We start from the raw sequence: 72,089 nt of genomic DNA, 5'->3' as shown, positions 1-72,089 counted from the left end.
AACTAAATTAGAATCTTTTTTGTCATTTGTCAATAATTTATACCAGAATTATTCAATACCATAACAAGTTTTCTCAGTAAAATTTATGGCTTTTATGGAATGTTGCCATATATTACAGAATTTCTCTATGGAAATTAATCTTATTTTATTTTGTAAATGTAATTTAACATCTAACCTCTCATTTTAGCATCAATGTGAGGAATGTTAAATAGAAGTAGGTTTCTTACCTTTTAAAGACTATTTTACAAACTTCAGGATTAAGAAACTTATAGAATTATGGAGAACATGTGGAAACAATTTAAAGCACTGACATGTCAAGGCAAAAACAGAAAAAGGAAAAGTCACTCTTTTGCAGTATGGAAAAAAATTCCCTTGGTCTGACTTTTGAGTTCTTCCATTCTCTATCTTGATCCTATCAACCCATCTCATTTCCCACTTTTTCCCAAAAGACGACTTCATTCTGTAAGATCAATGTCTCCCTGTTAGAAACATGCTATTTAAAAATCACTAAAAATTGGAGTTGTTAAATAATGTAACCCTATGTTTAAACTCTGGAAAGTATTAATAAATTCCCTGATAGGAAAGATGAGAAAATGAACACAGAGTATAGCCAGCTGCCAAAATGGTCTCCCGATGATTTTGTTCTCCTTTATTTTCTACATTGGTTTATGTTACGTCCTTTAAAGGAATCCGATTTAAAGCATGGGCCTCCTCCCCTGATTTTTCCTAACTTCTATTCCTCTACCACAGCCTTAGGTTCTTGCTTTAGAATCTTCCCTAGTCTCCCTTCTCCACCTTATGGGTTTTCTGAAGCAGAAGCAGTATTCCTAACCACCGCTTGAGTAAACGACAGGAGGGCTATGGCTTCTCCTCGATGTCAGGAACACCCTCGATGTCAGGCAAATGTAAGGAGCCCTGAGCACTCTCTTCTTCTTGCCCCTGCTGTAGTCACCTAAGATTCTGCCGGTGAAGTACACCTAAGGGAGAGGATTCAGAGGCTGGTCTCACAGAGTGAAGTGATATTCTCTAAAGTTCACTGGTTTTGATTAGCTTTCTACTTTCTACTACCCTGGAAGGCTGTCATTTCATTTTAAACAAACGTTTTAAACAATTTCTCCTCTGGTAACTAGCAAGCAAGAAAAGGGTGGTAAAGTCAGATATTACCTGGATTTTATGTAATGGAGTGTTACGGGACTTACCATTTATTCATTCAGTCACTCCATCAATAGTTATTAACAATAACTTTGTGCCAACCACTACTCTAGATCCTGAAACTCAGTGATAAACAAAGAAAGAAAAATCTCTGTTCTCACAGAATTTATATTCCTATGAATTGCTCATTGCCCTTGCAACATCAGTTGGTGTTCCAGCTATACATTCTGGAATAAATAAAACACCTGTGGGGAAATTTATTTTTCAAAGAGGGCCCCAACACTGTCTCCCACTTCTAATAAAATGTGACTCTGACACTCCTCCAAAATGGGGGGTTTAATAGGGTGACCAACTCATCCTGGTTTGCCTGGAACTTTTCTGGTTTTAGCACTGAAAGCCCTGTGTCCCAGGGAACCCCTTAATCCCAGGCAAAAAACCATGGGGGCTTGGTCACCTAAGATTTATCGTCCTTCCCCTTAATCTAGATGGCTTATGACTACAACAAAAAGAACGTATGTGACTTCCAAAACTAAGTCATAGAGGCTTATCTCATTTGGAACCTGGCACCAAGCTCTGAGGAAGCTCAAACTAGCCCATGTGAAGAGACCTTAAGCAAAGACCACAAAGCTACATGGTGTTCCAGTCAAGAGACCAGCTGAGGTCCTGGCTAACAGTCAAAATCAACCCCCAGAAGTGGAAGTTTCCATATGACTCAAGCCCTCAGCCATTAAGTCACTCCTAGCTTTCAAGTATTCCCAGTTCAGACATGGTGGAACAGAGAAAAGCCAGTCCTGCTGTGCCCTTTCAACTTCCTGACCCAAACAGACACTGAAAGACAATGGTTGCTATCATTTTAAGTCACTAAGTATGGGGATGATTTGCTATCTGTCAGGAACAGATAACTGACATACTTTCCCAAACTTGGGGACTTAAAAATACAAACACTTTACTATAACTGTCAATTTTATGGACCAAGAATTTAGGACACCTTCAGCCAGGTGAGGGTTCTGTTCGTCATAGCATTGGCTGAAGCTAGTCAGTGGAAGTCATCTAGCTAATACGCTGCTTTGGAGACGCCAAGACAGCTTCACTCAAGTGTCTGACATCCTGGAAGGTATGGCTGGAAGCAGGGCTAGCTGGGACTGTCAGTTGGAGCACTTCTGCAGCATGGCAGACTCAGGTTAGGCAGACTTCTTAGGTGGCAGCTCAGAGCTTCCAGAGAATGCTCTGGTAGGCCTGCATAAAAGTTGCAAGTCTTCTTAGGACCTAGCCTCAAAAGTCCCAGAAAGTGTTCTCCAGCATGTTCTATCAGTTAGGCAAGTCACTAAGGCTAGCCAAAATTCCTGGAGAGAGGAATTGGACTCTGCCCGTCAATGGGAAGAGTAGCAACTGATTTGCAGCCATGTTGAATCGTCCATACTTGGAAGATTCATACAAGAACCATACGTGAGCACAAGGAGTTAAGATGACAAGATTGAGAGTTTAAAGACAAGCGTGCATCCCTCTTCATCTTTAGGTTCAGATATACTCTTCAACAGCTACTTGGACTCTCAATCAAATGTTTTGTTTGTTTGTTTGTTTCAAAGGCCATTATATTGCCATTTCATTAAGGTCAGGGTGTTAATGCTAATCATCTAAAAATGGCAAACACCAAACTTGTGTATGTAGGTGTCAGGAATTTAAAACAGGCTATGTGGACTACTACTGTAAGTATATATTACTTTTTTTTTTTTGGTTTTTTGTTTGTTTTTAAACATCTTTACTAGAGTATAATTGCTTTACATTGTTGTGTTAGTTGCTGCTGTATAACAAAGTCAGTCAGCTATACGTATACATATATCCCCATATCCCCTCCCTCTTGTAGGTCCCTATCCCACCCGTCTAGGTGGTCACAAAGCACCGAGCTGATCTCCCTGTGCTATGCGGCTGCTTCCCACTAGCTATCTATTTGACATTTGGTAGTATATATATGTCCATTCCACGCTCTCACTTACTTTTGTATTAAGAAAAAGAGTCATTTTTAAAAGTAAGATTCTCTGAATCTATAGCTAATCTTTATTAACAGACTGGGGCTATGACATAAATTCTAAATGAATATAGGAATCAGTGAAAATTTCAAGTATAAGGCAAAGGATGAGTGTTCTAAATAAAATGAATTTCAGACTCAATATTTTCACACATGTTGTTGCAACATATTTTGCTTTGTGTTATAATTGCTAGTAGAATTCTGCCAAGGAGTTATTAAAAGCAAATTTAACATTAAGCAATGGTTTTCACATGGGCAACTGCATTCCAACAAGCTTCCTGTCTTAGGCATATGGAGCCACTGCTCATTTCAATGAATTATAATCTTCATCAATTTAATAATCAGCAGGTGGCTGTTGTATCTGCACTTCTTGACTTTGGTAATTTCAAAGTCTCCAGTGTGTAATCTACTATTCATTTTGATTTGTACATTCCACACTTATTTCTCTCTTCTAAGAATTAAAAAAATTTTTTTATTTGAATCTATTCCTTTTTAAACCTAGAATGTATCTTCCCAGACTAAGATTTTTAAAAATTAAGAGAGGGTGAAACTAATTAGAGATATTCGTCACAAAATCTCTCTTCTTCCTTTAGCCTCTTATTATTCTTCATCATCATTAGTAATATACACTGACTTAGGGCCCACTATATGCAGGGCACAGTGGACAACATGTCATGATTTCAAAAACATATGTAAAACAAAGCCTACATTCAAAAGGTTTACAATCTTGTTGAGGATATGTCACATATATATTTAAGACAATAATACAAGGTAATTTGGGGCTGGATGTCAGAAAGACAGGTGTAAGGGCCCTTGAAAACCCTTGAACTTGAATCATGTTCTCTAATCTAAGAAACCATGGCCATAGATAATACCCTTCCCTTTTTGGAGACTGTTCTGGTACCCTGACAATTCTCTGGTCACCCAGACCCCCAAGGACATTATTCAGGACATCCACAGAAGTAACCTCCTGCTATGATTCACTCTTTATGGAAGAGTCCTCTTGTCTAACTCCCCAGAAGACTACCACACAAAGAGTTTGCCCCAAATAAGCAGGCTGTTGAAAGAAGCTATTATTTTAAAACTAAGAAATTCATATCAATAGGAATAAATGGAAGATAGAAAAACAGAGAGATAAAACATACTAAAATGAGGCTAGAAATGGAGTGGGCCAGGCATAGAAGGAGGAGAAAGAGTAAAAAGGGATGTACTATTTAGGGAGCAAAATTCCCTCAGGTCAATGCGAGTTATCTAATAAAACCATAATAATAATGTGTAACAAGTACTCACAAAACCTCAGTGACATACAATGAGTGTGTACTGTTTGCAAAAATGGGTGATCAGGCAGTTCAACCGATCTATCCTAGGCTTGCTCACAAGTTACCTGGGGATACGCTGGCTGTCAGCTGATACAGAATGACCTTGGCTGCCTCAGCTGAAGCAACCTAGATTGTACTGTCGCTCATTTTCCAGCAGACCAGACTAGCATGTTCTTATCCTGACAACAGGAGATCTGTTCCCCGGGATTGTTTTATTGTGGCTCATTTGATGGCTGTAGTTTGGTCTCAGAGGGACACATGTTAGTGAACAGAGTTTGCTAAGGACTTAACTTGTTCTAATCATTTAACGTATCAAATGTTCTTGCTCCAAGAAAAGGAAGGTTACTTGCCTGTTAAGAAAACAAGCATTACAACTGGCTGACAAAACCCAACTGGAATTAGTTATGAAAGGTCATTCTAAACAGACACATGTTTTCGTAGGGCTTTTTAAAATGCAAAATGTCTATAGATAGTAAAATAATCCTGGTGTGATACAGCAGCATTCCGAAGTCTTGTTTAAGAGCCTGTTTAAAGTAAAAGAGATTAAATTAACACATTCTGAAAAGGCGATTAAATACACACTAATCATTACTGAAAACTCATCAAGAGCTTCAATCTGTTACATTTCAATCTTGATTTTTTTGCAGTCACTGAAACACACTTGGATTAAAAAGGAGGTATGGTAATCTGTGACCGTCACAGTTGTTAGGGTACTGCTGAATCCTGTTTAAAGCTTCCAAAAGAGTGTTTTTTTACAGTAATTGCTACTTGGAACAAAATGACACTTATCCTTGGGAAGTGTTAACATTTTGTTGTTGCTGTTATTGCTGTGACTTCTGTAAGTAATTCATCTAAAGCTATAACATGTTGGCAGAAAAGGGAAGCAACATTTTCTGAAGGTCTACAATGTCTTGGGTGCTTTGCCATGGAGAGCTTTAACTTCCACACTGATTTTCAGCATAGGCATTATTATTTTGATTTTATAAATGTGAAACTAAGAGTCATAAGTAAAAAACTTTGCCCACTTATGCTCAGAGATGAATCTGTTTATAGTCAACCTAGATCTAACATGAAAATTCTTTCCCAACTCAAAGATTCTGCTTTTGTGGTTTATTGGTCTGGAACACTCCTCTCCCAGGTCTGGGCTCTCCTCCTGACCTCAGACTGTATTACCTAATCGTGGTGCCCTCTCTGAAGTCAGTTCCCCCTGCACCCCATAAACCAATGCCAAGCCCTATCTCAGCACCTTGTTTCTTTCCTAAGAAGCATACTGGGGCTTCCCTGGTGGCGCAGTGGTTAAGAACCCGCCTGCCAATTCAGGGGACACGGGTTCAAGCCCTGGTCTGGGAAGATCCCACATGCCGCGGAGCAACTAAGCCCGTGCGCCACAACTACCGAGCCTGTGCTCTAGAGCCTGTGAGCCACAACTGCTGAGCCTGCGTGCCACAACTACTGAAGCCCACGCGCCTAGAGCCCGTGCTCCACAACAAGAGAAGTCACTGCAATGAGAAGCCCGCGCACCACAACGAACAGTAGCCCCCGCTCGCCGCCAACTAGAGAAAGCCCGCACGCAGCAACAAAGACGCAACTCAGCCAAAAATAAAAAATAAATAATAAATTAAAAAAAAATGAAGCATACTTGTTTACTGGGTTGTTTGTTTAGTTGGTTAGTTTTATGCCTATCACATCCTCTAAAATGTCAACTCCAGGAGAACTGGGACCATATCTGTCTTACTCACTTTGAGATAGCCAAAGCTTAGCAAAGATTTGACATATAATAGACAATCCAGTAAATATTAGTTGATCAGATGACTCCCAGCTTTCTTCACTCACTACATTGCCCCTCATGGACTATTAATTGCATTGAAAAACTTCTTCTGTTCATTAATTCCCAAAATAAAGAATGTTGAAGATAAAATAATAAGAACAAAATGTCCCAATTGGATACTTTTATAGTCCCATATTACTGTTTCCATACAAATCTTTCTGGTTTCTTGCACTACTTGAAAATGAAGATGTTTCAACACCCCAGCGATAAAGTGAGTGTGGGCTTATCTACCCTCTAAAAAAGATCAACCTGGAACAACCAGAGAGAAGACCATCTCAGCAGAGCTATGTTTTGTGGAGGGTCCAGAGTTCTGTATTCATGGTGCTACTTTTATCTTTTCCACGATAGGGGTTGGCAGAACTGTGTGTGTGTGTGTGTGCTACAAATATATGTGAAGTGGCATTATGTTATTCTTGGGCAACAAACATAAGCTAGGCATTGTTCTCTGTCTGGGGATTCAAAGTGCCAACAGGATACAATCCCTGTCCTTAAGGAACTCACAGTTAAGTAAATCAGTTTATGTTGATATTAGTTTTCATGTTTCAACCTACTAAATAAGGGTTAACATTGACAGCAACCTATCTCCCAGGGCTACAGAGCTTGGGGTGTGGAAAGCAGAGGAAGGAGTAAAGAGCAATAAGGTTACAAGTCTTTGTTTATTTCTTCTGCATTATTATTAGCTGCAGTGCAATGCATGTGGTAGCTGACCTTAAGGAAGGACTTGATTTGCGAGAACTTGTCATTCGTTTCTCATTGTTTCCCATTGCTGGTTGCCTAGTCATGGTCTAACTTTACTTAAAGCCCAAGGGAAGTTAAGAAAGCATATTTCATTTCTCACTCCATTAACAGGAGGGGAAAGCTATGGGAAAGTAGATATAACATTTGTTGCTGAAAGTACAAAAGATCATTAAACATGAGTATACCCAGATGGGAGCTCCACAAACATGTATGATCAAGTGTCATTTTGAATTGGAGATGTAATTTAATTAGGTTTGGCCAGCTTATGACAAATTTCACTAAAACAGTTTTATCTGTCTAGTTTTATGACATTCAAGTCCAGAAGGAGTGGTTTTTGTGTAGTATTCTCTCATGTGTTATTTTGTGTAGTTCTTAAGACAAAGAAAGCAGAGAAGCAAGCATAGACGGGGGTTCAGTTGTTTACTGAATTTTGCAGTAGCATGTGCATACTACTATATTATAACCTTCAAGAATGTTGTCTCCAAATATAAAGATCAATGATGAAAAAATGGAATTTACTATCTACAGAGATGTATAGATTTGAACCAAAGCCTTAAAGAGATATTTCCCAATGCTTCCTTTCCTCTCTTCATTTCCTTTTTCTTCTTTCTTATCTTTTATTCCAAATATGAAAAAAATGATAAACCATTTTTAAAGTGAGAAATTCAAAGCAGATTGCCCTAGTGTTTGCTTTAGAGACAACTCCAACTAACATACTGTTACACTCAATGGTGAAGTGACACCCTTTGTCTTGAATTATGGACAAAGGTCTAAGGGTATTTGTGATTTTCTTCAACTTCCTATAATACACTGATACTGGGAATTCCCTGGCTGTCCAGTAGTTAGGACTTGGTGCCCTCACTGCTAGGGGCCCGGGTTTGACCCCTGGTTGGGGAACTAAGATCCTGCAACCCCTGTGGCATGGCCAAAAGAAAAAAAATATATGCTGATATTCAAGTTGTGTGGAAAGCGTTTAGAGGTGATGTCAACAGCTGCATAGGTCATGCAAGAACACCACACCCAACTACCATCTGTTTGAAATAAAAAACTACTACCACTGAGATTCTAAGTATAGACACGTTTCCTGCAGGTTTAAAGTAAAGGGCCAAAGTATAAGGCCATCATATTAGAGTCAGTCGTCTTGGTTCTTTCCCCATGAAGAGCTAACAGGAGAGCCACCTCAACATTTTAAGACATGAGTTCCCTACCAATAGTCATCTGCCTGTCTGTCCTCTCCTTCCCTCTTTCCCTTTTCTTTCTTGCCTGAAGATATTTTCTATCCAGGAAAAAAATTCAGTTTTTTGTTTTGTTTTGTCTTGTTTTGGTTCCCATATCTCAAGATTGTTTAGCTGATATTTTTGTATGACTTTTCCTTGTGATTTATTCATTGTCATCTTTCTATCCTTCCTTTGGTAACCTGTTACTAAACTATTAGTTTGCCTGTTTAACCTTTATTTTCTTGCTAGTTTCCTTTTAAAATATTTTACCCTTAGAATTTGATATCTATTTATTTTTACGTTCAACTTTTTTGTTTCCAAACTCCATTCTTCACCTTTGATTTTATCAACCTCTACACCCTGATGTTGCTGCTAAAAAGGTTCACATCAATCAGATTCTTATTCCTTTGTAAATAATCTATTTTCTTTATAGAAAGTTTTAGGACTTTTCATTCTTCATGTTCCAAAATCTCTCTACCACATAGCTGAGAGCATGTGTGTGTGTGTGTATACATGCGTGTGCACTTTGAATACATCCTGCTCAGGATTTGGGGTTTTCCTTTATCTGAGTAACCATATCTTCCTGTCCACAAGTTCTCTGTCTTTCCCTTCCCTTAAATATCATTTCCATTCTCTCTATTTTCTCCATCTGGCACTCATTTTGATAGATGCTGGAATATTTAATGCTATCAACTCTTCTCTTGTATTTTTGCTTCTTTAACCCTTGTTGCTGTGTGCCATTTTATGTCATTTCTCACATTTCCAGCTCATTAATTTCTTCTTCATTTGATTTTGTGTTCTTCTGGAAGTGAAGTGAGATTTTAATGTTAATAATTATACCATAGTCCTTATAGTCACACCTTCTAATTATTGCCATTACTATCTATTCTATTTTTACTGAGATATAATTGACATATAACATTATTGTTACTATCTACTCTTATTTCATAAATCCCTAATCATATTCCTTGGTCATGATAGCTTTGTTTACAACTCTTAGGACATATGTGATATTTATTTTAACTCCCTGAACTGATATTTCTATTAAGTCCATTTCCTTTTGTTGAGTTTTAACCTCTCTTTCCTGTGACCAGTGTGGTCTTTTGGACCTGACCAGCCCTTTTGTCACCAGGGCATTTGCAGCAACCAAGGACAAGAGCTTTTCTTTTTTACTTGAGTTTTCCCTTACACTTCTCTGGCCTGGAAGCAGATATGTGATGTTTGCTGCCTGGATGGAGGGAATGGGTGGCCGGGGGCAGAGATGAAAAGCTTGCCTGCATGACTGCTCCGCTGCACATTCCTGAGTAACTGTCCTGGCAGATACCCTTTAGGACACATTTGCCCCTGGCTTCTGTTCCTGGCAGCATGAAGAGCACTCTCCCCAAATGAAATTATTCCATTAGTCCGTGTAGACCAGCAGTTGGAGCCTTCACCAAAGCATATGACTTAAAAGTGATGACCCTGGATTTATGAGTGGTGGACATCAGAATGTAATTCTGCTTATATGTCTGTAAGTGTGTGTATGTACACACCACAAGTACAGTAATACATTTGGTTATATATTTAAAAAAAAAAATCCAAATTTTTAACAAGTACTCCTGGAAAGTAGAAGTGGGTTTTGTTTTGTTTTTAAATTTATTTATTCGTATTACTTGAATTTTTTACACACATGCATCATATATAAACTTAAAACAATTATTAAAATTGAAAGAAATATAATCTTTGCAATGAATACATTTATCTGAATACTCAAATTCTACAAACCAGTAGGAGCCGGCACCTGAACTGTTCTATTCTAACCCCCACTGGAATAAATTTTACATGAATGACTTTTTGGTGTTATGCCATAGAATTTTACTAAAAGAAGTTACACAAAATTTTCTCTGTGACATTTGTTGTTTTTCTTACCTTACAAATGTTGTTAAGAAAACAAGTCATTACATTTTAACCAGCTTTTTAGTACCAGGAATATTCTACAGGTCCCCTGAGCAGTGACTTTGTTTGTATCTTAATAAGTTTGTGAATCTTGTAACTAATTACATTTCCCTCTTTACACTGGCTGCTAGAAATCTCTGAGCCAAATAGCTAGCCCACTTTAAGCAAGTAGACAGAATCCTGCAGCAAGCATTTGTTAAATTCTTTTACCCTTTGCTTCATCTTGTTTTTCCAAAATATTTTCCCTTTACCTCAATTTCCCCACTTATTTGTTTTTATTTTGTATATTTTTGTAAGTTGCCTGAAATCCTTTTCAAAACAAAGTAGGGTATAAATAACTAAAATCATAAATATGCAAAGCAAACCATGCCAGGACACAGTGACATTTCCATTTATGACCTAAATATTACTAGTTTTACTTTGGCCCTAATACCCATAATACTTTCGTTTCCCCTCCACAGCCCTAGGGAAGCCATTTATTCTTAATATACTATTGAGTCTATTCAGCATCCAAGGGTGCTTTGAAGGGAAGATGGGTCAAAGAAGAGGCAAAATTTCATAATTTTCGATGGGTCCCCAGATAAGAAGTTTCTTCAGGAGAATTATACAAGGGAAAAGCTATATTTATCACGTTTAATAAACAGTGTAGAGGTTTAAGTTGTCGTTTGCATTTTCCATTAGTTAGATCCCAAACTAGATAATCATCCATTTAGAGTTATCAAATTCACTCTCTTTATGTTGTTGCTATTAAGCACCACTGACATGCAAAAGGAGTTAAAAGCCACATGAGTCAAAAGGAACTTGAGGGGAGTTCCCTGGTGGTCTAGTGGTTAGGATTCAGCACTTTCACTGCCGTGGCCTGGGTTCAATCTGAGATCCCGCAAGCCATGTGGTGCAGCCAAAATAAAAATTAAAAAAAAAAAAAAAGGAACTTGACTTTTGTTTTACTATAACTACTCTGAGAGAGAGAAAAATCTAAAATATTCCTTTCCCTCTCTTTCCTATTTCCATATTTCTGGCAAAATATATCATGATAAAGCTGTTTTTATTACACTATACTAGCTGAGCTCACAAAATAACAAAGAACAAAAGGCAGAAAAGAAAACTCTAATAAAACTAGGAATGGTCATAATCCCAAACCATAAACTGTGAAGGCTATTTGCCAAATCCAGAGAGGATGCCACAAGCTAAATTATACCTCTCCAGAGTTCCTGCAGGTAACGGAGTTCTTAAAAAGCAAGTGACAGAGCCCAGGAAGCCTCAGCAACTATTGTTTACTTGCTTCAACGAGTTCTGTATGTGTGCCCAGTTCCACCCACACAGAATCATAGAATAGAAGGGACCAAAGGACAAACCATTTATACTTGCCACGTTTATTTCCTGAGACATAGACTCCTAACTCAGCAGTTGGACTGGGGACGAGGCAAAAAGTATAAACATATTTGCAGTTGATACCAGAGTCAGTTAATAAGAGAACTAAATACAGACAAATTCACAATTTGGAAAACCACTGATATGTAGCAGTTCACTGTCTATTTGTCCAAGTGAAGGAGAAAGTGCCCCAAGAGAAGACACAGTGACTATGTGAGAAATGTTTTGAGACAATGCTCACAAATTGATACTGGCAGCTGCCCTAGATCATGCTCCCTGTTTCTCTCCACACATTTTTTTAGTAAATAGCTTGTACATTCAAAACAGTAGTAGCCAAAAAGAAACCAGAACAATACCTAAATATAGATACAAACAAAAAAATAAAAAGTAGGAGAAAGAAAAGTATAAAGCATTAAAAATCCATTGAAGAATTACAGTAGACTGAGCCTCTCAACCTCTATTTGGATCTTCCTCTAGTATACTACAGAGACTGGAAAAATAAAAACTACACTTCCCAGATGAACTTGCAGATGATGTTCCAGTATGATTGAGGTTCCACCAACTGAGGCTTTTTTTTCTTTCTTTTTTTTTTTTTTTTTGGTGAAACTTGAATTCAGAACTGAGGAAGTGAGAAGAGAATCACAGAACAAAGCATGCCTTCTGCTGGTGTGGGTCATACCAACTGCAGCATGGCTCTGGAGCTAACAACCATAGCTTCCCAGCTTCCTCATTTCAGCAGGAACACCAACTACACTGGAAACCATTTCCATTCTGTGGCTTTGGGAATTATTTCTGGAAGTTCATCCTGAAACTTGCTTCTTCAACCCTTCCAATATTTCTGCAACCCATATAATATGCTACAGTAAATCCCTTATTAAGCAGGCTACATTCTGCCCTTGCAACTGGGTACCTCCACAACAGAGTATCAAAGAAATGGAAATCTAGGATTTGCTCTCTGACCTAAATAGGTTTCAGTAGAGAAAGTCTCCTACCAGAACTAAATGGTGGGGACTAGGGAAATCTATGATGTGCGTTGGTGAAACAGTTATTTAGATTGTCACCTGTGATCATGTGGAATGAAGCCCATTTTGGAGTCAATGCTTTGACCAACCAAGTAGCTGCTACAATAAAATATTACGGTAAAAATTAAGAATGTGAAGTTCATGGGACTGTCAATAATGTCTTCTAACTACATTGTTGAGGTTAATAAAAAAGAAAATAACCAGTGCAGGATTTTAAGTTCTCAGCTCAAGTTAGAGTACATATATGTCAATTCTCAACCTCATCAAGTGTTTCTGGAAAACTAAGGACATTGGGAGAAAGTGGTGGCCTGATCATTTGAATGAAGACACTTGGGTAGACTCAGATAACTTTGAGCACCCCAGATCCCTAAGTCCCTGGGGGCCACCCTGGTCAGCAGAAGCAGTTCCTCCTTCCCTGTCTGATAAGTAGAGACCTACCAGACCTAAGATCCTCTAATGGCTTCATCTGAGCAGGATACCTTTCAAAAGAATGACAAGTTTTCTCATGTTCCACTCCTTGCATCTTTCATTGCCTCAAGATAGTCAGCTAGAATCAAATCCAAACATGTCATGGTGAGGATGGTACAAAGTCTAATTCAGAAAGTAAACAGCTTACATACCAAAATAATTTAAATATTTTGTAGTTAATTTTACACTGTGGTTAACCTGGGGGAATATCATGGAAATAGATTCTACGAGTGCTAGACCATGGAGAAAGGAACAAAATTATAGACCAGGATAAATTTATAAGTAAGGCTACACTTTCATTAAATGAACTTAGTATGACAAAAAAAAAAAAAAAAAAAAAAAAATCCTTGGAAGTGTTCAGCAAGAAATCCCAAGACTTAAGAAGACAGAAACGTTGGAATAGATTAATTAGGTATAACCATATCCTAACTAGATCTCCTAAGAGGGCTCAGAGTATACCGCCCAACCAAACCACTGAGAAATACACTGCTTTAGTCATTATTCAGTCAAGGAAGACTGAAGCACCACCTTTCCTGAAAAGCTCTGTAGTTCTGTAGAGGTTGTCCTTTTAGATTGAAAGAAGCTGCTACTTAAATGATCTCCCTGACTTCAATGAGCCGATAGAGAATCACTTGACCAGGAAAAGCAAAGTGGGCAAGATGACTATGATGGACAGCAGAGCCAGAGCGATTATCAAAACGGTTTGACCCGCAAGGATCTTTGGTATGCACTAATTAATGAAGAACTGAGATAAATGGGCAGTCTTACTAAGGTTCTGCTTGATTTGTATAACATCAATAAAAACCTACATCTGGTAAACAGAGGCCTGACTTGAGTCAACAGATTTAAGGCTCCTCATCCAATTTCCAGGCCTGGGTCAGTATATACACCCACAGCCCCTGAATAAAGGTGAGAACAGGTATATTTCAGGAGGGACCTTGCAATAATACCACAAGTATAAATCTTCTTAAAAAATTCCTAGAAGTCTACTCTAAAGGGATTAGGGCCATTTGTTAGGATGTGATGGTTAATTTTATGTGTAAACATGACTGCGCTAAGGGATGCCCAGATAGCTGGTAAAATATTATTTCCGGGTGTGTCTGTGAGGGTGTTTTCAGAAGAGGTTAGCATTTGAATCATATAGACAGAGTAAAAAAGATCTGCCCTCACCAATGAGGGCTGGCATCATCCAGTCTGTTGAAAGCCCAAATAGGACAACAACAAAAAAAGCCAAGGAAAGGTGAATTCTCCCTCCCTCTTCTTGAGCTGGGACATCCACCTTCTCCTGCCCTTGGACATTGTAACTATTGGTTCTTGGGCCTTCAAACTCCAGGACTTAATGCCAGTGTATCCCTGATTCTCAAGCCTTCAGCCTCATACTGGGAGTTACACCATTGGCTCCCTGGGTCTTTGGCCTCTGGACACGGACTGAGATATACTACTGGTTTTCTTGACTCTCCAGCTTGCAGATGGCAGGACTGTGGTATATCTCAGCTCCTGTAATCATGTGAGCCAATTCCCGTGATAAATCTCCTCATATATATCTATATATATCCTACTGGTTCTGTTTCTCTGGAGAACCCTAATACACAGGGTTACTATGTGTTGAGAAAAGGAACTACCCATACCTTCCAATAACAAATGGATACTGATTCTGAGATGACATAAACCCCTGAGGATCCAGAATGCCACTGTTTCCTAAGAGTTAGAAAGGATTTACTTAGGGGATGATTTATAACTGGAGCTTTGGCTCAACTCCATCTCAGCATAGGCCTAGTATATCTGAGAACACGCCTGTGGTTATTTCCTCAATTCTGAATTCTCAGTTGGAACAGGCATACTCAGCTACTGACAGAACCATGACATCGGGACCCTGAACTGTGAAGTAAAGGATATAATGATAGAAATGGCAAAATGAGTCTCAGGGATAAATCCTTTCTCCCAAAGTAGTAAGTCAAAAATCAAATCTGTACTCCTGAGGGGCTTTCAGATATCAGTGTACCTCCAATGAGTACTTGAAAAATCCTGAGATTGTACATCTCATTCCACTCCCATTTAACTGGCCTGTTTGGCCCATGTAAAAAACAGACTGACTTTAGAAAAAGTCAATACTGTAGGTTGCTGTTAACCTAATCAGGTGTTGACTCAATCGTGGTTGCTCATCCACATGTAGCTCTTTACTGGAGCAGCCCCTGATAACCTTGTATGCTCCGATTCTCTCTATCGAGCACTCTCTCTCTCTCTCACACACACACACACACACACACACACACACACACACACACACACACTTTCCCTCAGCCAGCAGGGTCAGAAGCTTAGGGTCATCATCGTTCCTCCTCAACTCTTGGCTTTGTACCACAGTTTCATCTGCAAACACTTGTATCATCTCACCATTCCAAAGGCCATCACGCTGATCTCCTATATTGAGGAACTATACACACATAGATAATGCCTAGGAAAATCAGTGTCCTTCCAACTCTTTGACGTTTTAGGGAGTCCAGAGTCCAAGACATATCAGGATATGAATATCCCCTCCAAAGTGAAAGACAAGGTGCTGGACCTTGCTTGCTTATCACAAAAATAGAAATGTAACATTTCAGGGAGCTTTTTGGATTTTGGAGAAAATATTTGCATATGCTCCTTCCACCAACTTATTAAATAAATAATTTGCAAGGCTGTCAACCTTAAGTAGAAGCCAGACCACAATAAGATATTCCAGCTAACCCAGACTGCAGCACAAGCAGCTTCATAATCCAGCAACTGAAGTGGGGATCTGGAAGAACTATTGCTGATCAGAAGGTCTGTAGCAAATAGACTGTTGCAAGGACCCAACAGCAAGCCCTGACTGAAGATTCACAGACAGACCTCTAGAATTTAGGAGACATGCCAGCCTTCTTTTAGAAGATAAACACTCTCCTGTTACAAAACAGATGTTCTCTTGCTGCTAGGCTACTTGTTGGAGACTGAGACTTAACTCTGAGATACCAAGTAACAGGAGATGTGACTGTTCATCAGGAACTGGTTATCTGACCCAGGAAGCCACAAAGTTGGCATATGAAAATGACACATACAAGATAGGACTAGCTGACTCTAAAGGCACAAGTAAACTGTGGGAACATATGGCCCCTGCCTGCTCCTGCTGTGCTGTCACTTCTTCAGTAGGACTCCTAGGGATTTCCCCAGGGCCAGCTGTCTGAGGAAGGAAAACACTGAGCCTGGTTTACAGGAGGTCCTGCATGGTACACCACACTAACCAGAGTGGTCTGCTGAAGCATTAAATATTTTGTACTCAACACTCAAAACGGAATATCATTGAAGACAAAAAAAAAAATCCCAAAAGAAGTAATAGAAAAACTGGGACACTCTACTGCTCTCTTGACAATAGGTGCTCTGCATAGAGTCCTGTGCATTAAAAGAACAATTACTAAAATCAGAAAATCAAAAATGTTAACTAAAAACTTAATTGCTGTAAATTTTTTAAAGGATAGTAAAAATACTTTAAAATTTTTGTCATGATAAAAAGTGTATAATTTTCAGTATCTTGCTAAACACTTCTAATCCACCTGGCACATTGGTTCAGAAGCTCTGGCCTATAAGACGCATTGAGGGGGGCTCAGTTGAGATGCGACCCTATCAAGGTCACGGAACCACAGTGACACGTGGTACCTGGAAATGTCAGGTACTGCAGAGGGCAAAAGTGAGACATGTCACTGAAAATAAGCAAATTACTTGAAAATTTGTATATACAGAACAGTCAACTCCCAACTCTACCCCTCTTCCCCACATACACACATAGATACAAGAGTCAGATTTCTGCCCCCAGGCAAAGTATTAGAGGGCTCCTCTCAAAGAAACTGACCCTAAGCAAACACCTTCACATAATGACATTTAGGGTAGGGTTGTAAATAAAATACTTACACTAAAAAGTTATTTATTGTGTTAAACAAAATTCAACCAAGTAAATTTGAAGATCTAATTGGCTTTATTCAATGATTCATGAATCAGGCAGCATCCCATCTAGCAACTAGAAGGACACTCCAAAGGGCTGTACAAAATGGAATGTTTTTATAGGAAGAAGGGTGGGGTAATGCAGCTATTAGGAAAAGAAAAGAAAGCATTATTTTTAGGCCAGGACATCTTTTTGGGGATAAAGGATCAGCAGGGGTTTAACCATGCAGATTGCCTCTTCTTCCTCAGGGATGGGGAGGGCCCATGTGACAGATTACTGCACTACGTTGGTGCTGACCAGAAAATTCCAAACTGGTTGATTAAGATTACGTTTCTGGTGAAGGCAGCAACTGCAGTTGAGTTAGGTATTAAATCTAGGTTTGGTATCATTAGCTTTAGCACAAGTAATGCCATATTAGGCCTGTGGTTTTTTTCTTTAACAACTGTTTTAACTAAAATTCGAGTTTAACTGCATGTCCCATATTTTTATTTGCTAAATCTGTCAATTGTAATTTAGAGATTTCCCAGTTTAACACCAGCCTCCCTGCCCGCCCATCTGTACCCCAAACCAAGTTCATCTGTGGATAAACTTCTTACAATATGAACAGAAGTCCCATCAGCATATTTTATTGCCTTATTACAATATATGAGTAGATAACCAGGGATCACCAAATATGTGAGGAAAGCTTCAGCATGAAAGTGAGAGACCCAGATTAAAAAAACAAATTGGTGACCGCCAGAGGCAGGGCTTGGGAGGTAGGCAAAAATGGGTGAAGGGAGTCAAAAGGCACAAACTTCCTGTTATATTGTAAAATAACTAAGTCATGGGGATGTAATGTATAGCATGATGACTATAGTTAATAATATTGTATTGCATATTTGAAAGTTACTAAGAGAATAGATCTTAAAAGTTCTCAACACAAGAAAAAAAATTCTGCAACTATGTATGGTGACAGACGTTAACTAGACTTATTGTGGTGACCATTTTGCAATATATACAAATATTGAATCATTGTGTTGTACACCTGAAACTAATATAATGTTGTATGTCAATTACACCTCAATAAAAAAAATAAGAAATAAATAAGAAAGGCCCCCGAAAAACTCAGAAAATACTACCCCAAAGGATACACAATATTTAGAGAACAGAATAGAATTTAAACAATCAAAACTTCTTTATAAAAGCATAAAGAGGTTAGACAAGATATTACATCAACAAACCAAACATATTATTATGTAAAAGGACTAATCAGGGCACCAAAAGAAAGCAAGTTCTTAGAATTTTTCAATTATGATTATTAAAATTTAAAAACTTAGTAGAATATTTGTACAATAAAATTGAGGGGCTTTTCCTGTAAAAATACAGTAAAATGGAAAAGATGGGGTGGGGTGGGTGAAGATGAGCAAGATACAGAAATAGAGAATTTAGAAAGAAAGAGAATTCAAAAAGTCCAAAACCAGAATCATATAAATCACAGGAGGCGTCCAAGAAACAGAAATAAAATTATCAAAGCAATAATTCAAGGGACTATCTCAATTGTAAAGTACATAAATCTGTAGATGAAAGAAAATACTTCGTGTCCATTCCAGTGGATTAAAAAACTAAAAAAGACTACACATAGCAGTGTAAACTTTCAGAACAAAGTCAGATTGGTATCAAATTTCTTATCAGTAACACTGAGTGCTAGAAGCCATTTTCAGACATAGACTCAGAAAATTTATGTGCCATACTCCCTTCCTTAGGGAGCTGTGACAATAAACTGCAGCAAAATGAAGAATATACCAAAACTATGTTGGCATGAATCCAGAAAAGCATGGAAGGAAGCACCAAGTGCTGAGATGACAGCTGTGTGACAAAATGAGAGAGCACTAAATCTGGAGAGCAGCAGGGGTAGGGCACTCCCGGGGGAGGTTCCGGGAGACAAAGGGGACTTCATGATATCATGAAGAGTTTTAGAAGAAAGTGAGGGGAGACCAGTTTCACCTTCTGATATGTAAAGAGCTTAGAAGTTGTCACTCTCACCCTCACAAGAGAACGGCTGTACCAACCGCAAATCAATGACTTTTCTTAGATCCATCAGAGAACTGAGGTCACTGCACAAACCGCACCTGGAACTCTAGACAGATAGGCGACTACAGAGAATCACCACTGAGATGAGCTTACCTGGAACAGACACCTCTGGAGCCTGTAACTGGTAGGAACACACACAAATGGTAATGCTGGTGAATTGCTGGAGGCCAAATGTGGACTAACTTTAGTGTTAAACACCCCTGGGGCCCAATCTTAGAAGAGCCACCACATTTTCACAGGTTTTACCTCCAGGAGTTCCAAGAGGCTCTCACAATGAAAAGCAAAGAAGAAATCCCCTCACGTTTTGGGCAAGGAGAGGGAAATGTAACCATTTTGAAATATGCCCAGAGTGTTCTCCATGACAAACGCCTGCCCTCCAGGGGAGACTACCAGAACCTTAGGTGATCTGAGGAAAAGGCAATTAGTCAACTCCAGTCCTCTAAGCCTCCGTATCTCACAGAAAGGCAGGGGAAAAAAAGGCTAAGAAATGCTTCAAAGGAAAACAGCCAAGAGACTCAAGTCCACTAATAAAACCTAGATGTAATCAAATTAACAGTACAGAGCACTGCCCCTCTCCAAAATCTTGCCAGCACATCAACAAGACTTCAGTACAATAACATGGAATTACAACTGAGAGAGCTGCAGGACACAGACTACACTTAAAAAGGAGTTCTGGGACTTCCCTGGTGGCACAGTGGTTAAGAATCCGCCTGCCAGTGCAGGGGACACGGGTTTGAGCCCTGATCCGCGAAGATCCCACGTGCCGCGGAGCAACTAAGCCCGTGTGCCACAACTACTGAGCCCATGTGCCACAACTACTGAAGCCTATGCACCTAGAGCCCATGCTCCACAACAAGAGAAGCCACCACAATAAGAAGCCCACAGACGGCAACGAAGAGTAGCCCCAGCTCGCCACAACTAGAGAAAGCCTGTGCACCGCAACAAAGACCCAACACAGCCTAAATAAATAAATAAATAAATAAATAAATAAATAAATAAAGGGAGTTCTAAGGGGAATCCAAAGACAACAGTGAGGGAAAAAACAACAACAGCAACAACAACAAAAAAAAGAAACTAGAGGAAACTGAAACCTCTGGCACTTAGAGCTACAGCAAACATTAAACACAGTCAGCTCCTAGCCAGATTAACATAAAATCTCACACTAAAGGCCTAATTTCCACCTCAGGTCCTAGTACTTGCTAGACCATGTCTAGATTTCAACAAAAAATTACAAGGCATGCTAAAGCAAGAGAAAACAGTTTGAAGAGACTCAGCAAGCATCAGAATGAGGCTCAGATATGACACAGATTTTGGAATTATTAGATGGGGAGTTTAAAGTAACTATGAGTAATATGCTAAGGGCTCTAAAGGCAAAAGTAGACAACATGTAAGAATAATTAATAAAAGCAGAGAGACAGAATCTCTAAGAAAATGCTGGAAATCAAAAACATTATAAAAGAAATAAAGAATGCTTTTGCAGTGCTTTGATGGCTCATTAGTAGACTGGTGAAAGAAATAGTGACCTTAAAGACGAACCACAGAAGCTTCCCAAACAGAAATGCAAACATAAAAATGAATGGAAAAAGAAATAGAATAGTATACCCAAGAACTATGGAATAATTAACAAAAGCTGTAATTTATATATAATGTGAGTAACTAGAAAGAGAAAAAAAAAAAGAAGAAATATCTGATGTAATAATGACTGAGAATGTTCCCAAACTAATGACATACACTAAAGTACACACCCAGGAAGCTCAGAGAACACCAAGCAGAATAAATACTTAAAAAAAAAAAAATCTACTCCCAGGCATATCATATTCAAAGTACAGAAAACCAAAGACAAAGAAACAAAAAGAAAATCTTGAAAGAAGCCAGAGAACAAATATACTTTACCTACAGAAGCCAACGTACTCTTTACTCTTATAAATGCCCTTTATTCAATAAATTTTCTTGTGAATTTCTAATTTTCCGCTTATGTAGACTGGATGCTGAGAGGGAGGTCCACAGACCAGTGGAGTGTGCAGGTACATCATGGTTTATTATCCTTATCTCTCAGGCTTCACTCAAAATACTGAGAAAACAGGAAAATTCCTGTTGAATGGTGAGTTAACATATTTACAGTTGTTAGGTAATATTTTTTTTCTTATACTTGCTTTTACTTTCTGACACTTATCCCCATTTAGGCAGCAGCTAGTGGGTTCTATGTCTCCAGAAGAGGAAAATGCAGAAGAATCTACAGGTTCAAAAAAAGTCAATTTTTTGGCTTTTGGTATTCAACAGCAAAAGCCCAAGTATAAGGCAAAAATTTTATGAGGAGAAATGACCAGATAGAGCCACACTGACAACCAAACAAACAAAAAGAACGCAAAGGTAGGGACCAGTATATATTCTCTAGAGTTTCCTTAAAATTAGATACATTAATTAAAAAACAATCCTGAACATTCTGGGGAGAAAAGGGCCAGAAGTGTTCTGAACTGTTAATACCTCTGCTTTGCTTTGGACTTGACAGCAGGAGTAGCAGCTCGTGTGCAGAAGGAAAACTGTTGCGATCAATGCCTTGCCTGAAAAGTGAGGGTGAGCCCAGCACAGAGGGGCAGCCTTCCATTTGCCAGGCAGAAGAACCAGCTGCGTTTACCTTCTGTAGAAAAGACCTGTAACAAGCACAGCTGTGATGAGCTCTAGATAACCAGGGTAGCATGGCTGTAGGGATCCAGGGGAAAAGTTTCTGCAGAGAGTGTGTTCAAAAAGGAAAGCATGGTGAGAAGGGTAAAGAGACCTGAGAAAAAAGTGAAGATTAACCTCACCCGCTTCACAACTTTGCCTCAGGCCAGACTTTCCACTCCATTTATGCCTTCTTTTTTTCCTCCCCTTATTATCAACTGAGCAACTATGAGCCTTAACTTGGAATGTCAATCTGAAATATTTATGTGTTAGCACAAGCTCCCATGCATTAGAGGTCTGATGGCTAAGCAGTGGTCAGAATACCTTTGCATGATAATCAAATGTCAGCATTATTTTAGTGTGGCAAAATAATAGTCCAAAAATATTCTATGTCCCAGTTCTCTTCTAAACATTAATCACAAGAAAATGGTGCTTATAATTGTCTTTAATTTAGGAAGGAACTCATAAATGACAGCTTGTTATTTGCATGTCAAAATCAAGACGGCACGTGCTATTTAACAATCTGGAAGTTGGAAAATTAAACTGATGGAAAGGAGAGGGAGACTAGATACAAATCAAATTGGTAGTTGTTTCTTTATTAGGTGTTTACAAGGAGCACTTAATAAGTTAATAGCAAAGGTCCTTATTAATGGGCTTCCCTGGTGGCGCAGTGGTTGAGAATCTGCCTGCTAATGCAGGGGACACGGGTTCGAGCCCTGGTCTGGGAAGATCCCACATGCCACGGAGTAGCTGGGCCCGTGAGCCACAACTACTGAGCCTGCGCGTCTGGAGCCTGTGCCCCGCAACGGGAGGGGCCGCGATAGTGAAAGGCCCGCGCACCGCGATGAAGAGCGGTCCCCGCACCGCGATGAAGAGTGGCCCCCGCTTGCCGCAACTGGAGAAAGCCCTCGCACGAACCGAAGACCCAACACAGCCAAAAAATAAATAAATAAATAAATAAAGTAGTTATAAAATTAAAAAAAAAAAAAAATAAAAAATAAAACAAGAAAGGCTCTTCACACCTATTTGTTGTGAAATAAATAGTAATTCAAAGACTTGGTGAAGTGTTTTCCCTCGGGAGTCAGAGGCAGTGTCAATGGTTGTATAAGAATAATAAGACTAAGTAGTCATGGCTATTACTGTATAGTTTATACAATTTGTGCACACTTTCTCATATATTAACTCATGTAATCCTCATAAGAAGTTTTCTGTCCTCACTCTCTTTCCTAAACACCCTCTTCAAATCAGAGGTGAAGAAACTGACGTTTGGAAAAGTCAATATTTTAGCCAATGCAACAGAGCCAAGGAGCTAAACCAGAGTTCAACACAGGTGTGACCTCAAACCCATAAACATTCACCTTTGAACAGCGCCTCCCTCTGTGAAATACTGGTTCTGCCATTAACAAGCTCTATGATGTCAGATAAATTGATTAATTTCACTGGATCCTGGTTTCTTTCTATGTAAAATTCCTTTACTGAATTACATGAATTCGAAGTCCTCTTTCTTAACATTCATCATTCCTCTATGAAAAGTGTATCATAAAGCCAGAAATAAAGCATGTGATTTGCACTGATAAGTTTTTGTTTGTTTATTTTTTAACAAGGGGTGATTATTCCCCTTGGAAATGAAAACACTACCTGAAGAATCAATAAATAATTCATTAAATCAATACTTATCAAGAGCTGACTCTGTACCAGAATGATGCCTGTGATTGATACAGAGGATGCAATAATAAAAATAAAAATAAAATAATAATAATAATAATCCCTGCTCTCACAAGTTCAGAGATAACTGGAGGAAATGTGCAAGTCAAGAAACAATTTCAAAACCATATGTTAGGGCAAGAAACTGGACATGATAGAACAGGCATGTAACAGAGACCAGGAAATCAGGAAAGGCTCCCTGAAAGCCATAATGTTGAAATATAGCTTGAAGGAAGAGAGATTAACTAGGCAAATAAAAAAGTAAGAGAAAACTGTTTTATGCAGAGAGAGCTGCAGACAAACAAATATTAATAAACTAATATCCTAAAAGCTAACTTGCATACTGTAACTATTCAACTTCCAAAATGTATCCATAATTGCTATTTAAACCACAGGACCTGATGTAGCAGAAGTCATCCTAAACGTATGGTTCTACAGTTGTGCAAAATGATTTTCATAAATATTCAGCAGCATGACTAAGGCAATCAATTGTGTCTGATTCCAAAGTATGAAGCCTGTGCTCCTTACCTCTAAGCGTTGCCACCTTCCTGTACATTTTTTCCTTGAAGTTCAACTGAGCACAAATGATCCTGGTGCATAAACACATTTAAGGACACTGGACAATTGAAGCATTACTGAGTAATTGAAGAGAAGGTACAAGAAGACATAAACTCAGCTGAAGAACCAGATTTGAACCTGCTCTAAATCCATTTGGAAAGGTCTCCCTGAATCTATGCCCTAATCATGTACTAGAGGCATCTCAAAGAAAGAGACTTTCTGCAAAACGGTAGTCGGAGGGGAATTTTCTTCCCTCTGAGGTTTAAGAGGGCAAGCCATCAATCCCACAAAACTGTAGGAGTACAATCAGATTCATTTTGTATAAGCAAAAAGCATAATTTTACTTGTGGTTTGGCAGTACCTGGTAATTTATGGGTTTATATATTTTAACAAGGTATTAACATCCTATAATTTTTAAAATAAAAAGGTAAAACAAATTTGAGTTTTCATCACTCATTTTTACAACCCAAGAAAGGAAGATCAATGATTCTTTCAAATGTCCATCACACAACATTCACTCTTTAACTGCACATCTGGTGTAGTGAGAGAAAGTAAATGCCTTCAGGCATGTGGATGTTGTATTTAGCAGGTGTTTCCCCACACTTAACTGGCTTTGAAAAAGGTACAGACCTATAAGTCACACTCTCAATGACAACAAAAATGAAAAACCAATACTCCAGAGATTATGGTCCCAAGAGAGATCCCCAGAATCACCCAAGAGTCCTCTTTCTTCAGGAGGAATCCTGGATAGGGGCTGGGCTGCAGGACGGACCCCAGCCTCTCATGGCCTCACCTTCTCCTCCCAACCAGGGCAGGAAGCGAGTTTCTCTCACAGGGTACACAGCCTAGGATTCCCTAGCCTTCCCCTGGGAAACTGACTGTGGTAACTAGAAATTGCTACAGATAGTTGAAATAGAAAACACAACATTGCCACTATTAAAAACAAAAATCATAAATACTCACACAAGCAACTATACTCCAATTAAAAAAAAAAAAATATATATATATATATATAATTTGATTATCGATGCGACCTTAGAGCTCTCTCCAAGGAAACTCTTCCACTAAAAAATTGAAACAGCAGTGGAAGAGGTCTTGTTTCTAAGAACATACTTTGTTTAAAGTAGGAAATCACCCCCCTAGCAGTGAGAGCTCTAAGGATTTCATCATTATAACCTTTTTTTCCTGGAATCAAAACTGCCTTTCTACTCACCCTTGAAGCCACTTCAATAAAGGCTCTTCCTAGTGGGAAAAAAATAAACAAATAAATAAATACTCACACATTTGCTTTATTTTAACATGCCACTAAAAATACCACTTTATTTTTTAAAACTTTATTATTTATTTATTTATTATTATTATTTTTAAATTATTTATTTGGCTGCGTTGGGTCTTAGTTGCAGCACGCAGGATATTTGTTGTGGCATGTGGGATCTTTCGTTGTGGCACGCGGGCTTCTCTAGTTGTGGCGCGTGGGCTCTCTAGTTGTGGCACGCGGGCTTAGCTGCCCCACGGCATGTGGGATCTTAGTTCCCCAACCAGGGATTGAACCTGCATCCCCTGCATTGGAAGGCGGATTCTTAACCACTGGACCACCAGGCAAGTCCCAAAATACCACTTTATTTTTAACCAATGATTATATTCTATGTACATATTATGGTTCTGAAACTTTATGCAACATTCAATACAGTCAGATATTTCTGGAATCCCCAAAGTGACCAATCAAAAATGTTTTCAAGATGTGAACTTAATGTACAACTTAAAGTGACAGAAGGAGGCCACTGACACTTAAGTTACACCCACCTGTCATTTCTGCAGCTGTTTCAGCTCCCAGTTCCATAGTAACCAGATGTGGATATAGCCACTTTTCATTGGTCTTCCCAAACTTCTCCTAAAAAAGTGTGAATGTAGCACACTTTTCCAAAGTTTGGTGCTGTAAAAGTGATTTATGTCAGAACAAGTGTCTTACAACCAGATATCAGACAACTGTGCTCTCTAAAGGCTTTAGTTATCCTGCCACAAGAAACTGTTTATCTCCTTAACTTATTAAGCACTTTTTTTTTTTTTTTTTGAAGATTCCAGAGTCTTGGAATCACCATATTGTATGGCTCCCTTCTCCAACCTCAGATTACTATTAACATCTTATGCAGAGCATTTTACCCAGCAACTTGTTTCACTTTAATAGTGTAAACCATGCCTTGGTGTCTTTCTCATCCCACCAAAGTGGACTACACAGGTATATTTTTTAGAGGAAAAGTTTTCTTTTCTAAAGGAACTCTACGTTAGTTGTTAAAAAAAAAAAAAAAACGGAGAAAAGAATTTCTCCCACTAAAGTAACCGAGTAATTTTGTTAAATTTAATTAATTTGGAGAAGTTATCATGAAGTACATTAATAAGGCAGATAAAGACCTAAGGGCCTTGTTAGTTCTAACCTAAGGGATATTTTAATTCTATAAAACACCTCATTCCACATTTATGCAATTAAACTTCTATTAAGTGCCTTCTCTTTCAATATTCTATCATGGATGAACCATAATGAGCCAAACAGATGTAAACTCTGGAGGTTAGAGTCCAAAATGTGTGACAGATCATTTTTTTTAAAGTACACATATATGAAACTTGTGGGAGTTAATATGATGAAAATGACTGAGTGTGATGATAAAGAGTAGTTAGGGGGACTTGCTTGGAGAGAATGGTCAGGAAAACTGTCTATAAGGAAGTGACATCTGGGCCAAGCCCTATGGAATGGGAAGATGGTGGCCACCTGAAGACTCATTCTCAGAGTATCAGGGCTCTGAGGAGGAAAAGGAGAAAATGAAAGAAAGCTAGTCTGGCTGCCCAGCACCACTCCTAGACATAAATGCACAGACCGTTTTCTTCCTCTGAGTCTACCCTTGAAAACAATGAGCAATGACCTTGGCCTGGAGAAAAGTATAATAGACCAGCTACACTCCTACAACTCTATGGGCCACCCACTAAGGAGTAATTCACTTTTTGTCCATTCTCTCTTAAGCAAGGACTCCTTTCAAATGGAAGTTTTAAATACTGCATGGTGGTGACACTGCAGAAAACATCCACCAAGCCCTCAGGACACATTTGAGAACTGTAAACAGTGGTCCATCTGCAACTCATTTGCTGTCCCTTCAAAGAGTAGACTAATGACAAACTTTTGACTGATGGCTAGTTTTTTTGTTTTGTTTTGTTTTGTTTTGAAATCTTGCTTATTGGTAAGAGAGTCACCAAAAATGCTATACTTAGACAGGAGCCTGTGGCAGTTACTTGATTAAATGCAGCAACTGCATTGAGATAAGAATCAAACCACCATATAAAAGCCTTTAGAAAAACACATATGGACATGATAGTTGATGTTTCTCCAAAAAATATTGTTTATTCATGAATTAGTGTAGTTCTGAGTTGGATTTAAAGGACTTCAACGCTACCTCCCTTTCTATTCCAACTGATGAGTGACTTCTATAATGAACATCACTGGGGTGTCCGTGCTCTATAAGCAACCTCTTTGGCACCACAAGTGAAGGTAGATAATGGATCTACATAACAATTCTCTTCCAGGGTCAATTTAACTTTTTTTCATTTTCAATTAGAGACACTTGTAGTCTCACCAAAATGTCTTCATAAAAATGAGCAGAGGAAAGTATATAAAACCATAGTGACAATTATAACTGTGCAATCTTGATGTTGATTCACCTAAAGAGAAGAGTCTGCCAAGGCTAAGGAACTTCGGACTATAAATAATCATGGGAACATAAGGAGGAGCTCAAACGCACTGGAGAAGTCAAGATCAGGAAATTGTTACTTCTACTTCTAGTGAAGCCCTCAATGACTATCCTAAGTCTTATCTTCCAATGTGAGATGGGTGTGTATAAATTATCTGAAAAGAAAATCAAATTCCATGTTTTTCTCTACCTGTCCTTATCTGTAAAAGGGAAAAGTTGACACATGAAGAGTAGAGCCTGCCCATAAATGAGCATATCCACTGACAGATGAGATTCTTCAAGCCATTATCTTCCACACTGCTTATTACTGTTATCATGGTTTTTGTTTTTGTTTTGGCCACACTGTGCGGCTTGTGGGACCAGGGATCGAACCCACACCCTCAGCAGTGAAAGCGCAAAGTCCTAACCACTGGACCACAGGGAATTCCTGACTATTATGGTTTATAAGAAACACATCTATCTATAGCTTGGATTGAAAAGCGTTTTCACAGTGTCCATCAGTAATAAGAAACCCATGCCCTTACTCATGTGGTAGTTAAGCCTATAACCTATCAACTCACACAAAACAAAGAAAATGAGGCTATGGGGGTAGAAGAAAGAAGAGACCTAGGATCCTGAGAGGAGCATCACTAAAATTCCTTTACTCTGGGAATGTGCACCCCAGTTCAGCAGGTCCTGGTATAAGTGGGAAGTAGGAAACTGGCTAAGAGTATCACTCACTTATAGGAGGAGGAGCCAAATGAGAGCTGAGACCCTCTGTAGACTGGGCCCTTCAGAGCTCAGTGCACAGTAAAGCATCGGTCAGCCCTTCCAGAAAACCACAACCCACGTTACAGCTTTTGGTTGCATTTTGATAAAGCATTATCCTACAGCCTTGGAAAGAGGAAGACCCAGTTTAGGTTGGGGTGGGAAGAGAGGGTCACCAACTAAGCCCTAGTAGGAGACACAACAGGCTCAGGAAATGCAACACTGAATAGAATGAACTAATTCTAGCCTCAGCTCTACTGCTTCCCTGCTATGTGACTTTCAACAGCATAGTTCACCTCTCAGTCTACATTCCCATGTCTGCAAGTGGGGCATGAAAGTAATATTCACCTTCGAATATTTTTTTCTTTTCTTTTCTTTTTAATTAAATGAAATGACTTTAGTGCATGTAAAGTCATTCTTTTTAACACTGCCCTCCAAAAAATAATGGTCATTATTTAGTAAGTCTTTAGCATATACCCAGCATACAGCTGAGCAGTTTACATGAATGATTATCTCATTTAATCATCACAAATATCTTAGGAGGTATAGCCATTTAGAAATTAACGAAATGAGGCACAAAGAGGTAAGCTAACTTGTCCAAAGACATACAATCAGACATCAGTCGGATCCCAGCTCCTACGTTCTTAATCACTATAATGTAATAACTCCATATAACTAATTCTCAAGGATGTTCGTTATGAGCATTTCAGTGGCCAATAGTCTCACCAGTTTACTTTTATTCAATAAAACAATAAATTGCATTGGTTATAAAAAGAGTATTTTAAAACGAGATTCAGGGAGGCAGAGTCAAGATGGTGGAGTAGGAAGACACGGAGTTCACGTCTTCTCACAACTAGAGCACCTACCAGGCACTGGTGGGGGATCTTGGACACCTAAGGGGACAGGAGGAACCCCACCACGACTGGGTAGGACATGGGGGGGGATGAGGGGGAGGGAGAAGTGGAGGTGGGATGGGACCATCACCCCTGAGGGGCAGATGGGGGAGGGGGTTTCCCATGCTTGGAGGGCCCCACTCATGGCGAGGGAATCAGCAGGGACAGGGAGAGACCTTTGGGCGACTGGAGGATTGGAAGGGAATGCAGCCAGCATTTCCCCCGCCCATTCGGGCCCCGGGGAGGCTGCTGGGGTCCTGGGCCTAAACCTCTGCCCTCCGAGGCCCCCTCCGGTTGTGCTGAGCCTAAGCCCTGTCCCCACCCACCAGGACCTTTTCCAGCAGCTCTGGTCCTGAGCCTAGGACCTGAAACCCTGCATAAGCCCCGCCCACCCGAGGAGACTTTCCTGGTCGCTTTCTTTTTTTTGCTGTTGTGGTTCTGTTTTGCCTTGTTGTTGTTTCATTTATATTTTTATTTTTTTCTAATATATATTTTACTTTTCTAATTTTATTTTTTATTCTTTGTTATTATTCTGTGTTTTTTTTTTTCTTTTCTTCTTTTTTTTTGGGCCGTGCCATGCAGCTTGTGAAATCTTGTTTCCCAGGGCAAGGGTCAGACCTGAGCTCCTGCGGTGGGAGCACGAAGTCCAAACTGCTGGACAGACCACAGGGAATATTAATCAGAGTGAGGTCTCCCAGAGGTCCTCATCTCGGCACCAAGATCCAGCTCTACCCAACCACTAACAAACTCCAGTGCTGGATGCCTCAGGCCAAACCACCAAGAAGACAGGAACAGAGCCCTACCCATCAAAAAAATGAGAAGACAAAAAAATAGGTTACAGATGAAGAAGCAAGGTAAAAACCTACAAGACCAAATAAATGAAGAAGAAATAAGCAACTCCCTAAAAAAGAATTCAGAGTAATGATAGTAAAGATGATCCAAAATCTCAGAAATAGAATGGAGGCATGGATTGACAAAATACAAGAAACGTTTAACAGGACCTAGAAGAACTAAAAAGCACACAAACAGTGATGAACAACACAATAACTGAAATGAAAAATACACCAGAAGGAATCAATAGCAGAATAACTGAAGCAGAAGAACAAATAAGTGAACTGGAAGATAGAATGGTGGAAATAACTGCCAAGGAGCAGAATAAAGAAAAAAGAATGAAAAGAATTGAGGACAGTATCAGAGACCGCTGGGACAACATTAAACGCACCAACATTCGAATTATAGGGGTCCCAGAAGAAGAAAAGAAAGAGAGAGGGTCTGAAAAAATATTTGAAAAGATTATAGTCGAAAACTTCCCTAACATGGAAAAGGAAACAGCCACCCAAGTCCAAGAAGCGCAGAGAGACCTATACAGGATAAACCCAAGAAGAAACACACCGAGACACATATAATCAAACTAACAAAAATTAAATACAAAGAAAAAATATTAAAAGAAGCAAGGGAAAAGCAACAAATAACCTACAAGGGAACCCCCATAAGGTTAAGAGCTGATTTTTCAGCAGAAACTCTGCAGGCCAGAAGGGAGTGGCAGGACATATTTAAAGTGAAGAAAGGAAAAAACCTACAACCAAGATTACTCTACCCAGAAAGGATCTCATTCAGATTTGATGGAGAAATTAAAAACTTTACAGACAAGCAAAAGCTAAGAGAATTCAGCACCACCAAACCAGCTTTATAACAAATGCTAAAGGAACTTCTCTAGGCAGGAAACACAAGAGAAGAAAAAGACCTACAAGAACAAACCCAAAACAATTAAGAAAATGGTAACAGGTGCATACATATGGATAATTACCTTAAATGTAAATGGATTAAATGCTCCAACCAAAAGACACAGACTAGTTGAATGGATAAAAAAATAAGACCCATATATATGCTGTCTACAAGAGACCCATTCAGACCTAGGGACACAAACAGACTGAAAGTGAGGGGATGGAAAAAGATATTCCATGCAAATGGAAATCAAAAGAAGGCTGTAGTAGCAATACGCATATCAGACAAGACAGACCTTAAAATAAAGACTATTACAAGAGACAAAGAGGACACTACATAATGATCAAGAGATCAAAGAAGAAGATATAACAATTGTAAATATTTATGCACCCAACATAGGAGCACCTCAATACATAAGGCAAATGCTAACAGCCATTAGAGGAGAAATCGACAGTAACACAATAATAGTGGGGGACTTTAACACCCCACTTACACCAATGGATAGATCATCCAGACAGAAAATAAATAAGGAAACACAAGCTTTAAATGACACAATAGACCAGATAGATTTAATTGATACTTACAGGACATTCCACCCGAAAGTGGCAGAATACACTTTCTTCTCAAGTGCACACAGAACGTTCTCCAGGATAGATCACATCTTGGGTCACAAATCAAGCCTTGGAAAATTTAAGAAAACTGAAACCGTATCAAGCATCTTTTCCGACCACAACGCTATGAGATTAGAAATCAATCAAAGGAAAAAAACTGTAAAAAACACAAACACATGGAGGCTAAACAGTGTGCTGCTGAATAACCAAGAGATCTCTGAAGAAATCAAAGAGAAAATTTAAAAATACATAGAAACAAAAGACAATGAAAACACGACGACCCAAAACCTATGGAATGTAGCAAAAGCAGTTCTAAGAAGGAAGTTTATAGCAATTCAATCTCACCTCAAGAAACAAGAAAAATCTCAAATAAACAATCTAACCTTACACCTAAAGCAACTAGAGAAAGAAGAACAAAAAAAAAACTAAAGTTAGTAGAAGGAAAGAAATCATAAAGATCAGAGCAGAAATAAATGAAATAGAAACGAAGGAAACAATAGCAAAGATCAATAAAACTAAAAGTTGGTTCTTTGAGAAGATAAACAAAATTGATAAACCTTTAGCCAGACTCATCAAGAAAAAGAGGGAGAGGACTCAAATCAAAAAAATTAGAAATGAAAAAGGAGAAGTTACAACTGACACCACAGAAATACAAAGGATCATAAGAGACTACTACAAGCAACTCTATGCCAATAAAATGGACAACCTGGAAAAAATGGACAAATTCTTGGAAAGGTATAACTTTCTAAGACTGAACCAGGAAGAATTAGAAAATATAAACAGACCAATCACAAGTAATGAACTTGAAACTGTAATTTAAAATCTTCCAAAAAACAAAAGTCCAGGACCAGATGGCTTCACAGGCGAATTCTATCAACACCTATTTAGTGTTTAGAGAAGAGCTAACACCTATCCTTCTTAAACTCTTCCAAAATATTACAGAGGAAGGAACACTCCAAAACTCGTTCTATGAGGCCACCATCACCCTGATACCAAAACCAGACAAAGACATCACAAAGAAAGAAAATTAGAGACCAATATCACTGATGAACATAGATGCAAAAATCCTCAACAAAATACTAGCAAACAGAATCCAACGATACATTAAAAGGATTGTACATGGAATCAAGTGGGATTTATCCCAGGAATGCAAGAATTCTTCAATATACGCAAGTAAATCAGTGTGATACACCATATTAACAAATTGAAGAATAAAAACCATATGATCATCTCAATAGATGCAGAAAAAGCTTTTGACAAAATTCAATACCCATCTGTGAGAAAAACTCTCCAGAGAGTGGGCATAGAGGGAACCTACCTCAACATAATAAAAGCCATATACAACGAACCCACAGCAAACATCATTCTCAATGGTGAAAAATTGAAAGTTTTTCCTCTAAGATCAGGAACAAAACAAGGATGTCCACTCTTGCCACTATTATTCAACATCGTTTTGGAAGTCTTAGCCACGACAATCAGAGAAGAAAGAGAAATAAAAGGAATCCAAATTGGAAAAGAAGAAGTAAAACTGTCATTGTTTGCAGATGACATGATACTATACATAGAAAATCCTAAATATGCCACCAGAAAACTAACAGAGCTAATCAATGAATCTGGTAAAGTTGCAGGATACAAAATGAATGCACAGAAATCTCTTGCATTCCTATACACTAACAATGAAAGATCAGAAAGAGAAATTAAGGAAACAATCCCATTTACCACTGCAACAAAAAGAATAAAATACCTAGGAATAAACCTACCTAAGGAGGCAAAAGACCTGTACTCAGAAAACTATAAAATACTGATGAAAGAAACCAAAGATGTCACAAACAGATGGAGAGATATACCATGTTCTTGGATGGGAAGAATCAATATGGTGAAAATGACTGTACTACCCAAAGCAATCTACAGATTCAGTGCAATCCCTATCAAATTACCAATGGCATTTTTCACAGAATTAGAACAAAAGATTTTACAATTTGTATGGAAACACAAAAGATCCCGAATAGCCAAAGCAATACTGAGAAAGAAAAACAGCTGGAGAAATCAGGCTCCCTGACTTCAGACTATACTACAAAGCTACAGTAATCAAGACAGTATAGTATTGGCACAAGAACAGAAATATAGATCAATGGTACAGGATACAAAGCCCAGAGATAAATCCCCACACCTATGGTCACCTAATCTATGACAAAGGAGTTAAGAACATACAATGGAGAAAAGGCAGTGGTGATGTCTTTTCAATAACTGCTACTGGGAAAACTGGACAGCTACACATAAAAGAATGAAATCAGAACACTACCTAACACCATACACAAAAATAAACTCAAAATGGATTAGAGACCTAAATGTAAGACCAGACACTATAAAACTCTTAGCAGAAAACAGAGGAAAAACACTCTCTGACATAAATCGCAGCAAGATCTTTTTTAACCCACCTCCTAGAGTACTGAAAATAAAAACAAATGGGACCTAATTAAACTTAAAAGCTTTTGCACAGCAAAGGAAACCATAAACAAGACAAAAAGATAGCCCTCAACATGGCAGAAAATATTTGCAAATGAAGCAACTGACAAAGAATTAATCTCCAAAATATATAAACAGCTCATGCAGCTCAATGTCAAAAAACAAACAACCCAGTTAAAAAATGGGCAGAAGATCTAAATAGACATCTCTGCAAAGAAGACATACAGATGGCCAATAAACACATGAAAAGCTGCTCAACATCACTAATTATTAAAGAAATGCAAATCAAAACTACAGTGAGATATCACTTCACACCAGTCTGAATGGCCATCATCAAAATATCTATAAACAATAAATGCTGGAGAGGGTGTGGAGAAAAGGGAACCCTCTTGCACTGTTGGTGGGAATGTAAACTGATACAGCAACTATGGAAACAGTATGGAGGTTCCTTAGAAAACTAAAAATAGAACTACATACGACCCATCAATGCCACTACTGGGCATATACCCTGAGAAAACCATAATTCAAAAAGAGTCATGTACCCCAATGTTCACTGAAGCTCTATTTACAATAGCCAGGACATGGAAGCAACCTAAGTGTCCATCGACAGATGAATGGATAAAGAAGATGTGGCAGATATATACAATGGAATATTACTCAGCCATAAAAAGAAACAAAATTGAGTTATTTGTAGTGAGGTGGACGGACCTAGAGTCTGTCCTCCAGAGTGAAGTATGTCAGAAAGAGAAAAATAAATACCGTATGCTAACACATATATATGGAATCTAAAAAAAAAAAAATTCTTCTGAAGAACCTAGGGGTGGGACAGGAATAAAGATGCAGACGTAGAGAATGGACTTGAGGACATGGGGAGGGGGAAGGGTAAGCTAGGAGGAAGTGAGAGAGTGGCATGGATATATATACACTACCAAATGTAAAACAGATAGCTAGTGGGAAGCAGCTGCATAGCACAAGGAGATCAGCTCGGTGCTTTGTGACCACCTAGAGGGGTGGGATAGGGAGGGTGGGAGGGGGACACAAGAGGGAGGAGATATGGGGATATATGTATATGTATAGCTGATTCACTTTGTTATAAAGCAGAAACTAACACACCATCGTAAAGCAATTATACTCCAATAAAGATGTTTAAAAAAAAAACTAAAAATAGAACAAGCTTATGACCCACAATCCCACTCCTGGGCATATACCCTGAGAAAACCATAATTCAAAAAGACACATGTACCGCAACGTTCACTGTAGCTCTATTTACAATAGCCAGGACATGGAAGCAACCTAAATGTCCAACGACAGATGAATGGATAAAGATGTGGTACCTATATATGATAGACTATTACTCAGCCATAAAAAGGAATGAAATTGGGTCATTTGTAGATATGTGGATGGACCTAGAGTCTGTCATACAGACAGCCAGAAAGAGAAAAACAAATATCGTATATTAACGCATGTATGTGGAATTTAGAAAAAAATGGTACAGGTGAACCTAGTTCCAGGGCAGGAATAGAAACACAGATGTAGAGAATGGACGTGTGGACATGGGGTAGGGGGGGAGGGAAGGGAGGGATGAACTGGGAGATTAGGTTTGACATAAATACACTACCATGTGTAAAATAAATAGCTAGTGGGAACCTGCAGTATAGCACAGGGAGTTTAGCTCGGTGCTCTGTGATGACCTAGATGGGTGTGATGGGGGGATGGGGGATGGGAGGGAGACGCAAGAGGGAGGGGATATTTGTATACATACAGCTGATTCACTTTGTTGTACAGCAGAAACTAACACAACATTGTAAAGCAGTTATACTCCAATAAAAAATAAAATAAAATGAGATTCAAAGCTCTTTTTCTTTCAAGTGGGGGAAAAGTAGTACATAAAATATTTTTTCTGAAGATTTTTTTTTAACATCTTTATTGGAGTATAACTGCTTTACAATGGTGTGTTAGTTTCTGCTGTACCACAAAGTGAATCAGTTATATATACGTATGTCCCCATATCTCTTCCCTCTTGCATCTTGAAGATTCTTTAACCAAAAGATTTTTCACTTTTAACACATACTATCTTGCTGTAACATATTTTTTGGAGATTTTAATAGTAATACTAGTAACCATTTACTGAGACTCTACATTCAAGTACTGTTTCAGGTACTTCAGGTTATGTCTAATACCCATTATAACACGAGGAAGTATCACCCTCACTTTCAGAGATACAAAACATATATAACGTGTAAAGGGCTCAAACCCTTAAGTGATGAAGCTGGGGTTCAAGTTCAGGTCTCTCTTGCCTTCAAGCTGTGCTTTTTCTGGTTCAACAAGCACTGTCATAAATAGATGCCTCCTTACTCTTTCTTAATTGTGCCCTTAGTCTCCCTGACTCTATCATCGCCCAAGTTCAAGTCATGCCTCACTGAAGCATTAAAAATGCCTCTGGATTTGCTTCCTTCAAATATATTCCACATTGCCACCAGAGTTACGCAAGTAACAGCAGTGCAAATTTGACTATGAATGCTGTTCTTCACATACTTCAAGTCCCTTCAAATACATCAGCCTATGAAGCCCTCCACAGCTAGCCCTGCCCAAGCTCCCAGAAACCTACACCTCATATTTTACTTTCTATTAATACAAAACGACACAGGGTTCGCCACATTCACCCTTGTTCATCCAGCACTGCCTTTGTGCTCTCTGTGGCAGGAACAATCTTCTGACCTTCCAGTCACTACCTTCTCTACACCCCCAAACCTGGCCACACATGTTCATCCCTTAAGAATCATCCCAGACATCTCATCCTCCAGAAACTGTGCCTACCTTTTATTCCTCAAGTTGCATAAGGAGAACCTCTTCCAAAATCACAGTGCCCTGCACATACTTTTCTCACATTATTTTGAAACATTCTATATATGTCTGTATTTTTCTGGGACCATATTCCATTGAGCTTTGTTTCTCTGGTACTTGGTAATACTAGGAATTCAGTAAAGAATCTGTTGAAATAAACTGAAGCAACTTGCCCAAGTATAATAGTTAAGAAATAGAAGAAGCAGGACTTTAACTTCAGGTCTTCTGAGGCTGTGTCCAGTACTCTGTTACATCCAAAAATAAACGTATCTATGCAGTAAAGGATTAGACTGCATAGTCTTTCTTGAAACAGAGATTGCAATTACTGTCATCTTGGGAACAAATGACAGAGAAATATTTTTAGACAATTTGTAAACCATTGGTATCAGTATGTGGTAAATCTGTGCTAATTTCTACTGTGGATCAGTGTATTTCTCAAGTGTCTGTAATACAGCAGTAAAAGTTTGTATATAAATGAAATATGTTCATACCAACAATGACCTTTGGTAATTACATAATTACTGCACTGCCTGGTACTGTTCATAGACATCCAGTTATTAAACACAGATTCGGAAGCAAGGGAGGAAATAACAATTTTCCTTGGTGGGCTCTCAAAAGTGACATGATTAAAGACTTAAAAAACCCAAAACATTAAAGACCTTCCACAAAACAAACAGTTAAACATATCTTAAATGAATATTACCTTCTACATTAGAATTAGGACAATGAAGCATATTTTGTCTACTGCCTATAAGGGGTAAACATATATGAAATACTGAAAAAATAATTTTAAATCAACTCCTTGATTCTGGTATTGTCTCTTTGCTGGATTTCAAACAAAATACTTTCCTCTATTTGGGGAAATGCCTCACTGTCCTTCACTGGATTCCCTCCTTTACCTAGCTCTTAAATGTGAGTGCCTCTTAGATACTGCCTTTGGCTCTTCTCTCTTTTTTTCATTCCCTGGGGACTTCACCAGGGAACTTCACTTCAACTACCACTCAGAACCGGACTGCACCACTCGATAGCAAAATACAAATAACCTAAATAAAGAACGGGCAAAGGACTTGAACAGATATTTTTCAAAATAATACATACAAATTACAAACAGGTTATGAAAACATGTTCAAAATCACTAACCATTAGGGAAATGCAAATCAAAACCACAATGAGATACCACTTCACACCTGTTAGGATGACTATTATCAAAAATACAAAAATTACCAAGTGCCAGAGAGCATGTGGAGACATAGGCACCCTTGTACACTATTGGTAGGAATGTAAAATGGTACAGCCACTATGGAAAATAGTATAGAGGTTGCTCAAAAAATCAAAATAGAACTACCCTGTGATCCAGCAATCTTACTTCTGGGTATATACTCATAAGAACTGAAATCAGGATCCTAAAGAGATATTTACATTCCCATGTTCGTTGCAGCATTATTCATAGTAACCAAGATATAGAAGCAATGTAAATATCTATTGACAGATTAATGGATGAGGAAAAGTGGTGTGTATATATATACAATGAAATATTATTCAGCCTTAAAAAAGAAGGAAATTCTGCCATGTGCAACAACATGAATAAACCTGGAGAATATTATGCTAATATTATTATATAAGCCAGACACAGAAGGACAGTTCATGGTTCCACTTATATGAGAGATCCAAAATAGTTAAACTTATAGAAGCAGAGAGTAGAATGGTGGTTGCCAGGGGCTGGGAGGATGGGGAAATGGGGAGTTGTTGATCAAGGGATATAAAGTTTTAGTTATGTAATATGAATAAGTTCTAGAGAACTGTTGTACAACATAATGCCTGTAGTTAACAGTGCTGTATTGTGCCCTTAAAAATTTAAGAAGATCTCATGTTAAGTGTTCTAACCAAAATAAGTTTTAGAAAAAGAATCACATTACTCCCAAGTTTATGACTTCAACCCATTTGTGACTTCTCTTCTCCATACTCTTACAAATGCCTTCTAGTCACTTACAGGTGGATATATAAGAAGTTCCTAAGCCTCAGCATATCTAATGAACCTCATCATCTTACACACAAAACTTAGTCCTTAAAAACACATTCCGTATCCTGGTAAACAGCACCACCCAGTTGCCAAACTAGTCCTTCTCTCTCCCCTACGTCCAATTTTTACCTAGTTACATTGATTATTCTTCCTATACAGATCAATATGGCTTCCTCTTCCACCCAGTTGTAACTGCCTTAATTCAAGTGCCCTTCATCTCTTATTGCACATTTCAATAATCAGTTTTCTAGCCTCCACTCTTTTACAATCGCTCCTTCATTCTGCTGCCAGAGACATATTTCTATACTGAAAATCTGATCATCACATTCTCCTGATTAAAATATTTCAATACACCCCACCTCCTGCCCTCAACATCCTTAAATGCCCTTTTCCTTCAACCTAACATGCCTCATTCCTGTATATCTTTGCTTATATTATTCCCTTTGCAAATTATTCTTCTCTTTTGCCCCTCCTTTACCTTTCATTCTTCGCTACTCCTTATCTTCTGGGAAAATGTATTCATCCTTTGATCTTAGTTGAAGGGTAACCTTTTCTTGGGATCCTTCTGCGATTCTCCTAAGCTGTTCTTGCTCAAACTGTGATCATAGAAGCATCAGATTCACCTGGGAGCTCGTTATAAATGCAGAATTTCAGATCCATCTCAGACCTACTGGGTCCCACCCAAGGAGGCTTTTACAGATGTTAAAGTTTGAGAAGCACTGTGTTAGATCAGAGCTACTCCCAAAAGCACAGCAACATTAGCAGCAGCTGGGAGCTTACTGGAAACGCAGATAACTATCTGATAAAGACTTGTATCTAGACTATATAAATTATTCTCAAAACTCAATGATAAGCAAACAAAAACAACCAAATTTTAATTGCAAAGATCTGAACATACATTTCACTAAAGAAGATAAACAAATAGCAAATAAGCTCATGAACAGATGTTCAAGGTAAGTAGTCATTAGGGAAACTACCCCAAGATATCGCTATATAAACTGTCAGTATGAAAAGAATAACAACAAAACCTGACAATAATCAGTGCTGCTGCCAAGAATGTGGAGCAACTGGAACTCTCATACATTTGGGGAAAGCGAAAATGGTACAACCATTCTGGAAAGCAGTCTGTCAGTTTCTCATAAGGTGAAAGATGCACTCAGCATATGACCCAGCAACCCCACTGCTTAATATTTACCCAATTGAAATAAAAACTACGTTCAGACCAAAAAAAAAAAACTGTAGATCAATGTTTATGGAAGCTTTATTCATAATTTCCAAAAAGCTGAACCAACTTAAATGTCTTTCAGCTGGTGAATGAATACAGTAACTGTATTACCATACACACAATGGAATCCTCAGCAATTAAAAGAAGAGAACTATGGATACACACAGAACATAGATAAACCTCAAATTCGTTATGTTAAGTGAAAGAAGCTAGACTCAAAAGGCTACATACTATATGATCCCATTCAGATGACATTCTGGAAACTACATGATGTAGAACAGATTGGTAATTGCCAGGGTCTGGCAGTATGGAGAGGTATTGACTGCAAAGGAGCATGAGGGAATTTGAGAAGATGATGGAACTGTCCTACATCTTACTTTTAGTGGTGGGATGGATAAAGCACTCTCCATTGTTGTCATAACTCATAGAACTATACAGTAACAAGGATGAATTTTAATATACATAAATTATATTGTACTTTAACAGAAAAATAATAAAATGTTTATTACACAAAGTACACATATATTATGATCCACATATTCTAAAATGGCAATTTTTCACATTTTAACACTTCTGAAATTGTGAGTTATAATGAATGGCATTTAACATAATATCCTGGTTCCAGTGGGCAGCAGTTTCTTCTTAGTGGAACATAACATAATGGTATATCTCACAATCAGTGCTGTCTTAAATTTGATAAAATATGTTATGCACATGTACTTTTTCTAGTTGGTTAGGTTACATGCTTATTTTAGAAAATGTATAAAATATGTTAATGTAAAGGAAAAAGTAAAATTAGGCAATAATTCTAGAGATTATAGCATTACTATTTTTAGAGTACTGTATATTCTGTCTCTTTACTAAGCACATATATTTATGCTTATAATTTAAAACATTTCTGCATTTAAAAAATAACCTAGGTTTGAATGCCACCTCTATCACAGAATAACTGAGGTGACATTGGGTTACATCTCTTACCTCTCTCAGCCTCAGTTTACTCAAATGACATCTGAGTTGGCCCTCATGGTTAGAAGACAAACATCTTCAAACTTTTTAATTCACTTAGTCCAAAATTATTTGAAAAATTATATATTCTCTCATATATTTTTAATTGACTTAAAGTATCTTCTCATATCTTTAAGTAGATGTAATTTCTCTAAAACTGAGAATAAAACAATTACTTCACTCTTTAAATGTATTGAATGGAGTTAAAAACCATAAATATGTGATACCCACCCTAAAAATACATGCATAAACTGTTGTTTTACTGAAAATTAACATATTTCTCCTTTTCACTTAACCATGTAATTTCATTACACAGAATTTTACTGTAATTATATATTTTATAATTGAAAGCCTTTTATTGATCATATATTCCTGTACCAAAAATATGTATAGAAAATTAAAATTTATTTTCTTTCTTGTGATCAAAAGACTTTAAATAGCTAAAAGTTTCTTCTGGATTGAGTTATCATTACAACTATTATTAGCTAAAAATCAAAAGAACATACAGGTTACAAATTTTAGTTTAGTAATAATTAACTTTAAACATATAATTTTGTTAGACGTGTATGTCTTAGTGAGATGAATGGGGCTTTTTTTCCCCAATTAGTTCAACTATTTATAATTAAATGGACAGAATTCTGCATGGATTGATGTCTATTTTTTTTTATAACTGGAATTACTAAATAACTTAGTTCACAAAAACAAATAGATAGAAATGGAAGTTTTGTTAGAACACTGGCTCACATTTCTTTGAACTACTTCCAGTTTCAAGATCAAACAAAAAAATCACATGATCTATTACTATGGAGTTTTTTTTTTAAGTAATAAGCTAAAAACTCAACTAGGTTCCCATTCAGTTTTATGGAAAGTGAAATGTTAGGAACTGCTTGATATGGAAATATACTTTTACCCATTATACTAAAATATAAATCTTATGTACCTTCTCAAATTCTCTTGTCCACCTTCTCCTTTCTATGCCTGGGTCAGCACTTCACTTACACAAAGTCAGAACTCTACTTTCATATTTGGATGAAATACTATGCTTCAAGGCATGGAACCTGGTTTTCTGAGCAGCCACCAAGATGCAACCAAGAAGTCAGATCATTATGGAGGTAAACCTTGACCAAGGGGAAGAGGATATGGGAGGAGGTCAAGGAGAAAATGTCCCCCTTCTTTCACTTTTTCTTATGGTTTATTTTGAGTTGAAGTTCCTTCTTTCAATCCTTCTAGAAAAGTCTAAAATACAGAGTGAACTGTGACTGCTAATGTCTCCTTTGTGGTTCTTTATAGTAACCAGTATAGCAACACACATCTCTTTGCCTCATTTCTCCTTTTCCCTTACCTTCACTGTCTTAGGCTTCCACTGATACCTCTCAAATAAAGTATTAGTCCTGTCAAGAACTGCAAAGGGTCTCACCTTGCTTGTGCGCTAACAAGTGAGCCTGCCACAGTTTCATAGATGACACGAAAAGACACGAGGGAAAAGACACGAGGTCCTTGGTGGGAGACAAAGGACTTTATTGTTACTCACAGCACAGCAGGCAACGTGAGCTTTATGATTATATTGGCTCCCCTTGCCAACCAAGTCATATGCGGACATTGCGCACACAGTGTATTTGTGTTACAACTGAGAAACCACAAGCTTGGGAAACCCCAACATTTTAAAGGGGTTGCTAGCAACTCTGCCCAACCTTTTCCCCACAGGGGAATATTATCTTTATTATCATGACATTATTCCTATCTTCCAAGGCTGTCTACTACACAAACATCCTTCAAAACATAATCTTGGACAAAAGCTGTCACAGATGTGTAGAAACACCATGGACAATTGACCCCCAAAAAGTCTTTTACTCTTTGCCTTCAGATCCACTTTCTAAAGGACCCAGCTAAGATATACAATCATTAAAGTCATTCATCTTCTCCATTTCTGGATATTTTCCAAATCTTCTTCTGCATCCTCACTTGACCATTTTTCACTCTATTCTGTACTCTGGGAACTTGACCCATAAGGCCCTTTTACCTTCAGTTGTGTTCAGCCAATGAGAGGCACCATCTTCAGGTCTGAGGGTGGGTAGTGAGGTTAGAGTCATTTTTGCCCTGTCCCCTCTCTGCTAAAGGCTTCTTTCAGGTGGCAGCTGATCTAACAGCTAGTTTATAATTTTACTTTTGTTCACAGGACATAGAAAATGTTTAATTTTTTATTATCAAACAAGATGAGGAGTATTTGTAATTAGAATAAATTTATATGACATGACTTGGAAAAACTGATTTTAATTACTTTAGGTGACAATATATATTAAGTCTGAAAGAAACCACATTAAAGTTTTATTTGGAGTTTTTTCCAATGTATTTTGAAAATTTTGGTATTTCCAGAAAACATCCAATTGCACTGCTTAAAAAGCTTTCCTTCTCTATATTTTTTGGCTGTTCTTAGCTGCTTTCAGATACCAGAGAATACTGAGACAAGTGGAAAAGGATTTCTCTGATTTAAGTATGTAGAAAAGATCATTTTTAAGCATTTAATATTTTTTAGTAATGTTCTTTCCTCAATGGACTCTTCCACAGAAGCCATAAATTCTTTGGAAAGGGAAGAAGCAAAGCTGTATAAATAAAAATTGATATTATTCCCTTACCCTCTATACCACATATCTGATTTCACCTCATTCTTAAGTGGCAGAAATAGCAGTTTCTACCATTAGGCTTTATGCTTAACAGAAATATGAGCAAATTCAGGAAAGACTCAAAGCCCTCTAGGTTCATAGTGCTGAATTAATCACTGCCAGAGGCTTTCCCTTTGTTAGATACCGAGAGAGGTTTACTCTTCAGGCAATACACCTTAGTAAGAAATAAGGTGAATGAGGAATTTGCGTATTCTTTATAAAGTAAGACTTGGGCTTTTGTGAGATAGGCTTGTTTTCTGACACATCAATTTTGGGGAAAAACTTCATATGAAAGTAAAGTATCAGGAAATTTATTGTTTTAAAACCGTTCATGCTTAGGTATCTTGGAAAGTCTTCCCATACTCCCAGGTAGATGACCACTGCACTACGCTATACTGTACTTCTAAACATTGGGAGGGATGCTAAAAGCTTATGAAAAATCTTGAGTTATCAAGTTACTGATTCACAAAAGCTCAAAACTACCTCAGTAAAAGAATAAAATCTACTTTATTGTCCTGTTGAAAACTAAAATATAATAAATGTAATGTTTTAAACTAAAAAAAAGAGGCATAGCCTTAGGTAAATGCATATCACCCTACCATATTTCTCAGGATCAAAGTCCCCGTGGCCTTCCAACACTCTCCCGCCTCTCTCCCGGGCATCCATGTGCCCACATGCTTCACTTGCTACAGCAACATGCATTCCTCAGGAACTTGCCTGAATGGAGTGTGATTCAGTGAGCCCATTATTCCAGTCTTTTCTAGGGCCTATTCTCAACTCCCCTCAACGGAGTCCACAAAACCTGAATGTGGTAGGGGTTGCAGACCCCTCTTGCTGCCTCGTTTTCCTTCTAGGCAATGAGAATGTGCATTAGAGAAAAACAAAGAAAGCTCCTCTTTTTGCCACCCGGAAATACTGAGCAGCAACTATATTCAAAGCCCTGTGAAAACCCTGCATAATCAGTGGTTCTTTAAAACATAGTTGGATTTTAACTTAGTTGGTTTTATTTCATTGGGGAACTGTTTACTGTAAATTAGCATGTTTCAGAGGTTCCAAGTGTAATTTTATAGTGTTTAAAGGGTAGACTCCACATTCAAAAACTCTAAATCTCAATTAAGATTGTGCACCATTCAAAAACTTCTCCAATCCCTAATTAGGATACATTGCCACCAGGTGGCAGAGGAATGCTTTCATTTCATGAACTGAGCTTACTGGAAAAACTAGTATTGCTATTTATTTTATTTGTTTGCTTTTTATTATAACCTAGACTCAATATTAACTAATGGAGACTAATGTTAATGTGGTATTAATTAATAATACCTTTTAGCGCTAGTTAACAGAAATTGCTCTTCCTCTCTTTATCTCCATGGCATTTTGGGGGGTCCTCAAGACCCTTTCAGAAACTTGACAAAGTCAAGAATATCTTCTCAATATTGCAAAGACATTATTTGCCTTTTTCATTCTCATTTTCTCACAAGTGTACATACAGTAGAGTTTTCCACAGGCTACACAACATGGAATAAGATTATCATTTTGACAGTTAAAGGAATGAATGTATTATTATTGTATGTTTGTATTTTAATTTTTCTCAGTTTTAATTTCTAATGTGGTAAATACTAATATTAGCTATACAAACAGAAGTTCTTTGGGATCCTAAACAATTTTTAAGAGTCTAAAGGAGTCCTGATATCAAAAAAAAAAAAAAATTGAGAAATGCTACTCTAATTAGTTAATTAGCTTTAATAAATGTTCATGTATTTTTGTCTCTTCTGAGGACAGCGATCATGTTATATTTACCTTTGGACTCAATCCCACTGAAAATCTAGCACTAACCATACATAACAGATTATAAAGGTGTGTTAAAAAACAAAGTATTGATAGCTGGGAGATGTGAGTAAAATGAAACAGGTATTAATGGAGAACACATTTTTTAAGTTTACTATTAAAATTAAATAATAAAATATTTAATTTAAATATAAATCTTTAGGTAAAATCTTAAACCGAGTACAATTTGGCCCCTTTCTATTATTAATAGAGACTACATTAATGAATATATTTGTCTTCTCCTCAAAGATAAAATTTTTAAAAAGACATTTTTCATATTTGTTGGAATTTACTTTCCTATACATAACCTGAAAATGTCAAGTTTTGGTCCCAAAATATTTCTAAGTTTCCTCCTAATATACAGTTATAATAAAGTCCACTGATACTATATATCTTCTTCCTCAGACATCAGTTTCTCAGCACTTCTTATTCTAAAATGCTAGTCTGTCATTTTTTTGAAATTAAAATACAATAGCACCTTTCTATGTAAGTATGATCTCGATGCCCTGCCAATTTTTATCTTTGATGCAAACTCATTTTTTGGAAGTTGGCATATTGTACCATGGAGCATCATATTCTGAACACCTTTTTTTTAATCTATAAAAGTTACAGATTCTTACACAAAAATTTTAAGTAAAACTATTCCAGTCAACTGAGTTCTAATGAAAATATACCAGAAACCATCATAACTGAACAGGAAGTCATCCTTAATTACGCATTGAGAACACAAGAAGTATTTAAAGTATGTGAAAGAGATTCTTATAACACAACATCATGTGAATTGGAAAGTGATTGCTTAAAACAGTAATTATATGAGATACTAGGAATTAGCATACTGAGAAGAGCGTTTCAAACATAGGCAAATACAACTTGCTTTGAGAAAAGGTAGGCTAAGAAGCAGCACAGCCTTATAGGGATGGACCTTCAAGGCCCCTCCCAACTTTCAGGAAAGGACTGGGGAATGACTTACTCATTCTGACAACTCTGGGTACAAATCTTGATTGAGCTGGTTTTACTCAATTCCTATATCTGAAATACTTAAAGGAATTCTGCCTTTACTTTGTAAAATCCCGAGTTGAAACATCAATACTGACTGAATCCAAGCTATAGAATGAGGAAAATATAAAGTTTTAATGAGCATGATTATGTATAGGAAAAAATCTTATAAATAATATTGTGTGATTCTTCCATTTTCCCTTCATTCAAGCTAAGGAACAGGTACTACTCTTAACCTCAGGTAGAGGCTAAGAAAATGTTTTAAAAGTCAAATAATTTCTTTTTTTTTTTTTATCACACAGGGGTTTTACTGTAAACTAATTTCCTCTGTATTCCACACCATTCATATTTCCTAAAAGACTTACTAGAATTGTTACTTTTTTTAAATCAGGAATTGATAAGTAACAAGTGTTCTTAGGTTATCCAACTGAAACCTCTACGTTTCAGTTTTATTTAAAGATTCACCATAAACAATTCTATAGTTTCTGAAGTTTGTTCTTAGTTGTATAGAACTTAATGAGCTTCCCTCCCATCCAATATGTGCAGTAAGTTCTTACTGCAGCTGCTCACACGTTAAGAAATGGCACCTCTATTTGTGTGGTACACAGCTTTCAATTTCTCTTTCTATGCCTATAGGCTCTCTGGGTTTCTCTATGAGGCCTAATGTAATCTGTCTTTTTTGTGTTTGTTTGCTTGTTTTTGAAGCCACTCACCTTGTTATCTGCTCCCATACTGCATCAGTGGGACATGTTATATAAATGTTATATATTTTTGGTGAGATTATTTTCCTAAATGTTTAACATAAAAAAGTGTCACTAAACCCTATTAGTAATAAATTATGATTCCTTGACATTCTCTCAGTCAATCAAAAATCCCCTGTAAGCACTGAAATTGTGAGGGGAACCAATGACCAAAGCCACCAGCCCTGGTCAGGCACGACAGTAACCACTCGCATGAGTTCTCTTACTACAGGAGGCCCTGGAACCAACAAGCTACCACTGACCTGCAGAATTCGGGAAAGGTCAAAAGGAGAGAGGAGTCGCCAGTCCACACGTCCTACCAACCTCCCAGAATCCTTCTTGCTGGAATCCATCTCGGCTGAGCGATGCGCGCGCCACCAGGAAGGACCCTGAGTCAGAACGATTGGCCAGAGACAACCCGGAAACTAACCCCATTACCGTAAAACCGAGACTGCGAGCCACGTGGCAGAGCAGTTCTCCTGGGTTCCCTTGGCCTGCTGCTCTCTGCCCGGGCAGCACGTGTGTCTCCTCGGACAATTCATTTCCGAGTGCTAGACAAGAGCCCACTCTCAGGCTCTGGGAGGGGTCCCCCTGCCTGCAACAAAATCATTTTATGCTCATTATAGTGTGGACAATACTTAGCTTTTTTTCATCCTGCCCCTTCACAGTATGGAATCCGTGTTCCCAGAATACACTTTTTTTACATGTTTTCAAACATACCCAGGTTTCCAACGGCAACTTAAAGGCCTTTTAAAGAAATCTGAACCCTTGTTTATTTCCATGTACAATAACAACAAAACAGCAAAGCATGGAAAATAATGAAAGATTCTGTCATTTTTACTTCAAAATCTATGAGGTATTCTTAGACAGAAGCCATTGGGCACAATTTTTGTTTACCAAGTAGAAGGGAACTCCCTACACCAGGAGGCTTAGGACAAGGTTCCCAGCTTGTCAGTGGTAGAGGGCATCTACCATTAAAGCTAGTTTGTGTTGCTATTGTTAGCTGAGTTAGCTTGACTCCTTCAAGCTCATTCAATGCCCAGTGCTTTTCTCTTTGCATTTGAAAAAATAAAGTGAAGACCTGGCATATTTATTCAGGTTATTCACGGAAAGCAAAATTCTAGTACTAACAATAAAAGGAGACTTAAGACTATGTTTATTAACCAAATTTTCTGTTTAATTGACCTACTCCCCTTTTCATTTTTGGTTTAATAACAATCCTATAATTTTACTGCCCTCGAGGATACCCAAATCCCTCCAAGAACAGAGCTGGGGAGGCAGAAAATGAATAAGAAAGATTCGGGCTAAAGCCAGGTAGCCTTTACCTCTTCCATTCTCTTCAAACTATCTTATTGCTGTAGGTCAGTGAAGGCTAATTAAGGATTCACATTTCCAGACATCTCCCTTTCCTCCCTGGTTTAGCACCAAGCATCAGGAAACCACTCCTGGTTGTGCTTTAGAGGGCAGTGGGGTGGGGAGGGAGTAACCCACCATTAGAGTAACCAAGCCCAGCAGGGCCTCCCTAAGCAGCTGGAAGAGTGGAACTGATTTGTTTGGAAGCACTGACAAGCCTAGAGGGCAGAAGCTGCTGCCCTATAATTGCAAATCACCCCTCAGTCCTTCTTGGGGTATGTCATTAGCAAGTTATAGGAAGGATTAACTATTCAAATTAAAAGGGGTGGGAAGACAGTCCAAAAGGACAAAACAACTAGCCATACATGAAATAGAGTAGAAAGTCAATAAAGGCTGTTGACTGACCTGATAATATACATGTCTTTTTAGTATGGCGATTCTTTAAGAGGAAGAAAATAAACCATTCTGTCAAAACAACACAATGTGTGAATTCACTTAATACAAATGAAAAAGATGGTAATCACAAAGAGGATGATGATCAAGGATGGTTAACATAATTCAGGTACTTTTTAATCAAAGAGGTAAGGTACCTTACCTATGTCGACAAACACAGAATCTTCTTTTTCCTTTCTTCATCTATTTCTAAGTTCATGAGTTTCCTCATGGATATTCATTTGTCCAAAGAAACAAATATAATTAAAAAAATGCCTGTTACATGCAAGGTACTAGGCTAGTTATTAAATACAGAATAAAAATAAAATGATTTTTATGAAAGCACACTGATAGTTGTAACATGTTATACAAATGTTTGATGTTGTTATTACTACTACAAAGATTTATGTGCTTTTACACAATAAAATTTGGTCCTCTTCTGGGGCCTATTTAGGCCTAGTTGGAGCCCAAGGCAGATGTTGATGGGCAGGGACTCTCTGGAGTAAGGCTGCCAAAAGTGGAGCGCTATCCTGAGTGCACTGAAGCTGAACAGTAACAAGAGGGAGGCTCCCAGATACAGGCAAGAATGAAGTCTGTGGCTCATTGGGCCATAAATACTCAACTATAGTCTAAAGAGCAAGACCTAACTGAAAAGAGGCCAGAGTAATGTGGGAATAGGTCAGTATGGGATTTGATTTTATCCCATTTACAACTTAATAAGTTCACCTGAAACTAGTTCTAAATACTGGTAGAAGATATGGAACTTCTGGGTCAGCAATAAAAGACTTTATTACACACGGCACAGGAAGCAGCATGAGCATCGATCGCCCTTGCTTCGCCCGTCCCCCTGGGGCAATGCAGAGGAGGGGCTCAGACGGATACACACGCCACTGATCTTGGAGAAGCCACCATTTTACAGCAAGAGGTAAGGAATGTTACTCTTGGTTCCAGAGGAACATTACTTCATTCCTCAAGGTTGTTCCCTGAAAATAAAACCCTAAGAAATGGCCCAGGTAAAGAGCCCTCATGGCCTTGTATTCTTGGTATACCCAGCAACCATGTAGGAGCATGAGAAATTCATGAGGTGTATCTCCCAACAAGTACTCCACATCAGGCAAATGCGTCAGATCTAAGACGGTACAAAGTGAAAGGATGCTGGCAGCCTGTTTATTTCTAGCACTGGCTAGTGGATTTGCTGATGAATTAAAACAGTCATCTTTCAACCCTATCTGGACATTAAAATCAGAACATTTAAAAAATCCACATCCTAGACATTCTGATTAAATTGCGGTCATATGGCTTGCCATTTTTTAAAAATGACTCTAATGTACAAAGTTGAGACTCCTGATTTAAACAACCTTTGTGGGATTAGATCATGTGTCCCCATCTTCCTGAGTAATAAGAATCATGTACAGAAATGGTTCTCAAATGTTAGCATGCATTAGAATCTCCTGGTGGGCTCACAGATTGCTAGGCTCCAAACCCCCAGTTTCTCATTCAGTGGGTGTGGGGTAGGGCCTGAGAATGTGCGATTCCAAGTTCCCTGGTGCTGCTGCTGCTAAGTCTGGAAGTGCCCTTTGAGAACCACTGATTTTCAGTGATGCCTCTTAAACCTGTACGACGAATACCAGGAGGACTTATTATAATGCAAATTATGATATAGTAAGTCTAAGGTGGGTTCCCAGGGTCTGCCCTCTGATGCTGCCAATACTGTTGGTACTTGGCCCACATATTGAGTAGCAAGGATCTGGGGGTTCCAGTTAAAAATATAAAACCCAAGGCCCCATTCCAGACCCACTGAATCAGATTCTCCAAGGAGAGACCTGGGCTATACCACCAAACACCCCAGGTGATTCTTCTCAAGAAATCTTTGTAATCTTAAAGTTGAATGTAAATAAAAATAATGTGATCAAACCTGAACTTTCCATTAACTTATATGCAGTTCTAGATACATTTTATTTTATGATTTATGTTCAACTGGAAGTAACTTTTAACTCCCAGCTGAAAGCTTGTGAAGGGTGGCAGAATATGCCACCCCGAAAATATGCCACTTTGGCTTAGAATTATTTTGAGCTGAAAGCAACAGAGAAAAAGCGGATACAAGAAAAGCTCTCTGCCCTCCCCCCCCCCACCCATTTGTCTAAAAACAGGATATATATTCTCTACTAGAAAGGAGGAAAATTAATCACTAGAAATAATTCTTGACCTTTATCAGCCTAGAGATGGCACCAGAGGAATGTACCTAACAAATCTTGCTAAAACTAGCCTTTATATACCATTAGTTTCCCCATATATTTCCCTTCCCACAATCTGCTGCCCCAAGAAGTTCAAAGTCCTCTTCCCTTCTCCTGTCATTTCTCTAAAAATGTATCCTTCTTTTGTTAAGATGTTATTTCAGCCCAAGTTCTAACCATCCCTTTAAGTTACTCACTGCTGGGTGTTCCCATGTATATGCACAATGCACAGGTTAATGTGGTACACTTAGCACAGTTTCAGGAACATGAGGCTATATACCAGCAGACCAGAATAGCTTCCATTAAAGCTAGTTTGTGTTACTATTGTTTTAAGCCTCAGTACTCTATCTCTCTCTATAAAATAATTTAATATCTGCCAATAAATGCTTAAATGCACTGAGTTAGCAATGCTAAATACATTTATAAAGCAAATACTCCTCTTTTAATATAAATCAGCACTTCTAAATTAATGTTTATTAGATTTTTACATGTTTTTCTTAAAACAGGTCACTGAGTCCTAATATTTAGAACAGTGTGTTTAAAAGAAGAAAAAAAAAGGAGAAACAGAGAAAAAAGCTAAACTGTATTTTTATTATTCTTATGATATTTTTACCATGGCTCCCTTTCTAAATCATTTCTATCTCATACTTTGTTCATAACTGTCAGTGAGTAAAATACTTTTTTTTCAAGACTTTAGCAAGAAGCTGAAACAAATTTAAAGTGCTTTGAAGTCAGTAGATAGGAATCAAAACATATGTCTAATTATCTCTGATGAACTTCAGTATTAAATATATATTAAACATGATTTATTCTCAAAGGATTCATTTTTATGCTTGGCATCACAAATTTTTATTAAAGCAGACAGCAAAAGATGAGGTTCACAAGATGACTAAATAACGAAGCAGAGGTATCAACTGAAACACACGTACTTTGGAATCTATAATTTTAGCAAATGTCTGACATACACAAGTATGGAAGAAAATTTTTGTCTTTGCAAGATCTAGATGAAGAGTAATAATTCTGATGCGGTGTCTCTACTATTTGAGATAGATTAATAATCAATTGCTTCCTAGTCTTCATTAGTTTCCAGGTTTCTCTCTTCTCTCTATCTTCTCTTACTTTCCAGCCTCGATCATCATTTCCTACACAGACTAAACATACATCCCCATCCCAGGCCTATTTCTGGAGCTTCAGACTCACATTCTTAGCTGTTTATTCGCTGTTATATCCTAGCTCACCTATCTGAACCATAAATTCAGCTTATCCTAAACCAGTTTAACAACTTTCTCCCCCAGAGGAGATCCTTCTCTGGTTTGCAGGTAATAGGAATTCTTTTTTTTTCATACCTTCATGTTTATAATCACTGAGTCATTTTCAACTCTTCTTTCTACTTTACCCCTTAAATTCTGGCAGACATCAAGTCATGTAGATTCTATCTCCAAAATATTTCTTGCGTTCTCTCTCTTTGATCCTCACATTCTCTGTCTTGTTTATGCCCTTCTTATTTTTAACTGGAGATCCATAACAGGGGAGGGAGGAAGAAGAGCATCTTCTCTTCTCCTGTCCACTCTGGCACTGCTGTCAGATTCTTTCTTATCTTCAGCTCTCAACTCACTCTCTGGCTCTAAAGCCTTCAATGGCTCTTCACTGCCCATCAAATTAGCATTTTCACCCTGGTATTTGAGATCCTTCTAAATACGGACCCGGCACATATTCCCTGTCTTATTTCCTACTACTTCCCCCTAACTTCCACATGTTCCAGTCAAACCTGGTGGCCTCTCCAAATAGGACCTGTGCTTTCTTCCTTTTAAGGCTTTCTTTCCTTCCTGACACTTAAAGACAGTACAACATGGTGGAAAGAAGAACTGTGAGCTTTGGACTCACTGCATTCAAGTCCCTACTCATCAGTTGTGTAATTGTGGAAAAATTACTTAATTTTTCAAACCCTCTATTTCATAATCTGTAAAAATGTACATAATTCCTACCTCACAGCTATAGTTTGACCTTTTTTTTTTTTCTTTTTACCGCTAAACACCAGGCGGGTAAAAGGTGAATAAGAACCAACCCTGTGCTCAAAGATGTTAATGTCCTATGAAGGAAACAGACTTTAGACAATTAGGTTATCCCTCTCCTTTTTGCTCTTGGCATTTTGTTCTGTGGGCGTCATGTAAAGGTGATGTGCAGAAGAGGATTCATGGAAACCTTCACACTGGAGCTAGTGCTTGAACTGGGTCTAGAAAGATGTGAGGAATTTTGTCAGGTGGATCAAATAGAAAGCAGAGATGTTACCAGACAGAGGAAAGAGCATGTGTGAAGGCAGAAGGAATGGCTTTATACTTGCTAATTTGATCAACCAGGTGGATAAGGATGCCATAAACCAAGAAACGGACCCATAAAAGGAGAAAATGGGATGCATGTTGGAAGCCCAGTTAGCTTTTTTTTTTTCTTATATATCTTTTTTTTTTCCCCCAAGGTAACAGTAGTGTTTTTTTTTTTAAATTGCACACGTCTATAAACCTAATAAATAGGTTTTTTTCTATTTTTCTTTTATATAGCAGGTTCTTATTAGTCATCAATTTTATACACATCAGTGTATACATGTCAATCCCAATCGTCCAATTCATCACATCACCACCCACACCACCCCCCTGCAGCTTTTCCCCCTTGGTGTCCATACATTTGTTCTCTACATCTGTGTCTCTATTTCTGCCCTGCAAACCGGTTCATCTGTACCATTTTTCTAGGTTCCACGTATATGCATTAATATATGATATTTGTTTTTCTCTTTCTGACTTACTTCACTCTGTATGACAGTCTCTAGATCCATCCACGTCTCAACAAATGACCCAATTTTGTTCCTTTCTACGGTTGAGTAATATTCCATTGTATATATGTACCACATCTTCTTTATCCATTCATCTGTCAATGGGCATTTAGGTTGCTTCCATGACCTGGCTATTGTAAATAGTGCTGCAATGAACATTGGGGTGCATGTGTCTTTTTGAATTGTGGTTTTCTCTGGCCCAGTAGTGGGATTGCTGGATCATATGGTAATTCTATTTTTAGTTTCTTGAGGAACCTCCATACTGTTCTCCATAGTGGCTGTACCAGTTTACATTCCCACCAACAGTGCAAGAGGGTTCCCTTTTCTCCACACCCTCTCCAGCATTTGTTGTTTGTAGATTTTCTGATGAAGCCCATTCTATATGATGTGAGGTGATACCTCTTTGTAGTTTTGATTTGCATTTCTCTAATAATTAGTGATGTTGAGCAGCTTTTCAGGTGCTTCTTGGCCATCTGTATGTCTTCTTTGGAGAAATGTCTGTTTAGGTCTTCTGACCATTTTTGGATTGGGTTGTATGTTTCTTTAATATTGAGCTGAATGATCTGTTTATATATTTTGGGGATTAATCCTTTGTCTGTTGATTCGTTTGCAAATATCTTCTCCCATTCTGAGGGTTGTCTTATTGTCTTCTTTATGGTTTCCTTTACTGTGCAAAAGCTTTTAAGTTTCATTAGGTCCCATATGTTCATTTTTGTTTTTATTTCCATTACTCTAGGAGGTGGATCAAAAAAATCTTGCTGTGACTGATGTCAAAGAGTGTTCTTCCTATGTTTTCCTCTAAGAGTTTTGTAGTGACCAGTCTTACATTTAGGTCTCTAATCCATTTAGAGTTTATTTTTGTGTTTGGTGTTAGGGAGTGTTCTAATTTCATTCTTTTACATGTAGCTGTCCAGTTTTCCCAGCACCACTTATTGAAGAGACTGTCTTTTCTCCACTGTATATCCTTGCCTCCTTTGTCATAGATTAGTTGACCATAGGTGCGTGGGTTTATCTCTGGCCTTTCTATCTTGTTCCATTGATCTATGTTTCTGTTTTTGTGCCAGTACCATATTGTCTTGATTACTGTAGCTTTGTAGTATAGTCTGAAGTCAGGGAGTCTGATACCTCCAGCTCCGTTTTTTCCCTCAAGACTGCTTTGGCTATTCGCTGTCTTTTGTGTCTCCATACAAATTTTAAGATTTTTTGTTCTAGTTCCATAAGAAATGCCATTGGTAATTTGATAGGGATTGCATTGTATCTCTAGATTGCTTTGGGTAGTATAGTCATTTTCACAATATTGATTCTTCCAAGCCAAGAACATGGTGTATCTCTCCATCTGTTGGTATCATCTTTAATTTCTTTCATCAGAGTCTTATAGTTTTCTGCATACAGATCTTTTGTCTCCTTAGGTAGGTTTATTCCTAGATATTTTATTCTTTTTGTTTGCAATGGTAAATGGGAGTGTTTCCTTAATTTCTCTTTCAGATTTTTCATCATTACTGTATAGGAATGCAAGACATTTCTGTGCATTCATTTTGTATCCCGCAACTTTACCAAATTCATTGATTAGCTCTGGTAGTTTTCTGGTGGCATCTTTAGGATTCTCTATGTATAGTATCATGTCGTCTGCAAACAGTGACAGTTTTACTTCTTCTTTTCCAATTTGTATTCCTTTTATTTCTTTTTCTTCTCTGATTACCAAGGCCAGGACTTCCAAAACTATGTTGAATAATAGCGAGAGTGCATATCCTTGTCTTGTTCCTGATCTTAGAGGAAATGCTTTCACTTTTTCACCATTGAGAATGATGTTTGCTGTAGGTTTGTCATATATGGCCTTTATTATGTTGAGGTAGGTTCCCTCTATGCCCACTTTCTGGAGAGTTTTTCTCACAGATGGGTGTTGAATTTTGTCAAAAGCTTTTTCTGCATCTATTGAGATGATCATATGGTTTTTATTCTTCAATTTGTTAATATGGTATATCACATTGATTGATTTGCATATATTGAAGAATCCTTGCATCCCTGGGATAAATCCCACTTGATCGTGGTGTATGATCCTTTTAATGTTTTGTTGCATTCTGTTTGCTAGTATTTTGTTGAGGATTTTTGCATCTATATTCATCAGTGATATTGATCTGTAATTTTCTTTTTTTGTAGTATCTTTGTCTGGTTTTGGTATCAGGCTGATGGTGGCCTCATAGAATGAGTTTGGGAGTGTTCCTTCCTCTGCAATTTTTTGGAAGAGTTTGAGAAGGATGGGTGTTAGCTGTTCTCTAAATGTTTGATAGAATTCACCTGTGAAGCCATCTGGTCCTGGACTTTTGTTTGTTGGAAGATTTTTAATCACAGTTCCAATTTCATTCCTTGTGATTGGTCTGTTCATATTTTCTATTTCTTCCTGGTTCAGTCTTGGAAGGTTATACCTTTCTAAGAATTTGTCCATTTCTTCCAGGTTGTCCATTTTATTGGCATAGAGTTGCTTGTAGTAGTCTCTTAGGATGCTTTGTATTTCTGCGGTGTCTGTTGTAACTTCTCCTTTTTCATTTCTAATTTTATTGATTTGAGTCCTCTCCCTCTTTTTCTTGATGAGTCTGGCTAATGGTTTATCAATTTTGTTTATCTTCTCAAAGAACCAGCTTTTAGTTTTATTGATCTTTGCTATTGTTTTCCTTGTTTCTACTTCATTTATTTCTGCTCTGATTTTTATGATTTCTTTCCTTCAGCTAACTTTGGGTTTTGTTTGTTCTTCTTTCTCTAGTTCCTTTAGGTGTAAGGTTAGATTGTTTATTTGAGATTTTTCTTGTTTCTTGAGGTAAGCTTGTATAGCTATAAACTTCCCTCTTAGAACTGCTTTTGCTGCATCCCATAGGTTTTGGATTATCGTGTTTTCATTGTCATTTGTCTCTAGGTATTTTTTGATTTCCTCTTTGATTTCTTCAGTGATCTCTTGGTTATTTAGTAACGTGTGTTTAGCATCCACGTGTTAGTGTTTTTTTCATTTTTTCCCCTGTAATTAATTTCTAATCTCACAGCGTTGTGGTCAGAAAAGATGCTTGATATGATTTCAATTTTCTTAAATTTACTGAGGCTTGATTTGTGACCCAAGATGTGATCTATCCTGAAGAATGTTCCTTGCGCACTTGAGAAGAACGTGTAATCTGCTGTTTTTGGATGGAATGTCCTATAAATATCAATTAAATCTATCTGGTCTATTGTGTCATTTAAAGCTTGTGTTTCCTTATTAATATTCTGTTTGGATGGTCTGTCCATTGGTGTAAGTGAGGTGTTAAAGTCCCCCACTAGTATTGTGTTACTGTCGATTTCCTCTTTTACAGCTGTTAGCAGTTGCCTTATGTATTGAGGTGATCCTATGGTAGGTGCATATATATTTATAATTGTTATATCTTCCTCTTGAATTGATCCCTTGATCATTATGTAGTGTCCTTCCTTGTCTCTTGTAACATGTCTATTTTAAAGTCTATTTTACCTGATATGAGTATTGTTACTCCAGCTTTCTTTTGATTTCCATTTGCATGGAAAATCTTTTTCCATCCCCTCACTTTCAGTCTGTATGTGTCCCTAGATCTGAAGTGGGTCTCTTGTAGACAGCATATATATGGGTCTTGTTTTTGTATCCATTCAGCAAGCCTGTGTCTTTTGGTTGGATCATTTAATCCATTCACTTTTAAGGTAATTATTGATATGTATGTTCCTGTGACCGTTTTTTTAATTGTTTTGGGTTTGTTTTTGTAGGTCCTTTTCTCCTCTTGTGTTTCCCACTTAGAGAAGTTCCTTTAGCATTTGTTGTAGAGCTGGTTTGGTGGTGCTGAATTCTCTTAGCTTTCGCTTGTCTGTAAAGCTTTTGATTTCTCCATCGAATCTGAATGAGATCCTTGCCGGGTAGAGTAATCTTGGTTGTAGGTTCTTCCCTTTCATCACATTAAGTATATCATGCCACTCCTTTCAGGCTTGTAGAGTTTCTGCTGAGAAATCAGCTGTTAACCTTATGGGAGTTCCCTTGTATGCTATTTGTCGTTTTTCCCTTGCTGCTTTCAATAAGTTTTCTTTGTCTTTAATTTTTGCCAATTTGATTACTATGTGTCTTGGCGTGTTTTTCCTTGGGTTTATCCTGTATGGGACTCACTGCACTTCCTGGACTTGGGTGGCTATTTCCTTTCCCATGTTAGGGAAGTTTTCGACTATAATCTCTTCAAATATTTTCTCGGGTCCTTTCCCTCTCTCTTCTCCTTCTGGGACCCCTATAATGTGAATGTTGTTGCGTTTAATGTTGTCCCAGAGGTCTCTTAGGCTGCCTTCATTTCTTTTCATTCTTTTTTCTTTATTCTGTTCCGCAGCAGTGAATGCCACCATTCTGTCTTCCAGGTCACTTATCCATTCTTCTGACTCAGCTATTCTGCTACTGATTCCTTCTAGTGTATGTTTCATTTCAGTTATTGTATTGTTCATCTCTGTTTGTTTGTTCTTTAATTCTTCTAGGTCTTTGTTAAACATTTCTTGCATCTTCTCGAGCTTTGCCTCCATTCTTTTTCCGAGGTCCTGGATCATCTTCACTATCGTTATTCTGAATTCTTTTTCTGGAAAGTTGCCTATCTCCACTTCATTTAGTTGTTTTTCTGGGGTTTTATCTTCTTCCTTCATCTGGTACATAGCCCCCTGCCTTTTCCTCTTGTCTATCTTTCTGTGAATGTGGTTTTTGTTCCACAGGCTGCAGGATTGTAGTTCTTCTTGCTTCTGCTGTCTGCCTTCTGGTGGATGAGGCTATCTAGGAGGCTTGTGCAGGTTTCCTGATGGGAGGGACTGGTGGTGGGTAGAGCTGGCTGTTGCTCTGGTGGGCAGAGCTCAGTAAAACTTTAATCCGCTTGACTGCTGATGGGTGGGGCTGGGTTCCCTCCCTGTTGGTTGTTTGGCCTGAGGCGACCCAACACTGGAGCCTACCTGGGCTGTTTGGTGGGGCTAGTGGCAGACTCTGGGAGGGCTGACGCCAAGGAGTAATTCCTAGAACTTCTGCTGCCAGTGTTCTTGTCCCCATGGTGAGCCACAGCCACCTCCCGCCTCTGCAGGAGACCCTCCAAAACTAGCAGGTAGGTCTGATTCAGTCTCCAATGGGTTCACTGCTCCTTCCCCTGTGTCCCGATGCACACACTACTTTGTGTGTGCCTTTCAAGAGTGGGGTCTCTGTTTCCCCCAGTCCTGTCGAAGTCCTGCAATGAAATCCCGCTAGCCTTCAAAGTCTGATTCTCTAGGAATTCCTCCTCCCGTTGCCGGACCCCCAGGGTGGGAAGCCTGACGTGGGGCTCAGAACCTTCACTCCAGTGGGTGGACTTCTGTGGTGTAAGTGTTCTCCAGGCTGTGAGTCACCCACCCAGCAGTTATGGGATTTGATTTTACTGTGATTGTGCCCCTCCTACCATCTCATTGTGGCTTCTCCTTTGTCTTTGGATGTGGGGTATCTTTTTTGGTGAGTTCCAGTGTCTTCCTGTCGATGACTGTCCAGCAGCTAGTTGTGATTCTGGTGTTCTCACAAGAGGGAGTGAGAGCACGTCCTTCTACTCCGCCATCTTGGTTCAGGCCCAGTTTGAGCTTTAAATAAGATAATTCAGCAAAGGAACTCAGTACATATTACTGTCCCCACCTCCCTTCTTCATGTAGACAAATCTCACACATACTGTTCTCACTCCATTAAACTTTTCTTCATCTTCTAACCCTTCTATCTTTACTCTGTATTAAAATCATTTGCCAAGTAGCAAAATCTTTGATGTCAATGATTATGTTTTATTCATCTCAGGATCCCTGAGGCACCCCACATAGTGTCTTGAATCTCGCTCGTTAAATATTCATACAATTGAATTTATTTTATTATCTCTAATAAAAAGCAGGATGAAGGAAAGAAGCCCCTAACTGATCCTGGTTCTGTGGGGACAATCTAATCAGCCACATACAAGATGAGACTGCAGAATAGAGAGACCACACATTCAACTACAGAGAACAAGACTGCATGCCTTCTCACAGAATTCATTTCAACTTATGGGAACATCAAACTAAACCTCAGGGCCGCACCTCCAGGAGGGTGCAGAAGACAAATTGCTCTGGCCCATAATTGGAAAGATCTATTGCCACTGTAAGGAAGTAGACTCCAAGAATTAAAAATTGAGGGAGTTTATAGGGAGGACCAACAAGAGGTGATTTTACCAGTTGATGCCAAAAGTGACCTGAGACACAAACATTGCAAACAAAATCAGCATTGACAGGACTGGATCCAATTACCAGGTTAGATATACCTTCAGGCTATTTGTTACCATTCTTTAAAGTATCTCTCTTCATTTTTCTTATATTTTGCTATTACTCCAGATTTCATGTGGATGAACAGCTGTATGGTGGAAGGCCATTTACTGCATTTGTTTCAGGCCCCAAATCCTTGTAATGATGGCTTTGGTAAAGCCATTTTTTCTCATTAGCTAGAATTTCTTCACATACACTTTTTAGACACCTTAAAAAGCTTCGGGCTTCCCTGGTGGCACAGTGGTTAAGAATCTGCCTGCCAATGCAGGGGACACGGGTTCAAGCCCTGGTCTGGGAAAATCCCACATGCCGCGGAGCAACTAAGCCCTTGTGTCACAACTACTGAGCCTGTACTCTAGAGCCCGTGAGCCACAACTACTGAGCCCACGTGCCACAACTACTGAAGCCCACGTGCCTAGAGCCCATGCTCCGCAACAAAGGAAGCCACCATGATGAGAAGCTTGCACACTGCAACGAAGGGTAGCCCCTGCTCGCCACAACTAGAGAAAGCCCACGCGCAGCAACGAAGACCCAACGCAGCCAAAAATAAATAAATAAATAAATTTATAAAAAAAAAAAGCTTGGAAGTTCCTCTTTTTTGGCATCAATTCAAAGGAAAATACTGCTACACATTTGCTTTTTGATATGGAGATTACTATGTTCTGATCTACATAGTGACTGATTCTATTTCAAGTGGGTTTCAATTGATAGCTATAAGGATAAAAGCAACTAAGAGAAAAACAATAAATGTATAGACAACCTCTTAAGGTTTCTTTTGTAATTATTTCACTTTGGGAGTTAAGAATAGGAAAACAAATATCGATTGTGTTCATAAGCTCATAAGAAAAAATAACAACTTTGTACTGAAGACAGCTGACCTGACTACAAGAATGTTTTGGTGCCAACAGTTTCTAAGCTTTGTTTCCCAGTTGAGCCACAGTATTAGAAACCTGACTTGTAAAGAGTAGGTCCTGAGGGAAATGGAATCCCCTCTTTTAATGAAGCAGCCATGGAGAAGATAGACCAGCCAGGAGCAGGGCTCCACTCCTGATTATAGAAGCAAAGAAGGAATCACTGAAGAAGAACTGAGACCTGGTCAAAGAAAACCCAGCAGTGTATGTCCTGCTTACTCAAGGACACAGAAAACCCACCTCACTCTTTCGGCTTTTGTTAGAACAGGGATCCTTGACAAAGATGCAGCTGCAATCACTAATATCCATCACCATTCCCACCTATTTCACTAAATTAAGCTTAATTCATGAAACTACCCTCCCTAGGACCAGAGGTGCAAAATTAGGAGAACTGGTGCTCTTTTATTTTTCCTTCTTTTCACTGCACCAGTAAATCAACTTAAAAAAACAAACAAACAAACAAAAACCTATGAGAAGGATGCATTCAAATGAGTTCAAGAGGGAGGGAGTAGCATAAACTTCCTACTTCCTACTAGAAAAATGGTACAGATGAACATATTTCCAGGGCAGGAATAGAGGTGCAGACGTAGAGTACAGACATGGGGACACAGTTGGGGAAGGGGAGGGTGGGATGAACTGGGAGATTAGGATTGACATAAATACACTACCATGTGTAAAACAGATAGCTAATGGGAACCTGCTGTAAAGCAGAAGAAGCTCAGCTCGTTGCTCTGTGATGACCTAGATGCGTAGGATGGGGGGGTAAGGGGGTGGGAGGGAGGTCCTAGAAGGAGGGATTCGCTTCGTTGTACAGCAGAAACTAACACAACATTGTAAAGCGATTATACTCCAATAAAAAAAAAAATTAACTTCTTGCTCTACAGCAGTTAAAAAAAAAAAATTGCTCTAGCACAGGAAATTCCCTGGTGGTCCAGTGGTTAGGACTCTGTGTTTTCACTGCCAAGGGTGCGGGTTTGATCCCTGTTCAAGGAACTAAGATCTCACGAGGCGCAGCCAAATAAATTTTTTTTTTAATTGCTCTAGCATATTCAGTGGCCATCTTTAAAACTCCTTCACAATGTGCATAAGTGAGTTAATCTTGACTAGAACATTATCAGTTTTAGTGTTTATTCTAAACAGTTTTACTGAAAGTTATTTTATATATGAGTAATATAAACTTTAAAGAGACATTAATAAAAGCATCAATTTTGTCTAGATGGCAGTGTAAAGTGTAAGTACTCCTGTGATACCAGGATTAAAAGTCACTATAGTGCCTGGGATGGTGATTCACACATAATGTTGTGGATCCAGTATCCATAATTGAAAGAGTGTTTAAATCCATATTAAGACTGACATGAAGTTTAGTAAAATATGTTGAATATTCAGTTTCCCCCAGATGAATGCTTCAAAAAAGAATGGAAGATTTTTGGAGCCTAAGGGAAAGGGAAATGTCTACTGTAGCCCATGCAGTAGATACTTCTGCTTTATAGGTGCTTGTTTTGTTTTATTTCGTTGCTATGTGTTTAAAGTGTGTGATATTGTGAAATTATTATGGCTGAAATGTTTTCTATAAAAAAAATTCTCCTAGGGAGGGCTAAGGAAAACTCCCAATAAGTGGGAAAAGCTGAGAAATTCAAGCAAGCAGGTATTGAGCAGCAGCTGGTCTCAGGATCTGTCACTCTCTCTGTTCAGCAAGTAAGTGACAATACACAAATAAGTGACAAATTTCTTTACCTGCCCAAGCCTCCAGTGGCTCCCATCTACCCTATGTAAAATTTCAAGCTCTACATACGACTTGCAGATCCTGTCAGGCTCTGATCTCCGTCTCCTCTTCCATCCCCAGATCTATATATTTATTAAGATAAACATTCCCAACAAAATGTTTCCATGTTCAATAATAATTTATCAATATTTATAGGAAATTCCCTGGTGGTCCAGTGGTTAGGACTGTGCTTCCACTGCAGGGGTCACGGGTTCCACCCCTGGTCGGGGAACAAAGATCCCACAAGCCACATGGCGCGGCCAAAAAAAAGAAAAAATATAATTATGTTTCACTAATCAATTGTGTAATAGTAATTATTATAATGCAACATAACCCAGAATAGAAATATTAATGTTTCAAGCCTTATGGCCAAAGTAAATTTTTTTAAAAATTCAATTTCAATTTAATAGACATAATTTATTTAAAGTATAATAGGCTAATCAATGAAAGATTTTCAAGCAAAAGCATATATTACATTAGGATGACATGATGTGGGATAAATGGAATAGAACTATGTATTTTAGGAGAAAAGAAACAATATAAAAATTCTTATAGTTAAAGAAGAGCTTGTCAAGTTTGAGTCAATTGTAGTACATCATCGTATTTCTAGAACCTAAAACAATGTGTGTTTATTATTCAATGAACCAGAGATATCCTCTAAACCCAGACTGAAAAAGAGAAATAAAATAATGGAAGAAGCAGAAGAGCACTAACCACTGTGTGCTCCAGGCTAGCCAAACAGAACAAAAACGTGTTAGAAGCAAGACTATAACTGTGAACCATAGAGAGTTCCAGGTGACACTGGAGAACTAGGTCTAAAATGAACTCGTCGAAATGAAGAGTCTTAGAGATAAATCGCAAAAAGCATTTAGAACTATGCCTGGCATATGGCAAATTCTCATAAATATCTGCCATCCTTATTATTTTATCACATCATTATCATTATCAGTGGTCTTAGCCTATTTGGACTGCACCTAAGCACTCTCAGCAACTGGGGAATTTCCGAAGGACATTTTCAGTCTTCAGTCTTTAAGTGGACTCCCCTGAGCCACTTGACTGCCCTCCTTCTTGACTCCCGTGACACTCACACCTGTTTCTATTTTGAAAATTCTGGTCACTATGTAATTCTTGTATAATTATATTTTCTTTTTCATATGCTACCTACTGCCCTATACTTCCATCCTCAGCTCACCTCTCTTCTTAGCCTATATATTCTGAGTGATGGTTTCAACAACCCCTTTGGATCATTTCTAAGTCTGTTTATCCAGCTTTACCCTGTCCTCAAACCTCTGAACCACATGTCCATTAGGAGCAGATTTGGATGCTCCTAGTGGACAAAATGCATTCACCGTTTTGCCCCCCCAAAATTTTCTTACCTTCTCTCGGCTCTGTTAGCTAGTAGCACAGGCATTTTCCCCCTCACCAAAAGGAAAGATCTAGCATACATCCATTGCTTCTCTTCTTCTGTCAGCACTATTTCCTCTTATCATTAAGTCCTTCTCATATTACTCCTAGAACATTTGTTAATGCAGTCCCCTCCTCCTCCCCATTCCTTTCACGTCACTGCTCTTGTTCAGGCCCCACAATCTCTCAACTGGACTACTGTAATGGCTTGTTAACTGGTCTCCCCAACTGTAGTCTGCCCTCAAATCCACACTCCCTGACCATGTCTGTCTCCCTTAAATATTATTCAGTGGTATCTTATCCAGCAAAGGATCAAGTATGAGCCCTTTAACACCACACGTGAGTGCCCCCATTTCCTCACTTCTGTCTCTTCCAACACATTGTGCCATATCATGCTCCAGAAAGATAAAACTGCATGCAATCTTTACTTTGCTTGATCCTTTTCCTGAAATGTTTGGCCCACACTTTTTGTCTTAGACAATTCATATTCATTTATGCCGAGAAGGCTTTCCTGACCTCATCAGTCTGAGGGCTAAGGGTCTTGATGTATACTTCCTAATTATCTGTACAATATCTTTACCTATATATCCATATCTGTAGGTCTTCTATTAGACTATGATCCCAGCAGGACATGAATTTTGTCTTATACAAAGACAAAATTTTGTCTGTTTATCCCCAGCACCTTATCACAGTGCTTCAGCTATAGTCACTGCACAATGAATGTTGAACAAGACTGAAGTTTTGAGTAATTGCACACAATTCAGGGCCATATTTGGGTAAACAAACAGGATGAAATAGTTGCTTCCCAGTGGAACTTAAAATCTGTTTTAAATGAGGCTTTCACCAAGAACCTAAAAGGGAAATGTAAGAAGGAAAATGCAAAAGCTTACAAAGAATTCTAAAATAATACAAATCTAGTTACAGATTGTCCAGACACATCAATTTTTTCTATTTCAACTTTATCAAGTTTCAATGCTTGAAACTTGAAAACAGAAAGACTGAATTAAATAGAGGTTTAAAACATGCCATGCTCTCTCTCATCTCCATGCCTTTACGTCAATTTTTTCTATTTCAACTTTATCAAGTTTCAATGCTTGAAACTTGAAAACAGAAAGACTGAATTAAATAGAGGTTTAAAACATGCCACGCTCTCTCTCATCTCCATGCCTTTACCCATGGTGCTATAACTTTCACAATTTTCTTCACCAGGTTAACCTATACGTCTTCAGTCTCAGCTCATCTGTATGTCTAAGGAAAGATGCCACAAGAGTTAAATGCAAAAGGCATTTCACAAAACAGTATATATACTTTGATTCTGTCTAAAGATATATTTGTCTCTGTGTATATTCAATCCAAATGTATCCTTTTTTTTTACACAAAACTATTCAAAAGGGTACATTATCTACCTCTGGGAAGTGGGATGAAGAAGGACTGGTTCAGAGAATTTTTACTTCACCTTCATGAAATCTGGGAGGAGTTGATACTTCACTTCTGTGACGCCTGACTGGACCTGCCCAGACTGGGTCAGGTGCTCCTCCTTTCTGCTCCACAGCATCCTGGACAAACTCTGGAGCACAGCAGCATCCCAACGAGTTTTTATAGTATGTTATCTGAGTATCCGTGCCACTACCTACAAGCTTTTTGAAGGTGAAATTTATTTCTGTACTCCCAACTGGTACCTGACATATAATAGAAATTGTTTTTATATTCTAGAAATTCAACACATTTCAACAAATATGAACAACTGAATTGAATTCTCCATGACTATCAATCCTGGTGCTCTTTTTCAGGAACGGAAGTGGTCAGTTTGACAAGAAAAAGTGCTCAAAGCTTTGAAATTCAGTTTTTTTAGATACGTCCCAAGATAAGAAAACCCTCTATATTCAGTCAAATTTGCAAACAGCTTGCCAAAATTCAGGAGACTTGCTCTTATATCCTTGTCAAAAATATACCAACCCACTGAAAATAGGTAATCAAACAATTACTTGTACATGAAATGTTCATAGCACTATTCACAAGAGCCAAAAGGTAGACACAACCCAAATGTGGATGTATGGATAAACAAATTGTGGTGTATTCATTCAATGGAATATTATTCAGCTTTAAAAAGGAATGAAGTACTGATGCATGCTACAACATGGATGGACCTCATAAACATTATTCTAAGTGGAGGAAGCCAGACACAGAATATCACGTGTTGTATGACTCTATTTAAATTAAATATCTAAGATAGATAAATCCATAGAAACAGAAAGCAGACTGGCAGTCACCAGAATATGGGGGACGGTGGGGAAAACAAAGAGTATTCAGGGTTTCCTCTTGGCATGAAAAAAAACATTTTGGAACTATATAGATAGAAGTCATGGTTGCACAACATTGTGAATATATTAAATGCCACTGAATTGTTCACTTTAACAAGGTCAATTTTATGCTACATGAATTTTACCTCAATGAAAATAAACACGCCAACTGCTTATAACTTAGAAGTAAGACAGAAGTACTTACATAAGGGCTAATTTTATGTCTTTACCATCATACACCAAGTATTTAAAGGGAGGGAAGTTAACATGTGATGTAAGTCTTATTCGTTAATGGATAGCTAAATTTTCATGAGTATATTCTATTTCTGTCCAGTTTTAAAGGTTTGAGGGAGATGACAAAAAAAGAACTACTGGGAGAGAAGGTCTATAGCAATTAATTTTTGGTATGTCCTAACTATAAAAACAGATTAGATGAATTTGCAAAGTTCATTTTTCTGCAGCCCTTAAATTTGTTTTTAAAAGCTAAATTTAGCTGAGCTCTTTCTGATAACAATCAGAATTAATTATTTTATCATTATTAAATAATCTATCTGTATATGTGCTATAAACTTGAAACTGTAAAAATAGATGACTCAAGAACATGAAACTTAGATTCCTTGAGAATGATGTAATCACATTTGTTTGGATTCAGCTATTAATGTTATCCCAGATGGCACTGCCTTTGCTGTCATTTCCATGAGAAAATGGAAATGATTTTTCCATATGGAAAATGTTAAGGATTTTTAGTACAAAATAACATACATACTTTGTTAATAATACTAAATGGTATCTTAATGACATGGAATAGTAAATGCAATTCCTTATATGCTTACCTTATGGTGAAAATTACTTAGGCTTAATAGAGGGTTGCACAGGAATGCACAGTGCATAGTAAGGTGATTTTAAAATGTATTATATAATTTCTAGAAATACTATTAATATCCCAAGGGTAACTGTACAACTTATGGTTTCAATTAAGCTCAGCTCAACAAATATTGACCCTCTATTATATGCTGAACATTGTAAAAGGGGAGAAAAAGATAGTAAAAAGAGAATTACTACCTTTAAGAAACTCACAGTCTGATGAGAGCCACAGAATCCAAACAAGTTGTAACTAGATAGTTTTATGTATAATAAAGTATGGACATATTACAAAAGTAGTACAAGGAAGGCAGTAATGAGCTCAGTTTGGAGAAATTAGAAGGAATGGTACATGAACTGGCCTTAGTAGAATGAATAGGAGTTCAAGGGGTGAACAAGCTGGGAAAAAATTTTTCAGATGGTCTAGGCTTATAAAACAACCTTGTCATCTTCAGAGAACAACAACCAATTTAATACTGAAGGAAGAGGAAGAAGAGGAGGGTGTGGGAAGAAAAGAAGGGGGGAAAAAAAGAAGGGGAGGGGAAAGAGGATGGGAGAAAAAGAGAAGCAGAAAAGGAAAAAGTTAAGAATTGAGAAGTGGCAGAAAATGAGGCTGGAGAAACAGATTGGGACCAGATTAGGAAGGGCTTTGTTGAGCTTGAACTACCTCTTCTAAGCATCAGGGAGTTACTGAAGGAACTCACCTGGGGAATGATACGGTCAGATTGAAATGTGGAAAGGTCACTCTGGTAACAATATGGAAAAACTGCAGGGGCAAGTCTGAAACCAGGAGGATCAAATAACAACCTACTGTTATAGTTCAGGCTGGAGATGACTAGAGTTTGAACTAACATAAGGCCATTGGTGACACAACAGAGAAGACAGACTTGAGATACAACATGAGTGACCACTTGGGTACTGAAGGTGGGAGAACACAGGAAGCGCCAAATAACTTAAGAGTTTTCTGGACTTTGGATAGTGGTGGTGGCATATCACTAATGCAGACAGGAAAAGAAAAGTGCAATAGTTTCAAGGTAGAGAAAGGGGAGCCACATTGCTCAATTCTGGGTATACTGACTGAGCGACTTATTAGACCTCCAGCTGAAGATACATATTTAGGGTTATTCATTTTTAAGTAATAATTTAAGACAGAGATAGATGACATTATCCAGGGAGAGAATATAATGAGAAGAGAACTAAAGAGAAAACCAAACTCAATCATATTTCAAGTAAGGGTTACTCTAAAGAAAATATCACAGAAATAGTAGGAAATCCAGAAGAGCATGATGTCACAGAAATCATGGGAGGAAATACTTTCAAGGAGAAAATAATGAACACTGTTAAATGCCAGAGAAAAACTAAGTAAAATAGAGACTGAAAAATGTTCATTGGATTTGGCAACTATGAGGTGAAAAGTAATATAGTGGTAATTTCAGCAGAATAAGGAAGGCAGAATTCAGATGGTAAATTAAGGGCAAGGAAACAAAGGTAGTTTCTTTTATCCATTTATTATTTTATTTATTTAATCAAATTTTTATGCTTTATTTTATAAAGGTATTATTCCAGTAAGATGGTAAAGAAGGACAGAAATAAAAGAGGTATTCACCATAGGAAAAATGTTTCAAAGAGTGTTTTAGGCTTCTTTTTAATGTTTTTAATGTCAGTTCAGTCTTCTTTTTAAGAAAATATAATCATTGGCAGGTTGACCTCTAAAATTCTCCTAGTAGCAGGACAATCACTGCTGAAATTTTTGAAGGGTTTTGAAACAGAAACTATAAAATTTTAGGAAATCCTTTGCAGCAGAGAAACAGACATCGGAGAGCAGGGTACCCTAATAACTTCACATACTGGCATGAACAGCATATGAATGCCTTCAGAGGTGCTGCATATCAGGAAGCTGTTGACACCATGGAGGTGGTAACACGTGGTGGTTAAGAACAGCTCTGGAACCCATCTGTCCAGGTTCAAGGCCTGGCTCTACCACTTTCTCTCTCTGCGACCTTGCCTAATTTACCTGTGATCTTGCCCAAGTTAATTACATTGTCTTCAGTCTCAGTTTTCTCACCTGTAAAATGGAGACAATAACTCAATCTACATAATAAAGTTCTGCCAGGAGTAAATGAGATAACATTTCTCTGGCATTAAGTGATTAGAATGATGATGTTGATTTGGTATATTTTGCTAGATGGTGATGATGCTGATTATACATAGTTTGTAAAATCTTATTTAAAGCTATGAAACTGGATGAGACCATGAAGGCAATGACAGTAGACGGAAAAGAGAAGACGTCTAAAGACTGTTCCAGGGCTATAAGATATTAGGATCTTGAGGAAGAACCAGCAAAGGAGACTAAATTAGAGCAGCCAGTGAAGTAGGAGGAAAACTTGGAGAGTAGACTCATGGAAGCAAAAGGCAGAAAGTGTTTCAAGAAGGAGAGGATAACTGAGTCAAACAATACTAATAAGTCAAAAAAAAAATGAGGACTGAGAATGGATCACTGGATTTAGCAAAGTGGAAATCTTTGACCTTGACAAAAGCAGGTTGGTGGACCTTTATATCCTATGTTAACATGCGTATGGCCTTGATCACTTACGTGCAAGCCACTGACTAGTATAGATTTTTGCTCATTACAGAATATGATCCAAATAGGGACAACGAAATGTGGCTGATGTTTGCTGGGGACTTCTGCAAAAGATGTTTACATGCTGTTCTCAGAGAGTCAATGGAAAGATACACGTTCTGCCACTGGATGTGACCAAGAAAATGAGTATCACTGGGAATTGTTGGCAGACATTTTACAATCTTGAGAAGTAGTTGTTTTGCCACAGAGGAATAGATAGAAGTCAGGCAGAAAAATAGTCACTAATGACATAACTGAATTACCAGTTATCTGAAGTTCAACAGACCTCTACTTATCCTCCCCAAAGTCTGCTTGGCTCAAGATAGCTATAATAGTAAATAAATTCCATGTTTTATATAAGCCATATTAGATTTTTCTGTTACTTGCAAAACAGATATTCTTAACTAACAGTGCAACTTATCAAGGCTCAAATTACTTGATCTGGGTCAGGGGAGAGGCACTGGTTACTGGAAGGATTCCGGACAGTCAATAAAAATAACTCCCACCACAATCTATATATTACACATGACCAAATCCTGCTCTTGTTCATTTCTGTTTACTTCCCCATTTTAAAGACATTCTAATGACCTATAAAATTAATTAACTGATTTTTTAAAAACTAGAATTCTGTTCTGAGAGGATTCTGGGAAAGACAGCAATAAAATCTAAATGTCTTATTTCCTATCCATTCCTACTTTGAATCTGTTTGCCTATCTTAAGCCAAGCAGCAGTTGGTGATGGTGAGCCATTGAGTATAAGTAAGATACTGAGTTCTGAAAAGGTCTTGGCAGAGGAAATAATGTTGGACCCTTTCCAACATGGGGCAAGCATGAGTCTGAAAACCAAACTCAGAGACCCTCAAGATGAAGTTCACACTTGGTGAATGCTGGGGAAAGCTTCAAAGTTCTGTGCACCCCCAAGCATCTAAGGTTGACGTGGTCTCTTGTTACATTTCTTAGCCTGACTAAGGAGTAGGCTAAAATTTCAATATTTCTGAGGGCAGGAAAGTGTGAGTAGAAGAGGAGCAGGAAGATTCTCTCTGCTTTCTAGATAGAGTCTGGCTGTCTACCTGCTGCACCATTCTCCACGGAGTTAGACACAGGATGCCTTGTTTATCACTAATGAAACCACTGACACTCCAAGATCTGTACTCAGCTCCAAGCCAAGAAAAATAACAACCTGTTATGATAACAACCTGAAACAGAAAGATCAAAGAATATAGGTTGCCAGTGAAATAGAGCTCCTGGGGAGATTAATGACAAGTTGAACAAAAAAACTTGAAGAGCACTTTAGTACAGCACACACACACACACACAATCTAAATATGCATTTAAATCTAAACAGATAATGGCAGACTGTCTGGGAATGTGTTTTTAAAAGTACTAAATAAGAATTCTTAAAATGATAGTCTAAGGAGTTTAGAAGTGTTTACCTCAGCAAAACCTAGGAATTAGGGACAGGGGCAAGGTGGGATTGAGGTGAAGAGACTGGGGAATAAAAATATTCCAAACTTCTCACCTGGTGGGATGCAGTGGAGAAGATAAGAAGTGAAAGTATGCTTACGGGCATATCTTGTT

Source organism: Balaenoptera ricei, chromosome 5 (genome assembly GCF_028023285.1).
Source record: "Balaenoptera ricei isolate mBalRic1 chromosome 5, mBalRic1.hap2, whole genome shotgun sequence".
NCBI classification, from domain to species: Eukaryota; Metazoa; Chordata; class Mammalia; order Artiodactyla; family Balaenopteridae; genus Balaenoptera; species Balaenoptera ricei.
This window is presented reverse-complemented; position numbering follows the sequence as displayed.